At 41.9% G+C, this 69,042-nt stretch overlaps 4 protein-coding genes across 5 annotated transcripts in view; 3 read left to right on the top strand and 1 right to left on the bottom strand.

Moving 5' to 3' along the window:
* The first annotated feature begins 8,357 nt into the window (after positions 1-8,357).
* aimp2 (aminoacyl tRNA synthetase complex interacting multifunctional protein 2) lies at positions 8,358-13,120 on the top strand. Of its 2 annotated transcripts, none has more exons than XM_050068747.1 (4): positions 8,358-8,517; positions 9,860-10,078; positions 10,473-10,707; positions 12,251-13,120. In XM_050068747.1, exons 1-4 carry the CDS (start codon positions 8,503-8,505, stop codon positions 12,637-12,639), a joined length of 858 nt encoding a protein of 285 aa, XP_049924704.1. In that variant the 5' UTR covers positions 8,358-8,502; the 3' UTR covers positions 12,640-13,120. The 2 variants fall into 2 exon arrangements, with proteins under 2 accessions (XP_049924704.1, XP_049924703.1); XM_050068746.1 differs by having other exon boundaries at positions 8,358-8,631.
* Positions 13,121-13,174: 54 nt separating this feature from the next.
* cacng4b (calcium channel, voltage-dependent, gamma subunit 4b) lies at positions 13,175-46,590 on the top strand. Its single transcript, XM_050068745.1, has 7 exons — positions 13,175-13,314; positions 21,627-21,775; positions 22,627-22,787; positions 24,225-24,555; positions 38,674-38,757; positions 41,766-41,906; positions 43,305-46,590. Exons 4-7 carry the CDS (start codon positions 24,333-24,335, stop codon positions 43,829-43,831), a joined length of 975 nt encoding a protein of 324 aa, XP_049924702.1. The 5' UTR covers positions 13,175-13,314; positions 21,627-21,775; positions 22,627-22,787; positions 24,225-24,332; the 3' UTR covers positions 43,832-46,590.
* On the bottom strand, positions 16,003-18,798 carry zgc:161969 (uncharacterized protein LOC569044 homolog). Its single transcript, XM_050068740.1, has 2 exons — positions 18,441-18,798; positions 16,003-18,135 (listed from the first exon to the last, which is right to left on the bottom strand). Exons 1-2 carry the CDS (start codon positions 18,639-18,641, stop codon positions 16,423-16,425), a joined length of 1,914 nt encoding a protein of 637 aa, XP_049924697.1. The 5' UTR covers positions 18,642-18,798; the 3' UTR covers positions 16,003-16,422.
* Positions 46,591-54,180: 7,590 nt separating the features above from the next.
* Positions 54,181-69,042, top strand: part of cacng1b (calcium channel, voltage-dependent, gamma subunit 1b) — an 18,873-nt gene continuing 4,011 nt past the window's right edge. The window contains exons 1-2 of the mRNA XM_050068751.1: positions 54,181-54,421; positions 68,311-68,385. Coding sequence (XP_049924708.1) covers positions 54,181-54,421; positions 68,311-68,385 — 316 coding nt within the window. The remainder of the gene's footprint in view (positions 54,422-68,310; positions 68,386-69,042) is intronic.

Raw genomic sequence — 69,042 nt, 5'->3', positions numbered from 1 at the left:
ACTTCAGTGTGAAACTATCTGAGGCTTCTCACTTTGCACATAGCTCAACTAGTTAAACATTAGTTTTTCACTTATGAAGCAAATCAATCATTGTTAAAATACATTACCAACATCTCCATGCTGTCTAGATGCAATATGTGTATTTTCAGATTTTTGTTTCGATAACTGAATTTTTTTTACAGTGGTTTGAAATCTGCCTTTCCATGCATGGACAGCTGCTAAACCTGCACGTCTGGCTTAGTCAATTTGTGAAGCTACACAGGAATTGTCACTGACTAATTAGCTCAGTGAGATAGAAATTGATTCTTAGTCTCAGAGGTTGTGAGTTCAAGCCTCAGCTGATGCAAAAGGCAGATTGTGTTGCTAAATGTCTCCCAATTCTTCTGCTTGTTGCTCAGAATTGCCTAAAAATGCCCTGACCCCACCCATCACTGCGCAGCAGCTATAATTATATTATAATTTTCTGCAATGATCAAAAATCCAATGGCAAAATCCCATTGGCCTTTTGATGAAGGAACCAGGGCGGCGCTAACTTCCCTGTCTGCCTACAAAAAAAGTGTCATCCCTGGAGCACTCTGTTTTATACAGTCTGTGAGTACAGGTCATAGTAGTAGCAGTAATAGTAGTAGCTGTAGTAGTAGTCCCCTTGAAATGTTAATATGTAGCATTGGGTAACAAACAAAGGATTAACTATTGGAAGAAATAAAGTAAGCAAGGAAACTTAACTCTGACTTAACTCTACATTTACACTGAAACATTTGTGCGACCGCTAATACTGTGCTATCACTTCATTTAGATGGCCGCTTTAGGATGGACACATAGGTCTGGCCTGCCTGTCTGCTTGGCACTTCAATAATTGATGCCCTCGCTTCATTGTCACCAAAAACTCATATCAAGAAAGGAGTGTCAGGCTCACCTTACTGATTAAGTCTGTGTGAAACTTTAATGTGCACCCCATCTTCAGCTGATAACAAACTGAAGTGTTCAAGCAAACGGGGTGACGGGAAGTTGAACCGTTCAGATGTCCACTGTGCACCCAGAGTCTGCGGTGACAAACGCTGATCATATTTTGACTCGTTCCCAGTCTTTTGGAGGCTGGAGGTATCCGAGATGTTGCTACCTGATAGTCTGAACTGGGAGGAACGTCGTAAAAGATTTAACTGGCGTGTTAGGATGACTGAATGGGCTTTGTGAGCTCTGTGCAGGAACTCTATCCATAATGCAGGGGATGACAACACTGCCTCTGTTCCCCAACAAGCATTAGTCCTGAGCCCCTACTTATGATGTCTGCGTGCAGCTTCCCTTCATTAATGAATGATAGGCCATGCACATATCAATGGCCACTACTGATGCACACAGGGCGTTCATGGAAGGAGATTTCTAGAAATCTATTTGCACCCCGCCTTGAGCCTTTTGTTTACATATCCGCTAATTGAAGTTTTATTAATAGATACATCGGGCTGTGGTTATTCACTAGACTAATGCAAGTTTGCAGCTAAAAGCCACACCCTGCTTAAACCCCTGAACAGCTGTTACATGTGCTGACTCACCCTCAGACTGAGTAATGGCTGTCATGGAGAGGTAGACAGGTACTTTGCAGACTTTTCCAAATGAGAAGGCACAATCAGATAAGATGGCGAGAGTCATCCAGGACGAACTTACTTTGACAATAATGGAGGCAAACTGTCTGGTTGGAGATGGTTACTGAAGAATGTTTGTGTCTAGGTGGAGTTTGGTCGGTAAACACTTTACAGCATCCGTAAATGTCAAAGCAGATTCACACAGAGAGTAAAAGAACTTTCATAAGCTTGAATTACGCCAATGATGCGTTCAGGAACTCAGACATTACTTGTCTGAGTCATCAACAAACAACTGCTGTGACTGTCATAATTTTCTTTTTCCCTTAACCTTTTAATAGTATATTTTACAGGTTGTACGACAAATAAGTATATAGCTTACAAATAGACGTCAAACCACCAAGCCTCCAGTCGCAACATCATCGTATCCCAGCACACCTGTAGATTAACAGTGATATGATTAAATCCTTCCCATCAAAACCAGTGGACAGAGAATCTGAACTTGCAAAACTAGCACATAGTAAAAATGAAAATAAATACTCTTAACAGACTATTTAGTCTCAACAAAACACATGAGCTTATTTGTTTTTTGTGAATTGTTTGCTCATATTAATGAATAAAATGATTCTTTGCAGCACATTGCATACATATTTTGTGTTGTATTTGTCATCACTGCTCAGAATATCCTCAATTTCTGTAGTATTTCCAGGAAACAGCATGTTGCAAACCTCCTGAGATTAATAGTATATGTACCTAATCAATAGGATGCTGATTGTATCATTAGAAAATCACATTAGATCAATATTTTCCTATTTAAACAGTATTTCCCTATTAATTGTTTGGTGACGTTTGATCCCCCATCTATTCCAATCAATGGATTTTGAGTAAAAGCCATAAATCCTTCAGTTTGTATTTTGACTTGTATAAGAAATACTGATGCGTGGGTCAGGTTTTATTTAAACCTGCAACAGTGTGGCCCGTTATGAGAGCAGATTGGCCCACAGTGTGCTAATCAGTGACCCGAAACTGACCCGTAAATTGCTATTGCTACTAACAACCTGCTTGCTGTTGACTCTAGTGTATGTCATTTCCAGTAAATATCACAACATAAAACATGTTTTCTGTTTAGAAAGTAGCCTACAAACAGCAAGACAGCAAGTACTCACCCATCTTTAAGTGGTTACGTCTTAAGAAATTTACAGTGGTTTGTTTACATGACGTTACAAAAATGCATATTTAACAAATTCAGTGTGGACAGAGAGACACCTGCTTGCTAGCTATTCGGACACATTGTTAGGCCAATGCATTCTCAGAGGGAAATATTTTTACTGGACATTATGACCGGAGAGATTTAATTATGTTGGACTTAAACATACGGATAACAGAAATCCTGAGTGGAGCAGCACTGATGATAAAGCTGTTTGCTGTGTGAGAGAGGAAGAGGAGGTGGAAGGTGAACAATTCCACCATGTGCCTGTAAGTTATTATTTATTCACTCAGAACATTGCTTTGTCATGATTTAATGATCCACTTGATCCCACAATATTTTCTCACAAGCTTACCCAAACCACCCAACCTGCGAGATAAGTAATATCCTCCTGAGACACAAACTTTTGTTCGGTATGCATTCTTAATTTCTCCTAGCTATTTGGGGTCAGTAGTAGTATAGTATAGTATAAAAAAACGAAACATTGTCAACGATAATTAAGTCCTAATGTCCTCAAACGAGAAGATACTGAAGTCCCAATGTCTTCAAATGAGTACTTCCTGGTACATTGTGAACAGTGTCTTAGCTTGTTACTGTTGCTAAAATCAGTCAAATTTGTTGCCATATCAAACATTATCAATCATAAAAAAACAAAAAACAATCATAAAAAAAAACAAGTTTCAACCATAACATGTGATCAGGTTTGGTACCTTGTCTACTTTTATGTCAGGATCAGCTGTAGACTGACTTGGCAGAGATGGCTGCCATCTTGTTTTACATGGATTAATGTATTGCGCTCTTACCACCACCAGATGAAACAAAAAAGTGTCCAAAAACGAGGACAGCAGGTCTAAGTTATGTTGAGTAAAATATATGTACTTTAACAATATGATTAATAGATTTAAATGTGCCTTACTCTTCCTCCTTGCCTCGTGGTCGGCCATGTTTGTTGAAAAGGGTGTGTGGCTCTACTGCAGTCCGCTTTAGATGATGTGAAACACTTTGATTGGCTTATAGCCAACCAATCAAATAAGTTTGTGGATTTGGGTGGAGTCAGACGACAGTAATCATATTAAAACATTCAAGAGAAGTTATGTCCAATGGAAAGGTCAGGGTATCTGAATGGATTAACTGTGATATTAATCTTTAAAGTCAGTGATAGTTCAATGGTTTTAAGTCAGTGAGATTCAATAAAAACGGTGAATCTGTGTACCACATACAATGTATAAGCTGTGCTTAAGCAAACATTTGACCTTTTGGGAGTATTTCTTGACTCTACGCTGTTGCCAGGAAACCAGCGGGCACTCAAGGAAGTCAGGACTCCCTGCTGAGAACTAGTTCAGCACATACCCTGTGTAAAACTACAAATTGCTGTTTTTACATGACAGTTTTTGTTCTAAACAAGCCAGATATAATGTGTTAATTAGTGAGCTTTAGAGGTACTGGTAAAGGCAGCTTTCTTTTTAACTTTTGGACAAAATTAATGGACAAATGTGGCTCATTTGCCAAAGATATCCAACTATTCCTTTAAAACATTGTAAGTAACTCTGAGCAAAGTATTCATTGCATCAGTTCACACGGTATTTATCTCTGTCAGTGACCCAGTAAGCCTGTATCTGACAGCACTTACAAGACCCGTGTCACTATGTTACCTACAGCTTGACAGACTGCATCTCCCATGTTCCTACATGATTTAAAGAACTGCTGTGAACTGTCAGGTTTCAGCTCCCCTGTAGTCTCAGTTTCTATCTCAGGTCTTACTCTGGCCATCAGATCCGACTATTACCTCAGCAGAGATGCCAGGCCGGCCCCAGCACCCCCCCTACTTCTTCCTTCTCTCTTGCCAGACTTCAGCAAACAGTGAATTATTCAGGGTTAACAAGCTGTTGAAACGGTAAACTCAATTGTGCATTTTCATTAAACCTCCCTCGCTGAAGAGGACAGGATGTGGTTCAAGTGTGAAACAGTACTAACCCGATTCCTCTGACAGAGAGGTGACAGAGAAGAAGTAGACTGCGAGGGGACATGTCAAAGGAGAGCCCGGTATCAGGCGAAGTCACAGCCTCTTCAATTGCTTCCTGGTATAGGATTGTGTTGCCAGGTTTGATTTAATCAAAAGATCACTTGTGATTGAATAACACTGGCTAGACTGAGCTAATGGCTTTTGATCGGTGTAACAGGTCGACTGCTGTAGAGCTGAAGCGGTCCGATCTGAAATGCTTCGTTTTTCTATTTAGCCACAAGAGATCACAGAGATGTGGATGTCAGGCGAGACCAAACGGCAACTTCCAGGGCTGAAAGAATGAAGCCAACGCGGAAGAGCCAAAAACGGCAGTTCCTCGAATGACCACTTGAGGCTGGGTCCAAAAGCGAGTCAAACCCCATAGATCCCCATGTTAAAATGTCTCTCTTTACAGCAGAAAAACTATACATCCTCCCTCTTGTTCTCCTTTTTTCATCTAAGTAAATGGGGCGCTGCCTGTGTGGCGACCCACAGTTCTCCCGCTCCTGTCCTCCCCTGTTCTGTTATGTGGGGGTGGGAGGGGCGGGTTTTCAATATTTGTAGTATTATTTTTTTTATTTTTTTTGTTGTATGTTTTTAGTTTGTAAAGCGCTTTGGGGTTGCATTTTTGATGTATGAAAGGCACTATATAAATAAAGTTTGATTGATTGATTGATACAGTGGGTGAATTTTCGTAGGGCCTATAAATCCAATTTATTAAGGCTTAAAGTTATTCATAATTAAGGGCGTGGCTGTGAAATACTATTTTCAGAGGGATTTTAATCATGATGAAGCTCAGTAAATATAAAGTGTTGTTTAAAGTCTCACCTTTTCTAACGTTATTGTACCTTAGATTATAAACTTCACAAGTTTAGAAGTAACGTTACTGTGCCAGATGTGACAGATCACTGAATACGGTGAGCGTTCACTGTAGTCCAGACACCATGTCTCCTCGTAGTTTTTTCATAATTTCTCTTAAGTAATTGGTCCAAAAGGTGCCAATCAAAGTTGTCTCGACTCATAAGACCCACCCCCAGAGACGAGGTGACCAAGCAAGCTTTTATGAGCATGTAGTAATGCAGCAAAGCGAACATACCACAGAAAATGTCTGAAATACCCTGAGTCTACCTAACAGTCACTGGGTGAGACACAAGAAAACAAAAAGCAGACAGACCGCATGAGTCACAAGGTGCACGACTCCACTGCAGTCTAACTGCAATGATGATGGATATGGAAATGTCTGTGTGAAACAAATTCCATGTTATCTTTCACTTATATTCCTCCTTATCTTTCCCTCAAGCCAAAATACTAAAGGTGACTACACACTGTTGACTTCACTTAATAGCAAGAAGCTCTTGTATACTCGTATGTACACACAGGTGTGCCCATGTAAACTCACACACAATTGCACATTAATATACACATACATATACATATCTGACAATTTTATTACCGACTTAAAGGTTCTATATGCGACATTCAGAGCATTAATATAACAGCAAACCACGATTTGCTATGTAAACGTAATGGCATCCTGACCAGAGATTGAAGTCAAGCTACCTCTTTGAGTGTTGTAATCCAAATTTCTCAGTGGTATGTTATGGTAGCCAGTGTGGCTCCATGTGCATGTGAGTATCTCACTTGCTGTCACTTTGCACTGCACTCTTATGGCACCTATCCTTGATGTCAGGATGGCATGGTTGCAGGAGCGTAGCAATCACCCTCTGTCAGCACTATTGCCGCCGTTTTTTAGCACTGTTAATGGAGTTTGCACTGTTTGCAGCTAGCCGCCAGTTCAGCCACATCCATGTTGAGAACTGTGTGCACACAATTTACACACTCTGAATCTCACATAGAGCCCCTTCTGAATTTTAATTATTCTAACAAATGTGGTGATTATACCATTATTTATGGATTAACCATATCACAAGAGCCATTCTTTTTGAAAAAGCCACCAAATGTATTGTTTTAAATATTAGTAAAAACTTGCAATCATGTACTTATGGTAGGCTATAGATATGAAATGGTACCATGGGTGGCACTGACATAAAACAGCTTAGTAAGAGCTTGCTAAAACTGCACCTGGAAAGTTGATTATAATTCAACACACTGAAAAAAATGGGATAAAATTTGCAAGAATGTCATACTTCTTTCTAAACTACATATGTATCTTTTTTTAACTGAATGATGAATTGTGGTGGATTTTTTCTTGTATATCTTGTATGTCCTATTTTCTATTTTTGCTATGGACCATCTTGTAAGTCTTAAAATATTTAAAGTTTAAAACAAATTAAACCCCTTTTAGTGGTGGTGTTTAGTCAAAAGCGTATCAGGTATGTAGTCCTGATGTAAAACCTGTTTAACAAGATGCTTTCTCTTGTGTTAAAGAAAAGTTATCTTGGATTAAACTATGGTCTGAAGGCAAAACAGAAGCAAAAATAATGGTAAGATGGGGGAAAACATCCCCTTAAAAAACAATGGCAATTTTCTGTAAGATTAAAACGTATAGCCTGTTTCTTGTAACTGGATTGGAATTGCCTTGAAGCACATGTCAGGGTGTGGACTCATTACAGTCTGTTTGTGCAGGCTGCAGTGGCCTACTTAGAGCAGACAAATACTATAATACTTTATTTTGGATGCTGCACCTATTTACCTGCTGTATGAATAAAATTGCCATTGGCAGGAGAGGAGATAGGGAATTGATCACCACCAAAGACAACATAGACTAAAGCAAAAGCAGCGACTGCTTTTTAGTACTGTATACAAATCAGATTATTTCACCACATCACGCATTAACCCTTACTTTACATTACTTCATCAGCGTGTGTAAGTTTAGTTATGATAAAGTTCATACCAGTGCGACCAACTCCTCTTGACTGTTGACCTCCTGCTGCGCTCGGTTTACAGGCATTATACTGTGGCGTCCTCTAGTGCACAGGGGATGATACGTGCAGGGAGAACTGTGATGGCCCGCAAGCCATTATCTTTTCAGATTAAGGATGGACATATGTGTTAACTGTTCATTTTGTGATATGCAGAAAGAAAGAAATGCTGCATCTGTTTTTGGCAGTGTTCATACACTAACCATTTCTAGAAAGATGTATCGGTATGTTGATAACACTGACTCTGAATTTTCTCTTTATAGGGAAAATGTACTGTTTGGTACTAACAATAATAATAACACAATTTAAAAAAAAAAAATGAAGTATATAATCGATTTGATGATTATTCCAGCAAAGTGTCATATTCATAAATCCAAATTCAGCCATTCTAAACCTTTATTTTTAGTATTTAAAAACGAAACTAAACAGTTCGTTAAGACCATTTTGACTCAAAGAATAAGAACGCTTATTGTTTAATATTTTTAATTTAAAGATTTCTCCTGGCTCTGGTGTGGTTTCATATTAATAACGTATGTGTGTCTATTTTGTTTATAAATAAACACCACATGTGTGATATTAAAATAATAATCAAATATAAAAACAAAGTTGATTAAACTATTAGACAGTAAAAAATGAAAAACTACACACCGCTACTTTTTACTTTCACCGGATGTGACGTAGCTGCGGCCTCTTTCCTGTGTGACCGGGAGCGTCGGGTCGGCCGCTGCTGCTGCTGCTGCCTGTCAACACCGCACATCCCCCTGAAGACGTCTGTGTCCGGGAATTTTTGTTTTTAATCGTTTGTGTGTGACAGAGCACTAAGTGTCCTCCACCATGCCCATGTACCAGGTAAAGCCCATCTGTGGGGGTCACATAGCGACCGATTTACCAACCTGCATGTACAAGTTACCAAATGTCCACGCGCAGCAGGGGAACAGCTGCACCTCTGAGCACGCGCTTCAGGTAACTGTTAACTGATTTCACTTCGCTAAGGTTGATTTTTAAGCTTCTGGTTAGCTTGTACAGCTTGTGTTTTGCTCTCGTTGTTGTCCGCACTGCGTTTTGTCTCTTAAGTAATGATAACGTGCGTGACTCGCGCGGTGTGTTAGCATTAGCTGCCTTCAGCCAAGCTAGCTAGCTAAGTTAGCATGTCAGGGGAATCTTCATTCTGGCTGATGCAACAATTAACAAAACGTCTCCTCTGTTCCATAGTCCTTTAAACACGACCAAACAATAGAAACGGATGAAAACAGTAGAGTTGTTTGTCTCCAACCTTTGTTGTTTTTGTTTACATTGACATTAATAACTCTAAAACTGCATATCATGATGGTATGACTGTACACATTGCTCCAGCTGTGCACTGCTGCAGTGTAAGTTCAGTACAGTTTTAATTGTACTTTCCCACTTTATACTCACGCTCCACTTTATTTTAGAGTGATAAACCATACGTAATGCGTTATTATAGACTACTACAACATATATAATATTGTGAGTGATATTATCAGTGGAACTTTACTTGTAATAGAGTATTATTACAGTGTGATGTTGCTCCTTTTCCTTGAGTATCTAAATGCTTCCTCCAAAGCTGCAGTGTATTTTATAGTGTAGACATTGTGGTATAAATCACCAGTATACCTTATAACTTCAATCCAAAGCCTCTTCCCAATTAAATGTCCAGTCCCTTTTACTAGCCCGGTGTGGCTACACATTTTGACAAATAAATGCCTGTCTCAATTAGACGCCTGGTCTGGTTGCCATGGTTTAAACAAATAATTTAATTGTATTTCCCAGTCTTTGCTAAGCAACAGTTTTGTGCAAAAGGAATTAAAGGTCTGTCCCAAATATAGGCCTGCTGATTTCAGTGATTTAAGCAAATAATACCCTAGGCTATTAATTGAAGTTTTACTGTATAACCTAATTTGATGGTACAAAACTGAAAGCTTACATAATTAAGATCTAGTCTTCAAAATCTCTTCATTAGTTGTCTTCTTTATGTGTGTGTGTGTGTGTGTGTGTGCTGTTTATCTCCAGACTGGGGACATGTTAAATGTGTTCTCAGTAGTGTCTCTGTTTTCTGTGCATTTGCAGTATGTTAGCTATGTAGCTTACGCCCAGGTTGTAAAACTGCTCACACCGTCAAATTCCCATTTGTGGTTTCAACCAAATTGAACAATCCTTTCTGTCTCTCCAGAATGGCGAGGTGGACCCAGCAGTCAAAGCTCTGGAGGCCCGGCAGGATGAGATAATGAGAAAACTGTACGAGCTGAAAGCGGCTGTGGAGGGCCTGGCCAAGACAGTGACCACCCCAGATGCCGATCTGGACCTGACAGTCAGCAGCAGCCTCTCCTCCCAAAGCCCCAGCTCCACGACCTTTAAAGGCATCACAGACCTGGACACACTACTGGGCAAGGTGAGAAACTGGGAATAATGCTGGTGAGCTTTGCATCCAGGTGTTAGCATAACTGGACACAGTGTTTATCAATGATATTTATCTGTCATGGACTCTGCACTGACAGTATGCAGTATGTTTCATGCACCTGATATATTTTGACTGTATTTTTTTCTACTAGTCTATAGATGTTTTCCCGATCACGCCCATCTTAACTGTCATTAGAAGTTATAAATACCACACTAACCTGCACAACCTGCTCATATTGGAATTTATCTCAAAGCACAGTCTAGGGTGTGGATTGATTACTACCTGCAGTCTGTTTTGGCCTTGTTAGAGTAAACAAATATTGTTATACTTTATTCTTTTTGCATGCTGCACCTACTTACCTCCATTATCTTGTTTATGTCACAAGGACCTTGGTGCTCTCCGTGACATCGTCATCAACGCCAACCCGGCACAGCCACCCCTGACCCTGCTGGTGCTCCACAGCGTGTTGTGTCAGCGCTATCGGGTGCTCTCCACCGTCCATGTCCACTCCTCGGTCACCAGTGTGCCGCCACAGCTCCTGTCCTGCCTTGGTCCACGTCACGCAGACAGCTATGCTCGCCAGATGTTCCAGCTGGGCTTCACCCTCATATGGAAAGATGGTGAGAGAAGCAGAATGTGTTAGAGCGGGGATGATCAATGTACTTTGCCCTGGGGCCACTTTTGCAAAATGATAGGAGAGCAGGGGCCTGTTAACAAACTTTAATAATAAGTATCAAATAAAATGAATAAACAAGGCAAATCCAGTTATAGTCAGACCCGCACAGGTTAGGTGTACCAAGGGTTAAACCAGAATTTGAGGACATTCAGGGCTTAGCTTGCGCCTTTGTCGAGGGGTCCCGGCGAGCCACCCCTAGTACTTTGATGAATAAGCTCTACTGTGATGCTTTTTATTACACTCTGGCACATTTTAATTTCCAAACTTTTCTTAGTGTAAATCAGTTTATTTTCATTATGAACTTAAAAATGGTTGGCAGGCCCCACGGCACCCATTTGTCACTGTTTTAAGGGATGGACATAAGACAAGGATCGGAGGAAGACTGCTAGAAAGTGCAACAAAGACATTCTTGCAATACTGTGCAACAAGCACATACACAACGCTGGTAGTAAATCAAAACAGGAAGGACATTATATCCTTAAAATACCTCCACCAGTGTTATATTGTGGTGCCATGAGGTCCTGATACACAACAACTCTGCTGTTATTGTTTTTTTGGCTTCAGATGACAGTGTAGAGGCAGACTTGAAATGGGCAGAGAGAAGCAGGTATGACATTCAAGAAAGGTCCCAAGACTAGAATTGAACTAAGGAGGTTGCAGTTACATGGCATGCGCTGAAACAATTTGGCTATCAAGATCCTCCACAACTGTGCTGTTTAATTTGGATGTCATTTCTCTTGAAAGTGTGTAGGTGGTTAGATTATGAAACTAATTACAATACCTTTCACCCAGCCAAATTAATTACAGCAAACTAACCACTGTCATCAAACATGAAGCCATTTGAGTGGGGACTCAGCTATTTTACTGAGCATTAAGAGGTGAAGCTTTTTTTTTTTTATAATGTCTGCAGTTTTATTATCAAGAGCAAAGCTTTGCTACTTTTTGATGTGACAAATTATTTTTAAAAGTTATCTTTTGGGCTTTTTAATGGTTGAATATATCATGTACATTTCATGACCAGTGTAGATAGCTTTTTAAATTTCATGAACTCATGCACAAATGTTAAGGTTTACTATGCAGGATTGGTGGTTACTGCGAAAGGGGAAGTAAAAGCCAACCCCAGATTCACTCTCATTTGGCGTTTTGCCTCACTTTATTTGTGTGGGGTTTTTTTTTGTTGGCACTGTTCCTGCTGCCTACGGTCTGGCACCTAGTCGGTATCTTTTTATAAAGCCCCAACCTCACCTGAGCCCTGTGGGGGTACACGCCCATAAACATCCCAGACACAGAAAAAATACAGGCTTGTTTTTAAGGAAAATCCTGCATCTTTTAAGCATCATTGTGTTTTAGGAATACTACTTCTAACCATTACACACTTTGCATCCATGTTACCATGTGATACTTGACATATTGACATGATCTAGGTGTGGTAAAAGCTTGTGCCCTTGTGTACCCTGAAACATGTTTATCCTTTGACCAATCCACAGTCCCCAAACTGCAGATGAAGTTCAGCGTCCAGAACATGTGTCCCATTGAAGGTGAGGCCAACGTGGCGCGCTTCCTCTTTAAGCTGCTGTCTCCCTACCCCAGTGACCCTGCCATCGCCACACTGGTGGACAGCTGGGTGGACACAGCTTTCTTCCAGCTGGCAGAGGGCAGCGCCAAGGAGCGAGCTGCCGTCCTACGTGCCCTGAACTCCGCTCTGGGCCGGAACCCCTGGCTGGCAGGGCCCGAGTTCTCCCTGGCCGACATCGCCTGCTATTGCTGCGTGCTGCAAAGTGGCTCCGCTTCCTCTACACCCTCTAACGTCCAGCGCTGGATCAAGTCCTGTGAGAACCTGGGCCACTTCAACCCTGTCAAGCTATTTCTGCAGTGACTGGCGCTGTCCCGGGACCAGCCACCTGTAGGGTGTCTAACCCAAGCAAAGTGAGAGAAGGGCATTAGAATATTAAAATACCCCAGCCATGTCTGGATCCCCCTCTGATGCTTCCCTCCTTACTGTAATATATCACAGAACTGACAGAGACTCAGTAGAAGCAATATGGTTGACAGTTGAAGTAACTTAAGGGTATCTGTTTCTGCCATGCTGCTTTTGTATATTCTAAAGCTATTTTATGAAAGGGAGGAAGCATGAGAGGACTGTAAAGACAAGGGGTTGGTGATGGATTCAATCAAAGGTACTGACAGAAGAAACACACTGTACACCTTCCACCCACTTTGTGCCTAACATGATCCTGTTCTAAATGTGTGGTTTAATGTGGTGGTGTCCAGTATTACAAGTTGTTTTCACAAGTAATACTTTGCACCATTTGTTTTACTGAAACCATTAAAATTTCCACTTTGGATCAAACTTTGAATCGGGGCCTGGGCTTTGTTTTATTCCACTGTTTGTTCACTTTAAAAACCAGTTTCCTCAAGTAACCTAACAAGTAGCATCCACTGAAGTGCACCTCTGTGTCCAACAGGTGGCAGGACTGTCATTTAGGAATTGGAGATGTTTTTGTTCAGTAACTTCCTCCACCTGCTGCAACTCATCCCACTGTACAAGAAGGTAGGGAAACACTTAACAGGTGGTTCTTTGGAAAGTCTCTACTCCACCTGGCTTGTTTGTCTCTGGAGCTTTGGAAGACTACAGCCAATAAGCATGTTAACGCAGTACAGACATAAGAGCAAGCACACACTGAGGGTTGGGCCGATCACTAAATCTTGAATTGAGTTTTAATGACTGAAAATGTTGGATATTAAGCTTGCAGTTTGAAACCAAGCTTTAATATTAGGAGCCCGACCAATAAAGCAGCCAGGAGGATACATCAGCAAGTATTAGCTCATTGCAGACATACTGGTATCGGCATATTTGCCTGCCAAGTACATTTCTTGGTTGCAACAAATGCAAAGAGAACTTATCATGAAAAGAAAACTATAGTCCTGCACACCGTCTCTTGAGCTCAATTTATCAGCACTATGTTTTGTTTCTCAGAACTTCATCAAGCAAAGTCCCTACAGACAAATAAAACCATACAAATGGCACCGTGCATTTAAAGGCTACAGGCTTTCACCTGGGAAAACACCTGACAATCAGGCTGCCAGAAACACCTCCTGATTTGCATACAAGTCAATGAGCTCCTCCAACACTTCAACAACAAAAACCACATTGAATTCTCACAATGGTAATGGTAATCATCTGCTATAACTTTGCCAATATTACAAAAAACTGGTTCACCTTATACCGTGGAGCCCTCTAAGGACATTAGATAAGAGTATTCTTTTACATATTAGTCCCATATTTCTCAATTTGTGTTTTCACAGAGACGGCACTGAAGGCAATTTAAAGATGGATCTATAAGAAATGTTCTTTTCTAATGTCGCTGTTGTGTAACGTGAACTGTTTTTCTGTATTATTAGCAAATTTATTATGTATGGTAACAATTGTAGGAGCTCAGTTTTGCATTTGAGAAGCTCATTTACCTTAATATGTCGCTGGCATCCTTAGACTGGCACTGTATTCTTTGGTAAAGCCTTAAAGCCTTTATATGTATTGTGCTTTTTGCATGGACATGTTTGTATGGATTTTGCCAGATGAAGGTCTGAGGACTGAAACATCGTGTTAGTAAGAGTAAGTTCAAGTATTGTACAATGTTCAGGATTCTTTAATCATCACTTTTGATCCTACACACCTGAGATTTAACCCTTTGAAACCTGAGCAAATTGGCTTGGGTTATTTCAAAAACATGACAAGGAGGAAATGAACAATGAAAAAAAGAAATGACCCACAACTATTGGCAAGAAGTTAGTAAAAAGATTAAATTAAAAACAAGAAAATTAGTTAAAAACAAACAATTATGTAAAATAAATTTAAATATGTAATAATCATCATTATAGTTTTTCCTTGTCTTTCCCTCACTATCTTTTTAAAAATAATTTTCTAAATGTATTTATTTTATTGCAATTTGTGTAACATTTTTGCTAAGTTGCTCATTGCCTTTTTCCCCTTGTTTTTGAAAGAAATTGCACCAGTTTGCTCCGAGTTCAATGGTTTGAAAGCAGCACAAGAAAAATCCCTTTCAGAAATGTTTCCTGATGTTATGGGTTGTGTAAAGAAACTAGTATCAGCCAGCATGTCATTATTGGATTAGTTACTCTCAAAAATCAATATCACCGTGGCCAAAAAAAATCCTGTATTTGTCTGACTATATTTCATATATAACCATGGAACAGGGAAACTGGACGACAGATACTGACGGATCCTCCTGACTCCTTTCTTCACTCAGTACTTAAAATCTAGTAACAAGATGCATTTTCCTTACATGTTTGAAAGCTTTAAGATATTGAAGAAAAAACATGAATTAACCAGATTATTTCAAAAGCTGTAAAATGTTTGTATCCACAATCTGAATGTAATTCTAACTTTAAAAGTGATTTTCTTCATCTGGAACTTAGTCCCTTATTTTTGAGAATGTCTAAAATAATAATCGCAGCTTTTTTTGTCCCACACCAAACTGCAGTTCCCTTTTTTTTCAGTTATCTCTATTCACCACTCCGTTTTGACTACACAGCTACACACATTTACTGTGTCCTTTCTCTGCAACCAGTTGTTCAAGCTGCTTTTTCTCCTTATCAGCTGATGTGTTGTTGTGTAGAATCCCAATGCCCTGTCTCTCTGGAGTGGAGTCGACTGTGGAGCAGCGAGGGCAGTTTCACAGCGGTCCACTGCTGGAGAGTTTCATATCTCTGCTTGAATCTTTGTGGCTTCTGCAGGCAAAGTCAAAGAAAGACAGATAACTAGAAAATATAGCTTCATACATGCAATGATGTTGAAAAGAAGAAAAAGCAAATCCCATGGCGTCTCACACTCTCTTGAGGTTGGTTCTGCATCCTCAGAAGTGTCATGTTTTCGACAGCACTGGTCCACACACAGCCCGTGTGCGAGTGTGTGTTTGTATGCTCTGACAGCCTCCTGTTGGTCTCCAGGCAGCTGTCTGACAAGACGAAAGCTCTTAAATGACATCTGGGCGCATGGCAAGGAATACACTCGGGACTGTGCAGCGCTGGAATTTTTGCTGTTTGTGTGCTCTGTGTCTCCCTCACACACACAAACACTCCTGGGCTTCTTTGAAACGTTAATCAGTATCTGTTGATGCACTTCAGGGCTGCATGAAAATGAGGCAGCCGATCCCAACCCCGTCCCTAATCCTATCGCTTTTGTTGTCATGCAAATAAGACACAGACAAAAAAAAAGAGGCTCTTTCCTTGTCTTTTTATATATGATATAAAACATACAGACAGGATATGTGTTCTCATTGAGCACCTGTAGAAAAAACAAACTTAACTGAAAGACAAAATCACTTAAGTTTAACCCTGTGGCTACTTCAAATCACAACAATAGCACATATAGAAGGATGCTTTTGTATACTCAGTCCTTGAATGTCAATGTCCAAGATTGTCAATTTGATATTTTCATCAGGCCATTCAGGGGTGACAATATACGCTACGCCTATCAAAACAGATAAGGGAAGGATATTAGAAAACACATCCGGGGCTAAATTGTCTGAAATGAGATCTCACTCAGGGTTTTTTTTTTCCTGTGATGATTTTAGCACAATGTGGTTTGATTCTGCATCAATTAAAAGGCTGTGAGAAAAGGGGGTCGCCGGCGATGCGTTCACTCGGTGACCAAAGTGCACACATTACTGTTGTATCTCAAAAGCTGAATGCGCTCGAAGTAGTCATCGGTCAGAAAGTTTCTCTGTGAGGTGACCAGGTTGCCTTTCTGGCTGAAGAGACGCTGGACGGGGGCGGTGGATGGCAGGGTGGTGTTGTATTTGAGGAAAAGCTGCTTCATTCTGGGGAAGTCCTGAAGGCACTCGAGGCTCTTCCCCGTCCCTTCGAGGTACTTGCGGACCTCTTCCATCACCCCCCGTTGCTGGATCTGAATGGTGGGCTTCACAGACCCGTAGCTGAAGAAGTCATCTTCGGATTCAATGGTTGACAGATTCCGGCTTGTGTTTGCCTCCGTTACGCTACAGGGATCCATCTGGGACGCCTCTGTCGCCAGCAGGGAGCACATCTCCTCCCTGTCAGAGGCAGCCATCCACCACAAACGGAACTGAGGAGTCGTCGCTGTCGCAATCTTCGCTTCTGTGCTGGCAAACAGCTCCTGGAACCGCACGTCAATAGCCCCTACAACGGCGGTGATGACATCGCCGAAGTAATTTGCCACGTCTTTCTGCTCATTTAACTTATTCTTCAGGCTGAGTACGGTTGGAATGACCAGACCCAGGTAGCACTTCTGCTCCGCTTGGAAAAGTTCAAGTGCAAAAGCGAGCGGGTGGAACACGGTCACGTATTCTTTCAGGAAGGCCATCTCCTCCGGTTGCAAGCGTGGGACCTCCAGGCGGGCGCACAGCTCCGTCAGCTCCCGCTCTGTGAGTGAGACGATCTTCTGTATCGCACAGTACTCCACATTCCAGCGTATGACAGCAGGCACGACCAGCGCCATCTTTCCTATCTCCTCTGCTGCGCTCATACCGACCTGGAGGTGGTGGCATTTGCTCCAGATGGCGTACACCTTGGCCAGCGTGCTGTAATGCAGCTGGCACATGGGCCCCTGTGACACGGCCTGCCAGAAGTCCTCAGTGACAATCAGCTCCAGGGTGTGTGATGCACAGCGCTGCACGGTGGGCAGAAACAGGAGCATGTCCTGCTCCGGCTCGCCCTCCAGGACGGCGCTCACATTCTCGTAGAACCCGATGTCGTCGTCGCTTTCCTGGCTGTCCACCGCGAACTCTTTGAACACGCTGATGAAGGGGCTGCCGTTATCAGTGACTGTGGTCTGAACTTTACTCTCAATATTGTACGCCACGTGGATGTCGTGTATCCGTCCGGCGATGGTGTCGTGTGTGATTCTGCCCTGTAGCCGTGCGAATCCCAGGGCCGCAGACTTCCTCTCCAGAGAATGCTTATCGATCCAGTGACAGGTCATCCCGAAGAAGCTCCTGTTGTTGGCCGTCCAGATGTCAGCCGTGGTGCACACGTACTGGATGCTGTTGAGCTTCGCCATCAGCTCCTCCCGCATCCTGGAGAAACCCTGGTCCACCTTTGTAAACAAGGTCACCCTGTCCATGGACTTTAGCCCTTCAGTCAAGCCTGCGATCAACTTCCTGAAGCCGGGCTGCTCCAGCACATAAAACGACTGGCAGTCTTCCACGATGAAGTTGAATATCAGCTCTTCGATCTTTGCTTGGGTCATGCATTTGGAGATGATTTCCGCTTTAAGCTTCTTCAGCTGGCAGTGCCTGCTCTCCTCACCGTTGTGCTCTTCTTTCTTCCTCCCCCTCTTGACATCAGGCCTGGCTTCACAGCCCAAGTGTGTTCTCTGCAACACAAAACGCCATCAAGGCTTCACGTTAGTTGCTGGAAGTGTGCCATTTGTGTGATCTGAGTTTCCACTAGTTTATAAACTTCACGTGCAATGACAAAACTCTACATGACACTTGTGAAATTGTTTTTTCCTGCAAAGTTGAACAAAAAGAGCCTCCAGCGCCACGAGTTGGTAATCAACATGCAGCTAGAATGTAACGTTATTAATCACGAGGGTAGCTATTCATTCATTGACTCTTTCAAACATTAATCTGATGTGTACTGGAAGTCACCGCAGGGATATTACTTTGTGCAACTTACGTCTAAATGCTTCTTTAGGTTTGATGTGGAGGTTTTCGACGTGGAGAGCAGATTGACCCTCGGCAGACATAGATTACACTGGACGATGATATTTTTTCCTTGATCTGCCTTGTACGTGAAATGGTGGCGATAACGCCAAGTATGCATGGCCGATTTGGTCTCGCCGCTGCTTTCATGGTGATCAACATCCATTTCGGACATTATCTCCGCTGTTATCGACGTCTCGAAATATAATAAAAGTATCGTAATCCGATTTAGTAATCGTGATTACACGTAAAGTAACGATGGCGGCAGAGAAATCCTCATGAAAAGGGGCAGGCCTTTGTTCAGATGTTGCCCAGAACAGCAACAAGGAGTAGGCACCATCATCAGTATTTATTTATGCGCATGCGCATTGAGAGTGAGCAAAACCCCATACGCGAATAGGCACAGTGGAGCATTGCGCATGCGTCTGTCACACACGGGTGCCCACACTGTGACGCCCCAGTCCTCTCCTTGTGATCTTTACTCACAGCCATGGTAGTACTTTTACCACCAGCATTTCCTTTTTCTCCAGTGATGCTGCGACTTGGCGCCACCTTCAGGGCTGCGGAAGTAACAATATCACAGCGTTTTAATTGATACAGGTTTTAATTTATTAGGAATATATAGGTTTTCAGCTAGATATCATCATTGACTGTCACTATCAATATAAATCCTCTATAACCCTGTAAATATAGACATGTATACATACACATACTGACCATAATCGTTATTTTTATTTGCAATATTTGTATTATTTACTCTTTGTAGTGATTTTTAGTCTCTTTTAGCTGTTAGCTAGTCATTTTGTGTCAGTTCAAGGTTGGTATTCCCCTTTTTATAGTCTTTGTGAGTGTCTTTGTGTCTCCTTCCAGCTGTTTTGCACGTCTTTGTAGTCGTTTGTGCCTCTTTGTAGTAATTTTGAGTCTCTTTGTAGTCATTCTGTTCATATTTTTAGTCTCTTTGCAGCTGTTTTGCATCTCTTTGCAGTCATCTTGAGTCTCTTCACGGTTATGTTCTAATTTTGGCAGTCTTTGTGAGTCTCTGTGTCTCTCTGCTGCTGTTTTGCAGCTCTGTGTTGTCATTTTGTGTCTCTTCGTAGTCATTTTGTGTCTGTTCACGGTTGGTTTTCCCCCTTCATAGTCTCTGTGTGTCTTTGCAGCTGTTTTGCACCTCTTTGTAATTGTTTGTGCCTTTTTGTGGTCATTTTGTGTCTCTTTGCGGTAATTTCAAGTCTCTTCATAGTCATTTTGTGTCTCTAGTCATGTTGAGTCTATTTATAGATGTTTTGCATTTTTTTGCAGTCATTTTGTGTCTCTTCACGGTTGTTTTTCTAATTCTAACAGTCTTTGTGAGTCTCTTTGTATCTCTTTGTGTCTTTTTTGCACCTCTTTGTAGTTGTCTGTGCCTCTTTATGGTCACTTTGCAATCATTTTGTGTCTCGTCACAGTTGTCTTTCTAATTTTCATTGTCTTTGTGGGTCTCTTTTAGTCTTTTTGCAGCTGTTTTTGCACCTCTTTGTAGTTGTTTGTGCCTTTTTGTGTTAGTTTTGAGTCTCTCCCATGTTGTCTCTTCAAGTGACATTTTGTAGTTGAAGGCGAGGGGGCCACCTGACACTTTTGGCCCCTGGGCCTGTGCCAGTAGGCCCGTTCAGTAATCCACTCATGAGTACATACACTTATTTTTACATATTTGTGTTCATAAAAGTCCTGTCTATTCATTACCTTTATATTTTTAGCTTTGTCATCCATGTTCTTAGTTGTTATGTCTATTTCTTTCTAAGTACATTGAAAGCAATGACAAAAAACAAGGTGGACTAATAAAGCTGATTCTGATGAAACGACCAGCTGAGCAGCAATGACAGAAAATAGCTGCGCTTATACAAAGAGAACAAGATAATAAGAAAGAAACACAGACAGAGGTCTCAAGTTACCGTTACTTATCATTATATATCACAGATGGATAATTCAAATGCATTTAAAAGGCTAAATACTTTATTATAATAATATTGTTTTTGGCTGTTTTTATACACGTATTTTTTCTGCGAATGAAAACATAGCACCTGACAGAACACCTTCTCAAACTGTTGAAATATTTTCATAGCATTTAGTCCTCTTCCAAAAATCTGTTCCTCTAATTGCTACTTCACTCGGTCGCTTGAGATTCACAGCTGGCATTAGAACTGGTGTGGAAGTGAGTTGTGGTCCAAAAGGCTACGTCACTTACTGTTGAAGTGGAAAACTGAAGCCTCCACTGCACATTAACTGACAATGGACTTCACAGTGAAGCAGCAGACATCTTGGGCCTCGTAGTTAAACCTTTGAAATGGGTAATGATTGCAAATGGATTCTATATTTTCAAGGAGGGAGAAGGAGTTAATGTACTTGGAGAATCATTAACAAGATAACTATGTTGTGGAAAAACTGTAGTGGTTGAATGTAACTAAGTACATTTAATCAAGTGCTGTATCTAAGTACAAATTTGAGGCACTTGTACTTTTCTTAAGTCTTTTCTTTTTGTACCACTTCCACTCTCAAAAGGCATTATTACTTTTTACTCCATTACATTTATCTGACAGCTTTAGTTTCTTTACAAATTAAGATTTTTACACACAAAACATTTGAAGAGTTTAGAAAATGTTGTTTTGTTATAAAGTAAACGACCCAACAGTCTCTCCAAGTACTGCTGAAATGATTCATCCATTAATCAGTTAGCTGAATGACAGAAAATTAATTGGAAACGATTTGATGGTTGAAGTAATTTTTCATGTTCCAGCTTCATAAGTGTGAAGATTTGCTGCTAGTAGCAATGTTGAGGTTTGGATTGGACAAAACAAACATTGTGAAGGTGTCATGTTAGACTCTGGGTCACTGTGACAGCATTTTTCACTGATTTCAGTATTTTTACAAACCAAACAGCAGACAAATGTACAAAATAATCAGCAGATTAATCCATAACGTCAATAATCATGAATTAATTGTTTAAAATGACAGTTCAGCCCTGTTTTTGCATGAATGCATGAGTATCAATAATCTACTTTATAATATTATAGCAGTCACAGGGCCTTTCTTTTTTAGCTTTTAATACTTCAAGTACATTTTCTTGATTATACTTACATACTTTTACTAAATTATCATTTTAATGCAGGACTTTTACTGCCCATAGGAGAACTACGGTGGCTGATGCAAAAACACGCATGGCCCTATCTAGAGCCAGTGTTTGATTTGTCCATTCTGGGCTACTGTAGAAACAACATGGCGGACTCCGTGGAAGAGGACCAGCTCCATATGTTGGTGTACACGACTCATTCTAAGGTAATGAAAACACAATGATTCGTATTTTCAGGTGATTATACACTAATGAAAACATAGTTATGGATATTGAATACCACCAGATGCTCCTACATCCTACACACTGGACCTTTAAGTAGGGGCTCTGAATACCTCCTCCACCACTGACCATATCAAACACAAAATATTATTACATGTAGAGCATTGTCATATTTATTGTATGTCTGTAGGGGATCTTTAAAGATTACAACTGACACCCTGATGGTGTTCTTTCATTCATCTGGCAGCATGTGAGGACTTGGCTCTAAAAAGGCACCAACTTGCCCGCAGGAATTAAAGCAAGAGAGACAGATCCACTGAGAAATAGAAGCCTAGAAGTAGAAACAGCTCCACACACAACCAGACATTGTCCTAACCTCATATCTCTCTCAGACTACTTTGCTCAGCCCAGTTGGCAGAGGAAAATGTTGGCACTGTATAATTTAACAAACCACAGCTACATTAGATGTGTTTGTTTCATATGCATCATATCAGCGACTCTTAATTGACATAGTATATGAGCTGACTATCTTCAGGAGGCGGGAGGGACGGTGGATGGCATGGCAGACTACTGTTCAAAATCAAACTGGTTGTGTTTTAGTGAGTCATTGGTGCATCTTCCAGTGGCTTCTTAGCCAACAAACACGGTTGTATTACAGCCAGGATAGTGCTACAAAAAGCGTTTGTTTTTTAATTAAGGCATCACTGTATTTACAGCCAGGATAGTGCCACCAAGACTGCTGCATTTCCAGCGGGAACAGTGACAGAAAGAGTGTCTGTTTTATACCGAGACATCACTGCGTTGTTTTTTATGAGACATTGCTGTGTTTCTGCAGGGATATTGTCACAAAATGCAGTTGTTTCTTTGCCAAGACCGCTGCATTTCCAGCGAGTATAGCGCCACAAAGTTTGTTTTATACCAAGACATCACTGCATTTCCAGCCGGGACAGTGCCACAGAAAATGGTTTCCAGCGGCTTTTTAGCCACTCATACCAGGTATTTTAAGCCAAAAGATGAAGTTTTTCTAACCACAACTAAGTGTTTTTTGTGCCTAAACCTAACATGTTAACTGCAGTGTGTTGAAATGTTAAGTTTCAACATCTCTACCACATGATAATGAACAAATGTATCGTATCCAAGGTACAATACCAACATGTGTTCTGGCAGTTGCAACATGTATTAGTTATTGTATTAGTATATCATTAGGGTAACTCATATCCTCAGGTGGTTTGGTTTGTTGAAAGCTGCTCTTTATATAAATGTGACACTTTCACACTAATTTGACAAACAATAAACAGCCAGTCTTTATTATATGATGAACTGCAGGGTGGAATTTGCCAGATTTCTACAGAAACCAGGCTGGCAGTGCCATCAAGAGATTGTTTTCTATCAAGCCAGAGGCAGCTTGCCAGTGGAAGCCATCGTGTTTCCCGGCTAGTTTGAAAAGCTTCCATCTGGCTCAGAGAGGCATTAAGCATGTCTTTAATCTGGTGTTCACATGAGCATGAATGGCGTTTTTATTTTGCATGTTTAATAAACCAATTTGTCAGCTGCGTGATCAAAGTCAGGGAAGCGTTTGTGTGAATGTGTCTGAGGAATTTATTTACATGTTTTATGGATTCCTCACTAAGCATGTGATGTGATCTATCTATCTATCTATCTATCTATCTATCCACTCTCAGTGCACTCTTCTGTGACAGTCTTAGGGAATCCGATGGACCTGAGTGATTTACAGTGTGCTTGGTTAACACGCACTCACCAAGCACCTAATTGCTTTTTTTAATGCTCTGTTCCGTGGGGGATTGGTTGTTTGGCGTTAGTGCACCACAGAGCAGGACCGCTGTGTCAAAACCTCTCATATTATTCCTCTCCCCCACCCCCACCCTCATCCTTGTGACAGCTGACTGAGAGTTTGGTAATATTCATAGCTTGTGAATTCAGCGGAGTGTCCAAATGTCTCAGCTGAGAGACAGATTGTTTGGCTAATTAATATTTCCCCAAAGATCCCACACGTTTTAAATGCATCTGATTGTAAATTGTAATGCCACTGAGAGTTTTTTCCCTTCCTTATTCAACAGCACCTCCATTGGTTAGATTTGGTGAGGGTGGGGTCTCACTTAAGAGCCACTGACGTAGTCCGCTTTGGCAATTGGTTTTAACAGAGGCGCAGTCTGTGTAGGAACAGAGAAAAGTGTTTTTAGGCAAAGATAAAGGGGGGAAACAGAAGAGTGAAGTGGTGAGGAGGTTTGAAGTGGTCTGAATTGGTACACGATGTTTCGTTCGTGCTGTCCTGCACCTGTGTGGAGCTCCTGGAGTGGGCACAACTGGTGTCCGCTTATATCCACAGCTGCGACCAGTTAGGTTTGAGCATCAGGTGACCGTTTCAGACAATAATCCCACTTCTTCCTCTTTTTCTCTGGGCTACACTTGGAGCGGAGAGAGTGGACGCACCTAAACAAGTATGAGCGAAGCATCCGCGCCCTGACGCGCTCCGGTGAGCGCATGTTGGACCGGTGAGAGTGTGGACTAGTATGAAGCGCCATGGGTTGGTGTGACCGCGGGGTTCAAACGCTGCTGGCCACCGTGGGGGCTTTCGCTGCCTTCAGCCTGATGACCATCGCCATCGGCACGGACTACTGGCTCTATTCGCGCGCGTACATCTGCAACAGCACCAATACCACCACAGACGAGACCCAGCCGCAGCCCAAAACCAAGAAGGGAGATCTCACTCACTCCGGGCTGTGGAGAATCTGCTGTATTGAAGGTAAGCCTGCTCCAAGTCTGCTCTCACTTTGGGTGTCTGTGTGTGCCGTGAACATGAGCAGGGCTCTGTGTGGTATTGTAACATAGACCATATTGTTGTTTTCATACAACAAATAGTTTGAATTCTCTCCTTTTTTCCGAGGAGGACTCTTATTTCTCAGTGCGCGCAAAGGGACGCGCTCCTTTTACGCACGCCAAATGTGACAATCAGAAGATGGGTACAAACCAGGAAAACTGTTTTTAAGGTGGGAAAACTTTTAGAGGTTATAAGTCGGATGGACAAAGCGTCGACACGCACACCTACGAATTTTATCACCGCTGAAGTAGCAGATTACCAAGAACCAAGCGGCCGGTGTCCCGCTAAACGCTCAACCCAAGCTGTCTGCCAACTGTTACATCGCGGTGTTGAAGCATAGGCCCACACAATAAACACGGCTGTCTTATAGTCTGCAGCAGAACGCGTTGCCAAGCCGGCGCGTCTGAGCCCATTCACTTTTTAAGGAAATGTGCCAGGAAATGTGCGCGCGGTTAGTCTACTTTCATTCATGTCTTCATTGTATCTGATGCTGTTGCTTGGCAACATCCCCTGAAATTGCTATGGAAACATGCCCGGTGATTTAAAAATAGATGACACGGAGTTCACGTCATGTCCAAGCAAAATAGGAAAAAAATAGTTTGGTTATAGAACTTGAGGCAAACATTTCTTATTTTGTATTTTTAGCGATGAGAAAAGTGTTTTTGGAACATTTTACGCATTTGGTGTTTGAAAAGGAAGTGCGCTGACAGTGACGTCTTACTTCAGAGGCAGACAGACGCTCATTCATTGACCAATCTTGCTTCCGGCCACCCCTTTGACTTCTCGCCTCAGCTATCAATGAGTGAGTCGATGTGACTGGATTTGTTCATGCCATGACGCAGAGACTGATAGGAACAGATTTAGACAAAAAGGACAGAGGAAAAATAAATATCTTAACATTTGTTTTAAAAAGTAACCGACAAAACGAGCTATCAAATGCATTACTGGCAATTATATATATATATATTATTATATTATTTATTTATTTACCTTGTCAAAATATGGAGTGTTCATGCCAATCAGGGTCTCTTATTTCAAACTAAAACATTTTATCATAAGGGAACAGCAGAATTAAGACGGACTTCAGCCACATATACAGGCAGGCACTTCAGAGATACAGAGGGATATATACACAGGAGGGGGCGTCCACCCCAAACACAGCACATTGTGTTCCAGCTGCAGGTATAGCGGGGCTGCTGTGAAACGTGACACACAGTTTATGAATTTGTGATTTCTGGAAACGTATTGCAGCTACAACACCTTCTCACAACCAAAGGGAGCAGACACTTTTTATTTTATGCATGTTCTTTTGACTATGTGATCTTTTGTGTGGATACAGTGTGAGTTTTTAATAACCCCAAGACCTTAAGTGAGTCATTAGGAGGTATTTTAAATAGCCTATGTTGGAGCTGAATATTAAACACCTTGTCCTAGGGAAAGAAAATAATATTTTGCTTGGACACTAGATTATATAGATATTAAATTGATATTGGCAAATGAGGGTAGATATCATCTTCTGGATATCATAACGGCGTAAGTGTCATCTTCTAGTTTTAAATGCTTCATCACAGTAAAGTGATGTAATTGACATATCTCACTAGGCTGCTCTATTATTTGTCTTTACCCACTTAGTCATTATATCCATCTTACTGATGATAATTTATCAAAAATCTCATTGTTTAAATAGTTTGTGAGAGCAATAATAGTCCAACAATACTGTGACAATATCGATATCGAGGTATTTGTGAAAAATATCGCGATATTTGATTTTTCCCGTATCGTCCAGCTCTTTTTTTTTGCCTTTGTAAAATAAAATGTTTGAGTGTCAGATCAGGTGCTTCTCAATATTCCTGTGGAACGGCTTGTCCTCGTTCCAATTTTCCAGACTTAATGTCATCAGAGCCCACATATAGCGAGAGCTTCAGCTGTCATCAATGATTAAACCATCTCTGGGCCTCGTCCTGTGGTGAAGACGGACGCTTCAGACACATGTGAAGCACATCCCGGTGTGTTATGACACTTTAAATTTACTGAGCGTCATGCTTGGCTGGGCGCCTGTCTGTGATGTGGACAGACTCAGTGTGCAGTATATATCCTCCACGACCCCGGAGAAGTGAAAAAATAAATTTCAAATGCCAGGCAACGATTATGTCAAGCATAATTTCCCATCAGTGCTTTGAAGTAAATAATGAAAGTGGATTAATGGCGGGTAGAGACTGAATTGATGTTGATGAGGTTGGGGCTCTGTGCAATGAGACTTCTTTCTCAATAGCCTACATCATTTGCACAAACAAAGGCCAGCCTATCGTATCCCTCTCCTTGGTGCTAATAGTTTCACCTCTGTGCCTCTGCTTAAAACTACAAGCTGCTGGACGGTGGCTCTGTTGTCATGGAGACTCATAAGTATAGAGGAGAAGACAAGGAAGGAAGACAACCCCCCCTACACACACACACACACACACACACATACACATATGCACACCTCCGGTCATAATGAGAAACACACTGGGTTATTGACGAGGACGACTCTGTGTGTATCACAGCTACTGGGTAAAAACAGTCTAAACAGATTGCAGTGACAACATGTCTTTCTCTCAGCGACAACACATTGCTGTAACACACATAGCAGCTGTTCAGCACTTCTTTTCTTCTCAGAGCACTGTAATAAATGTGTTGTAGTGTCGCCCTGCTCAACAGGCGTCACCACTTCTTGCAGCAGGCCTGCATGACATAAGGAGCAGGGAGGAGTGTATCCAGTGAGGCGGCTTTACAGTGAGGTCAGCACTACCCTCATTTATGCAATTCTCAACAGCTGTTTCACTTTTTTTTTCTGCAGTGTTTTCCCACATGGATTTTTGCGAGGCCGGGGTGGCACTGAGTGCGCCTAATTTGCATCAGAATCGGCGATGCATCAGAGGCTGTTGCTTATGTGTGACCGGAGTAAATAAAACCAACTCTGAGGATGAGAAATAATCCAATTAGCAGGTACATATTTACAGTAAACATCCCAGCTCGTAGTGGGTTGGCGTGAATGGTGAGGCATTGGGGGGGACAGTGGAAGTGTGCGTTTGAGAGGAGGGTTTTGTTTAGTTGGGGGTGAGGGGTGGGGGGTCACTTTGCCATTCCCACCATGCTCCACAAGTCTGTAATTAAAGCGCGACAACTGAGAAACCATGCGGGGGCACTAATTAGCCAGCAGGCCCCAACTTCCACCTCAGTCACTCCGTCCTTCTCTCCTCTGCTTCATGTGCGCTCTCTCCTCTCATCTCTTTATAGGCTGAACTCCTCCATTCTCATCATTCTTTTATCTGATTCATTCTACTTTTTCAATGACCCCTGTCACCTCTTTTATTACCACAAACCCACTGCCCTCTTCATTCTGGATGCATTTAATTTTTCTTCTTTTGAAATAAAGTTCCTTTGTGTGAGAAGCAGCTTTGTTGATAGATTTTTGCAAATAGGTAACTTTTAAAGAGCAGTTCAACATTTTGGGTTTATTGGGTTTCTTAATGAGTGTGATGCCTACCATACAGAACTTTAAAATACTTTGGAAAGGCTGACGTATGACACATCTAAAGACAATGTAAGTTTTAGTCACAGACTATAAGATCTGACAAAAATTTGGGATCTTGCAGCGTCACTACCCAGCCAACATTTGTATGTAGGGCCCATGTGGGTACAAAATGGGCTGAAAAATCGTCCCCATATGGGATTGTCCATAGGTTTCATATTGACCCCATGCCAATTGCCGACATGGGTGGGTTTACCCAAGTGGGTATATATCGGTTATGCTAGGGCTACCTGGGTAGCAACTGTAATGGGCCCATTTACTATCCACATGGGCCCCACATACAAATGTTGGCTGGGTATTTTAGTACAACTAGATTCCATTAAGATTATTTGACATTCTGCTTCTGGTCAGAAACATTACGCCAGTCTTCCTTTAGGAAATATGACATTTCCTTATATATCCGCAAAAACACATAACTCTAGAAACACAAAATAAAAGGTATCATATGTCAACAGTATTCTCATCAATTCAGCACTGATATAGTTTTAAAAGATAAACCGCATTTGTGTACAAAGTTCACATTTCGGATTTTGTCGCCTCAACTCGCCACTAGCCTCCTTTGGTTACCTATGCTGTTTCAGTGGAAAGAGATTGAGGGAATTCAAGGTGAGCAGTTTAAAAGTCCGCTCCATATTTACGGTCTACTCAGTTTGCTGCGTTCTGCACAGTGAAATCGCTTGAAACGTTGTTCACATCTGGTATTAGATTGTCTGTTTGAAGTTATCACCAGAAGCTAGTTAGCTTAGCTTAGCATAAAGACTGGAAAAAAAGGGAAACAGTTATTCCCTCTCTGCTCGAAGGTGACAAAAACCAGTCACAAAACTGTGAACTAGATGGATTTTGTTACTTGTGGACAAAGCCTGGTTAGCTGTCTCCTCTTATTCCCAATCTTTGTGTGAAGCTAAGCTAACAGGCTGCCGATGTTAGCTTTGTATTTACTGTACAAATATTAGTGTAGAGTATTAGAGTATCTATCTTACCTAATTCTCTGCAAGAAATTGAACAACTGTACTAGTACTTGCTTTGAATGTTATCAGGCCTTTAACTGGCCATTATTAGTTGTCTTTGGGAGCACAGATTTGAGGTAGTATGTCCTTACTCTACCTCCTACATTTACTTTTAGCTTTAGGCAGCAGTCTCTATTGGCCAGAGTAAATATCACAGGGGGCAAAGGAGGAATTCAGGTGAACAAAGTCCACATAGGATGGAGGTTGGGGTGGGTTGATGGGTCAAACAAACACAGGACTTTCACCCAGGAGACCAAGTTTGTGTCCGCTATAAACCAAAAGTCAACACTGGCTTATTTTAACTGGCATATGTAGGTTTGCCACGTTACATTACATCACATTAAACTATTACCTTTTCCTAAATCTAACCACATAGTGTCAATAATCAGTTCTGGAAGGACCCAAATGCAGAGCAGCAGGCAGGTTTGAGGTTCAACAAAAAGTGAGCTTTAATAAAGCTGATAAAAAAAACCCATCCAGAACAGGTAGGTTACAGAAAGTCAGAATGACAAAAGTGCCAAAACTAACTGAAAACCAACTGGGATAGTACCATGAACTCAGGTAAACAGTCCAAACAGAACACAAGACACCAGACAGGGAATGACACCTAGAACACAGGGATGATCACAGGAATGAATGCAGACGAACTGACAAGGAATAGGGAAACACACAGGTATATATACACAGAAAACTAATCACAAGAACGAGACAGAGGACACGGGCAAAAGTAGGGAATGGGGATTGGCTAACAACAAGGGTGTGGAGGGGAACACTAGGGTGGAGCAAACGAGACAGGGTGTGGAGGGGAACACTAGGGTGGAGCAAACGAGACTAATACAGAACAGGTGTGAAGGGAAGGCTCTGGGAACAGGGAAGGACTAACGAGACAGGTGTGACAGAAAAGAGGCGGGAAAATACACAATCAAGGACAAATGTTTGCCAGGCAACTAGACAGGGGCAGTGCAGGAGGCCTCGGATGGATGGCCTTGGGGCAGGGCAAGGATCATGACACATAGTTTTGGCACCTAAATCTAAAGTGAAAGTGAAACCTAACAAAACTGTGACGGTGTCACAACATCAGATATGCACTTTTTGGCCAACTATTAGGTGCATTTTGGCCTGGTTGAAGCATCATACTGATAACAGCCATTTAATAGGCTGATAACATTTTAAAGGGGTGCCTGAATGCCAGCTTTTTATTTAGCTGATCTTTCATGATCCAGAAGTATCATTGCTTTGAGGTCACGGCCTATATAACCTTATGTAAACAAGGACAGTTACTATTCTCTGCAAGCCTACAGTAACATAACGATTAATTGAATATCTTGGGACTGTAATTGGTCTGCAATTGGCAACACTTGGTTTACCATTTGTTAAACTGGAAAAGGACAGGGATAAAGGAAAGTATTCTTTCTCAGTCAGAGAAACAATCTGAATCCATTTAAATAAGACTGGAAATAAGAAAGAACAAGAATCTATTCTTATACATCCTATGCTGTATTCCTAAGTGGCACCATCCTCCTTGTTTTGAGACAGTATTAGGTTTCAGTCACATGGGAAATATACAATATTAAATATATATGTGAGAACATACGGGCTGCAGTGCTACAGATCCTTTGTCTTAATCCACACTCAGGCAATAATATCTTAAGCTAAGTGTCGAGAATCCATTACGTATGTACATATTTATAAGTAAATGACAAAGCGCAACAGCCTTCACAACAGACTACATGGGTAGGGTTTGACAGATCCTCCAACAACGTGGATACACATGCACAGTCTACCCCAAGCAGAGCTGCGTTTGAAGAAATTGCTGCCTGGTGACAATTTAATTAACCAACTGTCAGTCATATCAACACTGAATCACTGATGTCTTCATCAAATTGCTTTTCTTTCATCCTCACTTGGGCTTGGGAAAAAAAAATATCGAGGGGCTTGTTTGATTACACAGTTTCTTTTATACTCCGTCCCGGCATTCCCTGCTTCCAAAGTAATAAATGTATGTGAAGTCTGTGTGCGTGTCTGCATTTGATATTGAGCCCCAGTAACAGTGCTCTACCTGTTTACAGCTTCATAAAAACCTAATCATCCCACCTGCTGTAAACCTCTGAGCGCTTTCCCTCGTCAGCGTTCACACTCAGCTGGAGATCTAAAAGCAACAAGGATAAGAACAAAGCGGAACAACTGCTCCTCTGTTTTGCTGTAGCGTTACTGAAAGTACATCGCAGTCCTGGTGAAATGCAATATCCAAGTCACTTCTGATTGGTTTGTTCGTCAATCTATTTGCAGAGACACTGAGGTGTGAACATGAGGAAGTGGGGGCATGAGCTCGTTGTCATGATACGCTGCGCTCATGGAGACACCGGAGTCAAGTGCTGGACACAATGACACAATGCTATTGGTGTATTCCACAGAGGCCGCTCTCTTATTGGCCAAGCGGCGTTAATTCAAAGTAATGACAATGTGCATCATCCTGTTGCTAGTGGCACCGCAGCTGCTCCCAATACGTGTGGGTGTATGTTTGTTTGGACACGTGTCTGTGTGCTTAAATGTGTGTTTTCTGTTCGCGGTCATGGATTGTTAAACGGGTTTGCCGGGGAAGCGCCGTCCTATTTGGTGGGTATCGAAGTACAATGAAGACGTCAAATGCATCCTTGGAGATTGTTGATGTAAATGAGCTTATTAAAGGCTAACAGGGGTTGCCATGGAGAGGAGGAGGAGATGCTCAGCATGGGGCTTTGCAACTCCAGTCAGGCCCAGGGAACCCATTATTTCCCATGTAATGTGTCGACTGCGTAAAATTAATTCTCAATTTGTCACAACACAATCATCTTGCAACATCCCCCAGATTTGTGAATAAGCACTTTTTTGTTACACGTAGATATAACTCAGGTGACATACCCTTCTTGTCTCTGCTGGTCCGTTCAGTTTTACAGCTTTTATCGGACACAATTTCAAAACACATTTTGCCCTAAATCGCTCTCTCCACTGTTCCTGATTTCTCTCTCGTTGATCCCCTGCTCTCCTCCTCCAACTGAGTCCCTCTTTAATGTGTCCTCCTATCTTTTTTTTTATCCTCATCATTCCTCTGCTCCCTGCGCTTTTGTTGTTTCATTTCCTTGTACCTTCTTCCCTCATTTAATCTCCGCTTCCTTCCTCCTCCTTCCCTCCCAGCTAGTCAGTTTTCAGACTTTATTTCATTTCATGAGGCGTCCATCTGACAGCCTGTGCACGCACACGTGCATGCACACACACATGCGTACAAAAACACACACACATGCACACACAAACTAAACATAGACATTGAGCTGATAACTGTCAGTTATAAATCACGAGCCTCGAGGCTGCCGCTTATAATCAGATTTCCAATCAGCTGCAGTATTGTCTTCTATTTCTTCCATTCTCCGTCACACACACACACACGCACACACACACACACTCACAGGGGACAAGAAAGAGGCGTCACACTGGCTGGAGTAGCTAGGGTCTGAACTGGAGCAGAGAATAGAATATTGTGCACAAGACAAAATTCATAGTAGCGTTGTGGGTTCACAGTGAAAGGTGCGTTTTTCAAAACGTGTAAATGCAGTTTGACATAGTTTAATAGAAAAGACACACACACACACACACACACACTTAGAAAAATGCACACATAAAACCTGCTACGAGCCGAGCCGCCAGTATAATTTAGTGTTTACACAGCAATTAACAGGACAGCAAAGGTGTCTGTGTTTTCGTTATCTTCACGGCTCCTGATCTAACCACAAGAGCCAGATGTGTTTTTTTTCACACGGCACAAAGTCTCACATCGCTGCTTAAAATAGTCCACAGCCCCCTTTTTTTCCATCAGTGACTAGACACAGAAACTTGTGCTCCATTTCCACCAACTGATTTGACGCTAATTAATTTGATGTCCCTTATTAAGCAGCAGACCCAGTTAATGGAAGCAAGCATGCCCTTAAAAGCTGAGGCACAGACGATGATGGCTGCCGACCCCTCGGCACCTGGGAAATGGAGTTGACAGGTGTCTGTCTGTCACCGGCGTAGTCAGTTAATGGGAAGGTTGACATTTTTATGGTGGTAGGTCAGCTCTAATCTCTGCTGCCTGTTAAGCTGTTACAGATGAAAAGGGGACTTTGTGTTTTTTGACGAGAGATAAGTAAAAGTCTTTATTGCGAACAGAAAAAGGAAAAGCTTAACTTAGGTTCAGCCAATTGACTGTTTGCTCCCTACTCACCTTTTATCCCACAGTCTTTGTCCAATCATAGCTTAGCAGCCATAACTAGACTCAGCAGGCTTGTCAAACTCTGGATTTCTTCACGAGGCAGCTTGAATGGGTCTTGGATAAGAGAGTTACTTTGCATTTATTGAGTTGGGAGGGTGGTGCTCATCTTTATCCCTCCCAAAACTTAAGACACAAGGGCAAAAGTGCAAGAAATAGATTAAAACTTTTCTTTATCTGCTCTAACTTAAGCTGCACATGATTTTGTCTGGCGGTCTTGCTCATTAACCAATAGTGGCCCGTTCACGATCAGCACATCTACTTTGAAAATATGAATAAGTAAGCTTAGCAGCCAAAACAAATTATGTTAGAATTGTTGTCAGACTTGTAATACTTTAGCCCCTTTCCCCTGGACAAGAAAGTCACTTACTCCGACTAACATCTGGCTTTTGTCTTTAATGGGAGAGGTTACAGTCGACATTCATTCCCAGAACAAATAACAGCGCCAGATGGCTGTGATGGAAATGTGACAACATGGTGGACATGCTAATTTTTGCCCCTTTTCCAGCACAAAGCAAAGACAAGCCACCACAAAATGCTGCCCCTTTCCATCCAAGTAGCACTTGAACATCACAGCTCTCTGGCAAGGGGAGTCTATCACCTATTTTTAGCAGGTTTTCTCGCATTTAAAAAACCTGCATATATAACCTGCATATACGCACTGATGTTGTTAGAAAAATGGTATTTGACCAAGTAGCTCTACACTGCAGTTCAGGGGCAATGCTGATTCTTTATTTGCATGCCTGGCACATGCAGCTCTAATCTCAGTCTTGTGTGACAGCCTCAAGTGCATATTACCACGGCAGCGTATTGATGCCAGTATCAGGTAATAACATAAAAAAAGTTTCTTGTTATAAGAAGGTATTTTTCACATTTTTACAAGATATTTTCAGGTTATAACAAGAAAATGTCCATGTTAAAATACACAACTTTACAGCAGAACTAAACATGTTTACAGCCTGGTACTTAAAATGGTTTTGGTCTCTGTAGATAATTTCCCCCTTCGTGACGACTGTATAGGGGGTGAATTTTAATACAACTCATCCATTTACATTTTATTAAGGCTTAAAGTTACACATAATTAAGGGTGTGGTCCAGAGATGTGGACTTGAGTCACAGGACTTGGACTGGAGTCAGACTTGAGTCACAAATTTGATGACTTCAGACTCAGCTTGACAAAATCAAAAAAGACCTGCAAATCGACTTGGACTTTAACACCAGACCAGTGACTCATGACTTCATTTGGACTTGAGCCTTCAGAGTTAAAAATGCTTGATCTCTTTCGCCAAGCCAGTTTGGGAAGAAGAAGTTATAGACATTTTTCCAATACAAGATGAGAGACATGACAAAACATTAAAAAGTCATTGCAATTATGCTATTAAAGTACTGTACGTGTCAACATTACTTTTGTTTCTGAATAAGTTCAGCCACATTTGTTTTAACAAACTTGTTTTAAGATAAATAAATAAATACATAAATAAAAAGCATTTGTGATTTTTGTAAATTTAATATGTTACTGTTCTGTTGTTAAAATGGCATGAAATTTGCCGAATAGTGCATTATGACTGTTTTGGACTCAAAACTCAAAGTTAAGGACTTGGGACTTGGCTTAAGACTTGTCGGTCTTGACTTGGGACTTGAGTGCAAAGTCTTTAGACTTACTTGTGATTTGCAAAACAATGACTTCAATCAATCAATCAATTTTATTTATAAAGCCCAATATCACAAATCACAATTTGCCTCACAGGGCTTTACAGCATACGACATCCCTTGGTCCCACCTCTGGTGTGGCTGCTTTTAGTGACAAGCTGTCTGTTTATGAGTCAGATCCACCCCTCGCTCCTCCAGAGCTCCAACCTCTTGTCCAAATATGGTCACTTTTGGCTCCAAAAATCCAAGATGGTGACTGACCAAGTGCCAAACTTGAGACTTCAAAATGGGAGTCCATAAAGCTATGGCTATAGGTGACGTCACATTGGCTATGTCCATTATTTTTATACAGTCTTTGCAATTACATCAACTCGGTAGCAAACATTAGCATCAGGGCACGGCTAGTACGCTGTGTTTCAGTGTGAGTCACATGAGGCACTGCTAATGTTCAGCATGAATATGACCTCGGCAGGCAGCAACAGTTGTCATTTCAGTAAAATCGATGCTCACTGCCTAGAAATGAGAAGACAGCTTTCGTCCACCTTTATATGAAATCAAAGTCTCATTGCTTCAAAAATTCCCGTTGCCACAGTTATCACTGTAAAGTGCATCATGTGCTGTGGGCAAATGTTGACAGGCATAGCAACAGTAACTAAGGCAGGCGGTCACTTGCTTTCCCTACTCTGGGATGCTGACAAATGCAAAGATACGCAACATATTCTCCTGTGAAAATATTCAAATTAAGCAGCAGCCCAGCCCACCTTTGATTCTGTGGGTATAGTTTGCAGAATGACTAAAGTGTTGAGGGTATTCACAGCCCAAATGGTGAAAGAGCTCCCAGCATTACCACGGCTGCACTGAGCGCATCCATTAACCCCACCCCCAACCCCTCTCTCCCTAGACAAGGTGTTTTTTATAATCCTGCACAATTACAGCTACAGGCGTCTCTCAGCTTTAACCTCTCTGTCTCTCTCTCACCCTCCACTCCATTCTCCCGCTCTAACTCACCTCGGCATTAAAAGCTTCCAGCAGACGGTCTTTTGTTGTTCAAATAGGCTTCTTGTTCCTCCAGGCACTCAACCATTCACCTGAGCTGGATTTGGACATGCGCCACAAGCCATGAAATCCCTAAGGGCAACGCAATCTTAATCCCACCGCCGAATCACGTGTGCACTGATCCCCGAAACACGCAAACTCATACCCCCTCCTCATATTAGTTTTCCCTTTCCAATGTGTGTGCATTGAGCTGTGATCTTTAGTTTGCAGGCTCAGATTGGGCACAGGGAACAGGGAACATGTCTGACCCCCAGTGTAATGTCAAAAGTTAGGGTCAGAGGTCAAAGTCTAATTTATGGTTGTAGATGAAAACAGAGAGTGTTATGAGTTCTCAGATCAGAGAATATTTTGCGTTGTGTGCGATACGTATGGATCCAGTTTATTCCATCCAACAAAATCTATAAGGAAAAGTCTTTTTGTCTCATAAGTCTCACAAAAATTATATAAACAATACTTTCCTGACTGTGCTGGTCTTTTTATTGTGGATTTTTGTATGATATGTTGTATTTGTTGCATTTTAATGTGTTTTGATTGGCTGCTACCTTGGCCAGATTTCTCTTGTAGAAGACATGGCCAAAGAAAGGTTAAATTAAAAAAAAAAAAAAAAAGTTGACTTTGGCTACACGTGGGACACAAACAGCTGCCTCCTGAGAGAAAGTCCTGTGTTTGTTTGACCAGTCAACCTCTCTGACCACCTCTCTAGGTGGCCTTTCACGCTTTTTATGGGCACGGTTGGGGAGACGCAGAATGCAAGTAATGGTGTTATGTTTTTATAATACAAAATATAGGTAAATGTTTTATTGTAACAGTTTAATTTGGTGATATTCTGAATACAGTTACTGCCTTAAAAAATAGATTATTAGAAGGGATTACTTCATTTGTATTTGTTTTATTTGCTCTAACACGGAAAGCTACGGGAGCGACTGTCAGTCTGATTGCATTGGACGCATAGACGAAGAATGGCTGATTTGCTAACAACAACAACAAAAACCCCAAAACACAGGGATTGGTTTTTGCTTAACCGCATCATTGGAGAACTTAAAAAAGTTGAGGCCAGCTCAACTCTGATTTGTAGAGTGTCACACCCATCTGCAACAACGTGACGTTCGTCAGTTTGTAGCGACATGTCACTGGCTTCCACCCAAAATTACTTTTAGCCTGTTGCTGTGTCGCTCATAATGTGAACACAGTGTTCACTGTGGAAAGAAAGCAATGCTCAGTTGCTGCAAGGACACAGTGTTAAATTCATATGAGGCACGCATTTACCATGACAAGATTTCTTTGAAAAGTGTGTGCAGTGTACCTGCCAAATGACAATGGCAGAGGAGATGCAGTCAGGACACTGTCAGGAACATGTTTTTTATTCAGCTCAGAAAGGTGATTTTGAAGTTTCCAAAAGTAATCCAAAGTATCCAGAAGACATTACTTACTTTGAGTTTTAAAAGTAGCCCTCTGAACACTGCCTATGGGGTTCTAACTATCAACCACAAACTGGAGATGAACTCACTAAGCAGACTCACAGACTCAGATGAAAGTTCAGGGTCGGTACACGGGAAGTCAGTCACACAGGCGAAAGTATTCAAAAACGACAGGCAAAAAGGGTCAAAAACACAAAAACAGAGGGAACACTAGGGTAACGCTAGAACTCTTACTCAAGGGTAAAGATGATCTGGCAATAAACAACTGGAAGACAGGGACTTAAATAAACTATGACGAGGGAGACAATGAGGCACAGGTGAAACACATTAGGGTGGGGCAAGGAATCACAAAGGAGGGAAACTTGACAAGACATGGGATCTGATACGTGATGAGACAATGGTTACAAAAATGAAACAGGAACATGAATCTAGGTAACTTGATGGGTCATGACAGCAACATTAACCACCACCCATTGAGTGACAGCCTAAATGACTTTCCATTGGCATTGCTACTGTGGTGGCGGCATGTAATTTTAGCACATTACGTGTCACCATTATGTAATGCGGTGCTAAGACGTCCAAGTCATTCCATGTTTCTGTAAGATCAGTTTGTATGAGGATGACAGTGTTTCCTTTTCCATGTCCAGCTGCCTCGTCGTCTCTCATGAAGCAGCGTTGTTAAGACATGAAAAACAACCAGAAGTCCTTCCTCTTTTATCAGAGACAACAGTGTCTTACTCCAGTGGACACAGTTTAACAAAAACAGGTCGCCGGGTACTGAGAAACTCTGGCTGTGACTCTGGCAGCCACACATCCGTTAGACAGCTGAAACCAGCTGAAGTTTGATGGATTCACATCAAAAGTCAAACCCCGAAGCGTCAAATAAATCCGCTTTAACTTCAGCTTGCCTCGAAAGGAGATTAATGCACATATCCTTGATCCTATTTGTTGGTTGAACAGGCCTCATCTCCTACACATCCCATATATTTCAGACTCTTATAGCACCTTGTGGACTGTATTTCATCATTAAAATTGAGACTGTTTCTGTTTGTCCTGCAGGAATCAATCAAGGCAGCTGTTACAGGATAAACCATTTCCCTGATGACAACGACTACGACACAGACAGCTCTGAATACCTGCTGCGTAAGTGCTCCCCTCTTGTCTTCTTCGTCTAGCTGTTATCTTTCCTTTATTTGTAAGGGCATGCAGGAAGTCCGCTGACCTTCAGCGTCTTATTATTTGCTTCTGAGAGCAGTCTCCAAACAGACGATACTCTTTTATGCAGAGACTGATAAAATGCAGAACAAACGCAGAGACAGTCAGCGGAGAAATGTGACAGCATTCAGTGAGACAGACTTGAAATGTTTTCAGGGCTGGATTACAAGCATTACTCTATCAGACTATGACCACAAGGCATGATGGGTTTTTTTGTCTGTTTGGATGTCTGCCTTTTCTTGCAAATTATTTCAAAGCAATGAATATGTTTTTGTATTACGGGACAATTAAAAGCAGCTTGGCCAAACACAGCTGCATGTTTAGTCGTGTTCACCGGCCCAGTTGCCAGAGGAAAATGTTGGCACTGAACGTTTCTGCAAACCATGCTCATAGCAAGAGGGTTCCTGGTCCGAACCCAGGTGGGGGTTCGAACTCCGGGGTGGGGGTTCCCTTCTGTGTGGAGTTTGCATGTTCTCCCCGTGTCAGCGTTGGTTTTCTCCAGGTACTCCAGCTTCCTCCCACAGTCCAAAGACATGCAGGTTAATTGGTGACTCTAAATTGTCCGTAGGTGTGAATGTGAGTGTGAATGGTTGTCTGTCTCTATGTGTCAGCCCTGTGATAGTTTGGCGACCTGTCCAGGGTGTACCCTGCTCCAGCCCTCCTGCAGCCCCCTACAGGATAAGCAGTTACCGAAAAAACGAATGAACGAATACCTACATTTAGAAAGTGACATAATGTATGAGCTGGCTTTGTCATCGGGAGGTGAGCAGGAGGGTGGGTGGTGTGTAACCAAGCTGCAGATCACTGTTTGAAACCAACAACAACAAAACGTTGTGATTAAGTGAGTCATTGTTATGTTCCCAGCTGCTTTTTGGCACCAAACGTGGGTATTTTGTGGCGAGCCGTCAGTGTTTTTCCAGCAGCTTTATTGGCATGAGAAGCGAGACATTGCTGCTTTTTCTGCCAGGGTTGTGCCCCCTGAATTAGGTATTTTAGACCAAATCATGATCTCTTTTAATCATAACCAAGTGTTTTTTGTGCCGGAACTTAATGCCACACTAACCATAATGTTGTTGAAACATAACGTTTCAAGGTATCTGCTACATGATAACCTGCAAATGTAATGTATTCTTGGTTTGCAGAAATGTTCAATGGCAACATTTTTTTCAGGGTTGCATTCACGCAGTGCTGAAGAGTTTTGATGGACTCTCATACTTGAATGAAATGTTCCCAAATCAATTAGCTCCAGCCCCACAAAAGATGACACTGGGGCTTCAGACATGGAGCTCAAAAGAAACTAATTATTTTTTCCTTATTAAGAATTTAAAATATAATCTAAAAGGCATGAAAAACATTTTACTATTTGCACTGCAAGCAGCCTATAGTGTGTAATTTTTTATTTCTTTAATTACTTTGAGTGATGGTGGTGCAGGATCAGCTCCTTATTTGCATCTTTCCCTCATTTTTCTTTCACATGAAGCATACTTTGAGCTGTGCTCAATGCTAGAGGAAGTTGTTTACCATGAACTGTGTTGACAGGGATGTGAAATCGTTGTTGAAACCAGATTAAATCATTCTGCTCCTTTAAAAAAAATCAAGGTGTTTTACTGTGAAAGCCTTGAAAATGGCAATGACAAAGCTTATACAAAGAATGTGATAAGTTTGATATAACATTTGGATATTCAGTCAGCAAAAGACTTTCATGTAAGGCACAGCCAATTCAGTATCTTCCCAACATGCAGAGAAGAACAAAGAAGACTTATCAGACTTTGGACAAAGTCCAAACTCAGCCCATTAACCAGACTAAATAAAAGGAGGGCTTGATAAAAGACTTTACAGTTGAATAAGCTCATCCATCGTTGGAAACTTGTAAAATGGCACAGTGATTCATTTCTGGGGAGGTGATAGTCAGCGAGAGCTCTTGTTACATCCTGCAGCTGATTAGTAAAGCTTTGTCACAACAAGGCCACAAAGAATAAGTGATAAAGGAGTTCTCAAAAATGGATGAAAGAAGAAGTGGGGCTGGACAGATGAGGCCTCATCAAAGTGAAGATTCAAATAATTTAGAGGAGATTTTTCTTTTTAAGAACTGTTTTGTTAAATGGCTTTGAAATTTCCACAATTGACTTGCCTGTAATGTGTTCATTCTTGTAGCTGACTCAAAATTACTACATAATTTGATCTACTGGAAGATGGATTGATTAATTAATTTTTATTCATCTTTTATTGACCATTTTTTTTGCTGTCCAATCAAATGTCGTGATTAATGACTTGTGTTGAAACCATTTACAGTGACTTGTCCAATTATCAAAGGGATTTTTATGATTTTTTTTTTTTTAAGTGGGTTGTATGAGGTACTTATCCATAATCAGTGTATTACATACAGCACATGGCGACCTGAACTCTCTAGGGAAGTGGCAGAGGTACCGACACTGAAGCTATGCAATGTACTGCTGTGGACGGGGGCCAGCGACGAAACATATTTTAGCTACCTAAAAAAAGGTCCACCTAAAAAAAAGATCAAGAGCAGTTTAAGTGTACGCTATATTAAGAGTATTTTCACCGCTTCACCTTTCCGAGTCAGCAGGAAGGCCATTAACGGTTTCCATTCCCCATCTTTGCTCTCGTCAAAGCCACCAGACTCCATCCAAAAAAACAGTAATTTTACCTTGCTGAAGGAAGAAAATATTCTAAATATAGCGTATACTTTATTTTTAGGTGGCTAAAATAGGTTTTGTTGTTGACACCTCCATAGCAGTACATTGCTTAGCTTCCTTGTCAGTACTCCAGCCTGCTTCTCCAAACTGGGGATGTGCCGACTGATATCTACTGTATGTAATACACTGACTATAGATAAGTACCTCATACAACCCCACTTCAAAATATCCAAACTATCCCTTTAAATATGTCATGTCCCCCCTCCTCCGTCTCTGCAGGTATAGTTCGTGCCTCCAGTGTGTTCCCCATCCTCAGCACCATCCTGTTGATGCTCGGTGGGCTGTGCGTCGGGGTTGGTCGAGTCTACAACAAGACAAACAATGTCCTCCTCAGCGCGGGCATTCTCTTTGTAGCTGCAGGTGAGCTGCAGGATTACATTGTTAACCATGTTCCCAGCGAGGAGCAATCGTGTAACAGGGCAGGGGTTTTATAATGAAAAAAGGCAGCTTGATTGTGACACCTGTGATCACATATTGTACTTCATCAAAGGTGCAGTCATCACGATGAACTTTAATTCCCAATGAAGGAGGTTAGGATCTCCAATCTTCACACACGTCACACACAAGTGGTGAGGACACGTGTTATTAAGGGTCTCGGCAGGGATGAGAGTCCTGTAATCACTGGCTGATGAACAACTTAACACAGTGGGAGTTCACGGGTGCAATCATTGTTTCTGTTAAAGTCATGGATGATTAGGGCTGTGCAATGGCAAGAGTCTGGCGATGCAATTTGAATCACAATACAAGGGTAATGAGTCATTTCATTCATATTGTGACACAGTTAGAAAGGTGATATATATTGGGATTTTTAAAAATTGAAATTTAGGAAAACTGTCAATGCTAGCTTCCTGTTTCATTGGCCTTTGTGTTAATGCTAGCATTATGTTGTTACGTTGAAGTGGAAGTCAAATGAACGACTTGCAGGCCAAACAAGCCACTTCCAGCTTAAAGTTCTGCTGACTTGAATAGGGATAAAATGATCATGCAGCTCTTCTAGACTTCCAAAATGTCATTGGACTGAATGGATACTGATTTACAGACATCTTTACCCAATGTGAGTCTGTAGGGAGAAGTCTTTCTGGGCTCTGTGGGATCACTTGATGGACTCAAAAGTTGTAATTTCACTGTTTGGCCACTACAAAATATTGGCTTCAAAGCCCAGTGCACTTCCATGGGGACTGCTGTCAGTAGAAATGAACACGTCTCATTCCGTAAGGCCTGTCAGTAGAAATGAACACGTCTCATTCCGTAAGGCACATCTACGGACGATCATGCAACACGTAGCCCAACTCGTCTGTAAAATGGACAAGTTATAGAGCGTCAGAGCGCTATCACCAAAACAACCACTACGTCCTGTACTGATGACGTAGTCCTTGTCCAGGAGGCATCAGGACGCATTAGCGTTTACACTACAAAAGATATGTGGTCAAGTTGTGATCACATCATCCAAGACGCATATTAATACCAGTATTAACAGGGTCTCAGAGTCATAAGAGTGACTGTATCATAGGTTTTATTTTCTTCACAGTTATCTCGTCAGTTGTAGTTGACAACATTAGAATTCTGGTCTTAATCATATCTAACAACCAAAGTATTTTCAGATCGAGGTCCCTGAAGCGAAATCTTTAAAATGGGTGTCTGTGTACTAATGTGTATCAATTTAGGGGTCTTTAACATGAAAAAAGTTGAGAACCTCTGCACTACATCACATGCCTCCCTTTTCTTGTCTCCATTTATTGTTTGTTTCTTGTTTATCAGGTTTGAGCAACATAATTGGCATCATCGTCTACATCTCCAGCAACGCAGGAGACCCCAGCGATAAACGTGACGATGACAAGAAGTACACGTACTCCTATGGATGGTCGTTCTATTTTGGTGCCCTCTCCTTCATTGTGGCTGAAACTGTGGCTGTCCTCGCCATCAACATCTACATTGAAAAGAACAAGGAAGTCCGCTGGAAGGCTCGGCGCGAGTTCATCCGTTCACTCTCTTCCTCTTCCCCGTACTCAAGGATACCGAGCTTCCGCTACCGCCGGCGGACGTCGCACGCCAGCTCTCATTCGACAGAGGCATCGCGGGAGAACTCACCTGTGGTTGGTCTGAAGGGGGCACAATCCTCCAGTGGGCCCCTGGATGAGTTGTCCATGTACGCCCTGGCGAGGGACAGTGTGACGGAGAATACATACAGCCCCGAACACGAGGAGGCTGCAGAGTTCCTCCAGGTCCATAACTGTTTCCCCAATGATTTAAAGGACGGGGTGAATCGCAGAACCACACCAGTGTGAGAGGCATGTTGCTTGGCTTGAGTTTCACCTGGAAGGACGAACAGGAAATGATGAAAATCAGTCAGCCAATTAGTTGGAGTGCTTGTGTTAGCCTTCAAACGTAGAAGCGCAGTTTTTGGGGAGACTGTCCATTTTTGAAAGGACCTGAGGAGAAGACAGGACATTCAGCTAGACAGAAGCCAATTAACAGAACCTGAAAATCATTTATCTGCTTTTAGAGATCATCAGAGCAGAGTTATATTGTCTGTGCAGTAGCTGAATCAAAATTGATGTTATCTTTCAACTGTCGAAATGCTTAAATGAGCCTTGTGTGTTGCAACCCGTTCTCACTCCCAGGGCATCAAATATGGCAGCTTGGTCAGTGGCATCTTAGCGTCTGGTATTGACACACAAGGCACCCTCTTGCATCTGTATGAGACACACTGGGCTTTCATATGTCTCCAGTGTAAATCCATTGGCAATGGCGTATAAAGCGCGAGAAAGTCTGTGTTGGTTGGGAGTGAGGGGTGGCCGAAGGGTTAAAAAAGTAAAGGACTTTCACCCAGGAGACCACCGTTCATGTCCAGTGTGGAACAATGACTTTATATCAAGATGGACAACACTACTCTACTTCCTCCCATTGTACATAAATGAAGCCAACATACAGGCAGATATGGGCGCTGCCATCTTGCACTGATGATGTCATTTGGAGCCAAAGTCTGTGAAGTAGCTATCGGGAAATGGAGCTACCGCTATCAAGGTCTCGCCCATCCACCCATCTGACCCAATCAATCATGTCAATCTTGACGTCAAACCCCGTTTTTATAGAATCAAATAACTAACTGAAACCAAACTTATCAGAAAAATGAATACTTGAAAATCAGCTTGATAAGAATGACCTAAAGTTACAGAAAACATCTTTGAGAATTTTTTATTTTTTATTTTGACCTATACTTTGATTTTAGCCCATGTCCCATCTGCTAACATGGAGGGGGCGAGGTTTATGACCTATACTGCAGCCAGCCACCAGGAGGCGATGGAGATGTTTTGGCTTCACTTCTGGGGAGCTGTCATCCTGTCCATCTTTTTAAACGGTCTGTGGTGTGAAACCAAAAGTCAACATTGAGTTTTTTTAATCACGTCACATACTAACATCACATGACATACATGGTGTGACGTATGACAAACTCTTTAACTTATTCACGTTAGTGACGTTACATAACAAACTTCATCAGTCCAAAACTGATGCTAGAGGGGTACCTAGAGCAACATAGTTTGAAGCGTAGGGCCACTGACCAACCTGCCGTACCTGAGAAGTTGAGAGTGACAATGCGCTGGTGGATCACAACCCTTGTTTGTGTAACGGTCACTAAACATTGTGGGTGTGACGTGTTGAGTTGTGTCAATCAGCAGTATTCTACCTGTAAATTATTCAACAAGGTGCTAAATGAAATGTGCTCTTCAACTTGAAAGTGTTTCCTTTGTGTGTGCAGTTGCTATAAATTGTGGACCCTTCTCCAAAGTGTGTATTGTGTCCTCATAACCAGTCTGGTCTTGCCTTATACTCGAATATGTTTGAAAGAGACAACAGGGGCTCTCTCTGCCTCTCTTAGCACTGTCCTTTAGCATAATGTATGGCCTTTTGAACAAAATCAAATTATAAATATTCTAAACTTTTTTTTCAGTATGGTTTGGGAGTCAGTGTCGACAAATGTCTGAGAATGTACTGAATGTTTAGTATTTTACCAGATTGTACATGTCAGTCCTCCAAACAATATGAAAGGTTTTGTCTCCCTCGCCGTCTCTTCCCCAATCCTATTCTTCTCTGACATTTGTCAGTCGAACAAATGTCCGTTTTGTCAGTGGAGCACCTCCGTTCAGTGGCCCCTTTTTATTCACTTCCATAACAGTCCGCCATCCTTCCGTCACCCCCCACCCCCCGATGGATGTGACATTGTGTATGTGCCTGTTACAAGAGAAGAGCAGCTGACAGAACGGGGGTGCCCAGAACTGTGACAATGGCACAGGTCAGGACTTCCTTTTGCTCTGAATGAAAACATCCAGAGTGTTTAATGGATAAGGATCAGAGCCAGGCGGAGAATGTCTGTCACACCGCCTGTGAGTCCATCTGGCTGCCTTCAGCCCCCCTTCTCCCATCCCATGTCGAACAGAGGACCCAGACAGGAGCAGAGGGAGCTGTCTGCAACTGCGTCCCTGAAGGATTTGGCTCTAATATCCAGACGTGTGTGTGTACTGTCGTCCTGCACGTCCTTCACTGCTCTTTCTTTTAGTTCTCTCAGGAAATACTGTGTTGTTGTGGCAGGTTGGACACTTTTGAGGTCCTCTCCCTACTTTGTGGCAGTGCTGGGAGATGGACCAGTGATAAAGATAAACCTGGTGAAAATGATCTGAGAAAAAAAGCCACTACTGTATTTAGTAAATGCTGTGAGTGTTTGCTTGAGCTTGCTCCAAGAACCAGCTGGGGTGGGCTTTATTTTTCAGTCTTAGGGCTATTGAGTTGGTTCTGGTTTGGTAAGTGAGCTCACTCAACCACAAAGTTGTATTTGATTGTATTTAGTGTTTGATATGCCATTAAAGAAACCATGTCGTACGCCAGGCTGAGCACGTGTAAATGAAAGCCATCAGTTTGATCCATGAGTGTAGATCTTACACTTTTATATTACAGTTTGGGAAAGAAAATCCAGATGTGTTTGTTTGTAATGTAAATCTGTAAAGTTGTAAATAAAAACACAATAAAAAAAGAAAAGAAAGATTGAATGTGCAGCAGAGGATTGCAAGTATTACTTTACAGAGCAGTGTCTCAATAGTCATGGTCATACAGTTCAATTTACCATTTTATATTCAGGTAAACACACTGGTTTTGCTGGTATCAGTCAAAAAAGTTCAACTATCAAATATTCTGTTTTGTAAGTACGTTTATGAGACTTTATTTTCTCTGCTGTGTGCGCAGCTGTACTTTACTGTATGTGCTTGTATTGATTTATGGCTTACTATTGTTGTGAAATAGGCACATTTTCACTTTTTTTTAACATTTGTAAATTGGTTGAGCTGCGTAGTAAAAAAAAAATTATAGTGAAAGAAACGTAGGCACCTCTCCTAGTGTATCAAAAAGTAATTTAATTTTCCATTTTACAGTTTGTTTCAAAACCAAACATACCAGAATAATTTGTGATAACTGTTGTTAGCATATTTTAATGGTTTGATATTGGACTGTAGAGTGCCTTTGTTTCATTTATTTCCTGCTTTTTTTTCTCCACCAATCAAAAAAAATATTTCATCTGAATTTACTTTGGTTGTTTTGTTTTCTTTTTTTCCATTAGGCTCTCACTTTTTACTTACAACCCAAAACATACTGTACATAGACAAATAAACTAAATCAGGGTTATATTGTTGTGCTTTAATGGTGATTTCTTTCTAACAAGACAAATGGTGCTTTCAGACCTAGAGTTGTTTTGCTTTGGTCTGAATAAGAGACTCATTTTCTCACAAAGTTGCATAATTGCCGAGAGTTGGTTTGTGTTCTCACGGCAGCATTTACAAGTGGACCAGATAAAATGCCTTGTGTGAGAAAGCTGCTCTTGATTGGTCAGAATTTCCATGCGGGAAAAATCCAGGAAGTAAACCAAACATTGAAGAAGAGTACACTTGCAAGATAAATGCGACACTTTCTAATGTCACAATGGAGGGACAACAACGCAGGTTGATTTTAGCGCTGCTCATCGTGGACTATATTGCTGTCATTGTTCATTTTAGTCAAACCATACAGTTTGAAAACGAGGCGCAGCTCCAACTAGAAAACAATGTTTTGATGCATTGGATGTGCTGAATGTGCATATTAAGGCAGTACAGGAGGAGGTGCACATTAATAATCCTCCAGGACTGTAACATGCTCATGTTTAACCCAAACAATGTGTCATGTGACTGCAGTTGGTTCAGATCCAGGTTGGAACACATTCTCACCACTAACAAACCGCACAAGAGTTCAGTTGTAACCAGACCGAGACCACCTCTTCAAGAGGGTCTCTGGGCTAGATGCCTGCCAAGCTGCAGACCACTGTTCAAGACTAACAAACAACAAAACTAGTTGTGTTTTTGCAAGTCATGCTGTGTTTCATTCAGCTATTTAGGCCCCAAATGTGGGTGTTTTGTAGCAAGCTGTCAGTGTTTTTCCAGCAGGGATAGGGCCCTGTAATGAGGTTGTATTTTATCATGACATTGCAGCTTTTGGTGCCAGGACTGTGCCCCCAGAACCTGGTATTTTAAGCCAAAGCATTACATTTTCCTTATCATAACCAAGTGTTTTTTGTGCTTAAGCCTACCTACACATTAACCACAGCGTTATCCAAACATAAAGTCTGAACCTATCTGCTACATAATAAACGTGCAAATGTAACCAACGCATTCTCACTCCGACCTCCTCACATATTGACTTTTGATCATGGACCTTTCACATCCAGATGCAACATGCAAGGCACCCTGGGTGCATTGGATGTTAACGTTCTGGGACACTGTGTCAAGTTCTGCCCGTTACATGCATTGTGTTCTTTCAAAATGCACTTCCGTTTACACAGGAAATTTACCGTTTACATACAGTCTCCCGCACAAAAAAAGCACTATGCCAGTAAAACAACGCAAACTAATGCACGTGGTTGGGTTTAGGAAAAAAGAACAGGGTTTGGCTGTACAATCTTATGGGATGTGAACAACGCTCTCCCGGGTGAAAGTCGGTGTCTGTTGGACCCATGCACCACCACTCCCACCCATCCTACTTGGACTTTCGTTGCCCTAACTTTCATTCCTGTCCCGCTGTGTCTCGCCCTGACATTGCCAAGCACCATTAAACTATAAAGGCAACCCACCGCATATCATGCCGATGTTAAAGGACGGCTTTTTCGTCAGCGTCTGACGCCGCAAGTCACTGCCCAAGCGCCAGATTTTGACAACCTCAGAGTGAGACCGAGTTAACATATCCATGGCTTGCAGAAATGTATGCAAACATTTTTTTCTGGTGATTGTGTTGGGGAAAAGTCATTATGACTGATCCTCTGGGGATCATGAATGTAGAAATTTTCCTTGAATCCATACAATAGTTGTTTAGATATTTCAGTCAGGAAATGGTGGATTGACTGAACAACAGACTGACAATGACATGCTGTTAGCATGGCTCTAGAAATGACAAAACCAGGGTGTTTAGACAGCAACTTTCCAGCTATGTATAACAGCATACAGATACAGACGTGCAGGAAATGTGCAGGATTTATGCCAGATATTACAGCCATAAGCATTCACCTCAGTGAAGCTTGATTTCCACTGCAGACCTTTGATTGCAGCGCTTCATTCAGATTTCTGTGGCTGACCTTCTGGATGCCTCTTCAGTTCTGTTGCATAAGACTGAATCACTGTCATCTCAGAATGAGCTATGAGCCTCTTCAGCCTCAGAGTCTCCACATTGTTTGGTGAAGAAATAAATCAGCCGGCATCATGCTGACGGCAGCGCTCTTAGATCAAAATGTTAAAAGCTGTCAGTGTCGCTCAGAGAGGTGCCACCTGACCAAAATGAAGCCATTTTTAAAAAAAAAATCTCAGCAGTTTCCAGCTGATTCAATCAGTGAGCAGAATGAACTTTTCTTTTCTCTACTGAAGTAAAGAGAAAACAGCAGGTAGAGGAATAAGGCTATTCAGCTGAGGTTAAATCCTTTTTACCAGGTCCAGTGTTTCTACTTCTCAAGGCAGAATGAAAATGTCTTCCTAATGCAGCAATGGCTTTTCAAAGGGCCCTTTATTTGCCATCTGCAGCAGAACATCACCTATCACCTACAGTATATTGCAACACGCGCACTGTATCATATACCTAGATACAGAGCACTCTCCATTTCAAGTACCACTACAGAGAGACATGGTGTGCCTGATATGAAAAAATAAAAACGACATTACCCTGGCTGATACGCCTAATTATGCTGGTGAGAATTCATTTAGGTAAAAGGGGAGCTGTTTATCTAGCTGGGGAAATTATCTCTCGATAGTGATATCTGATGTTGCAGTACAACAGCTACATTAGCCCCTTGTAATTTCCACCTAATTTCATTTTTCTTCAATCTGCGCTCATTAACTCACAAATCACTGTCTCGCCTCACCTAACCTCTGCTTCATGTTGATCGATGGCCAAAGATTTTGCCAGAAGAGGGTCAAATGAGCGAAGACGGCATCAACATGTTTGGTAACTGATCCAGTTGTTTTAGAGAGGATTATTAACATGACCCTCATAGGAATGGCCTTGGGGCATGGGTAATCTAATTTAGCTTGAGTAATGTTGCCTGTCATTAGCAAATGAATACAGTCGGGTCCCTCTGAAGGCTGCGCAATCTATTCTGTTATGAGTAAAATTAGCCACCAGTTAAGGTTGTTTTTCATCCTGGAATAAAAATTCTGACAGGGACGCTGGCAGCTGTAATTGAAGTTAATCACTGCTGAGTTTAGATGTGTCAATCCTGATTTCAGCAGAAGTGATTTTGTATGTTTCTGTCCTTGCTCTAACAGTTCCGGTACTGGGAGCTTGCCGCTGATATTCCTGGTAATGCTGTCAGAGCTTCGTGCCAGATGCTGTCATCTGTTTTCAGTGTTTGTCATCCCTCCTCGGTTGACACGAGGTGATCCCTCCAGTGTGAGACGCTTGTACCGTCGATGACGTGTCACCACAGCCGTCCACGCTGCTGGCTGTTGCCTGGAGACTCTGCAGCTGTGAGGTGCTTCGGTCTCTTGGCAGTCACCAGGGGATGGTGAGCAAATGAAGCAGGTCAGAGGGTCACCCGGAAAGACGGGGCTGCGCCAAAAGACACTATTATTACACACTTAGAGACAAGCGGTCGCTCTCACAGACTCCTCCTCTGGGGAAAAAAGGCAGTTTTGCTGCAAATGCATCCAGGTGGAACGTGATAATGAACACAACTGTCTCTCATCTCCTCTCAGCCCCCACTGTGGGGTTTCTTTGATGATCAATTTCTTGGTTCAGTTAGCTACTGATGGTGTTTACAGAAAGCACTTTGGCTCTCTCACATCACAATCATTTTATAAAATGTATGAGACATCGGACACTGTGGTGTTTCTGTGCAACTCTCTTTTTTACACACACAGATATGAACCCATATTTTGTGTAATTGGCGAACACAATGTACAAACAATCCAGACTCTCTCTGCCTCAGTTTTATACTTTCACACAAACAAGTTTCAGTATTATATTTTTCATTCTCTCTTGAAAGACTCTCCCTCTACCTCTCACCTCAAACGTCTTGCCGTTTAATGTGTTAAAAGCCCAGAGCTGTATGTGCGTTGTAATGAAAATGGGCCAGAGTCCTGTCTAAAGTGGGGCACAGTGGTTTATAAAAAGCATGCCCATTTACTCAAGTATTTCATAGGGAAAAGGTTGATTGTGCCTCTGAGATGTATCAGGATTTTGATGTAGTTTTCCATCCCCAACCTGTTGTTGTTTTTTTGTTGTTTTTTAGTAAAGCCAGCGAAAGCATTTGTGTGCCAAATCTGATTATTATCTCAGTGTATCGTCAAACATATAATAAAAAGCATACAGTAACAGCACACAGACACAACCACTTGTAGGATTTTTTGCTTGCTCCAAATGCAAGTTAATATTCAGGAGGCAAACTCATTAAATAACAACAAGACAAGCTCTAAAAATTCAGAGCTCTCTCTACTGTGCTGCCAAGAATATTTTAACTTTATGAACTGCATGTCAAATTTTAGAGCTCCTCTGCCAAAGCCCTTTTTCTATCTTTCTGAATCTGGATCAGCTGCCGACATCAGGTGGGACCCTTGTCTCAAGTCTGAACCGCTGATTGGCTGAGTAAGTAGATCAGCTCATTCAGACGACAACTAATAAAGGAAATCTCCCCCCCAGGAGTCCCCTGGCACACAGCGCCTGAGACAACTGAGCTGGAAACAGATCAGACTGAATAAGAATACGAAAGACGGAGAATTTTTTAGATAAATGATAAACTGAAAACAATCCAATCCCCAGAATTAATGTTGGCTTTGTATGTTTCCTCAAACCACAAATATGTTACATTTGTACATTTCATATGTAGCTGACATGTTAAAACTACATTTCAATTTTCAATTTTCAATTTTATATTGTGACAATGCTGTTATTTACACGTGGTTAGGATTAGGCACAAAAACCACCTGGTGAGCAAGAGGGAAACATAATGTTTTGGCTTAAAATCCCCAGTTTGGTTGCTACAAACTAGCTGAAAATGCCCCAACCTTTTGTTGCATGAACACAGCTAGAAATGTCCAAAAATCTCATAAAAATACCCGCCTTTGTATTTACTTAAACAGCTGGAAATGTTCTGAACTCTTGTTACAAAATACATGCATTTGTCACTACAAACACAGCTGGAAATGTCCTGACCTCTCGTTACAAAATACCCGCTTTTGCCGCTACAAACATGACTGGAAATGTTCCAAACTCTTGAAAAATAATCGCCTTTGTTGATAAAAAAATCAAAAACAAAAAAAACCTGCTTGAAATGCCCCAAACTTCCGTTAAAAAACAACCGCTTTTGTTGCTACAAAGAGGACCGAAAATGTCCCAACCTCTTGTTAAAAAATACCTGCTTTTGTCGCTACAAACGTGACTGGAAATGTTTCAAACAAACAAACAAAATACTGACTTTTGTTGCTCAAACATACTTGGAAATGTTCTAAATCTTGTTACAAAACACCTGCATTTGTCACTACAAACATAGCTGGAAATGTCCGGACCCCTCGTTACAAAATACCTGCTTTTGTTGCTACAAAAACAGCTGGAAATGCCCCAAAGTTACATTGAAAAATAATTGTTTTATTTGTTACAAACACATCTAGAAATGTCAGCGCTCATGAAAACAACCAAATCTGTCACTACAAAAACAGCTGGAAATGTCCCAAACTCTCGTTACAAAATACCTGCTTTTGTTGTTACAAACATGACTGGAATTGTCCCAAAGTTACGTTGAAAAATAATTGCTTTATTTGTTACAAACACATCTAGAAATGTCAGCGCTCATGAAAACAACCACATCTGTCACTAAAAAAACAGCTGGAAATGTCCCAAACTCTTGTTAGATAAAATACCCGCCTTTATCGCTGCAAAAACTGCTAGAAATGCCCCAAATTTTAGTTAAAAAAATTACCATTTTTGTCTCTACAAACGCAACTAGAAATGCCCCACACTTTTGTTACAAAATACCTGCATTTGTCACTAAAAACAAGGCTAGAAATGTCCCGAATTCTTGTTCAAATACCTGCCTTTGAAGCTCCAAAATGTGTAAATATGTGTAAATGCCCCAAACTTCAATCGCTTTTGTTACTACAAACACAGCTGGAAATATCCCAAACTGTCATCACAAAATATCCACTTTTGTCGCACAAACACAACTGTAAATGTCCCAAAATACCTGCGTTCAAAGCTACAAAAACAGCTGGAAATGTCCTGACCTCTTGTGACAAAATACCTGCTTTTGTCACTAAAAACAAGGCTAGAAATGTCCCGACTTATTGTTAAAAAATACCCACTTTTGTCACTACAAATACAGCTGAATATCTCAAAACTACTTCATAGGTATGAAATGTACAAATGTATCATATTCATAGTTTGCAGAAACATACCATGGCAGCATTTTATTCTGGAGACTGGGCTGACTTATAACATTAGTATTTGGCATGGCAATTACATTTTGAATAGCACTGTTAAAACTTTCAGAAGTTTTCATTCTATGTTGTAGCTAAAAGCGCATGACCAGAACGCTCACAATCAATACACTGAGTCTAAACTCCAAATGAAGGTGATCTTGACCTCACTGATCTTGACCCGACTTTTGTCGACATCAAAATGGTCCATTAATGGGTGTAATAGGTGTAAGCACTCCTCATTTGATCTTCGTCTCGTAGCTGAATGGCCTCAGCTCACCAAAGGCAACTTGGGAGGGAGAGGAAGCGAGGAGAGAGGTAGAAACTAGGGCACTGTTATCTGGCCCCTTTTTACCAACCACCAGGCACAAGGCAGAGAAAGAGAAAGAAAGAGCTGTGGACAGGAGAGCAGGAGAGACGAGAGGACACCAGAAGTGTAGTGAAGCTGTAGACAAGACCGGGGAACCTCTGGAGTCAACATCCGACGTCAAGGATCTGAAGACAAACAAGGCAACCTCGACTCTCTTACGCAGTCTTTACGATCACACGCACTCCATCTGCACACACCAGCATTTCACTTACTCGTGTCACACGCACCAACACACGTGCAAACACAGGCACGCGCACGCACACACGTCCAGAACTTTGCACACACGTCGAGCAGCAGCATGTTTGAGGAGCAGGCCACCAAGGTCAAGATCACGTCCGTGGTGATTGTGGTGGGCATGTCGGCGATGCTGGCGGCAGTGGTGACTGACCACTGGGCCGTGCTCAGCCCCCGGGTGGAGAAGCTCAACGCTACGTGCGAGGCGGCCCACTTTGGCCTCTGGAGGCTCTGCAAGAAGACCATCTTCATCGTGGAGGAGGACCCTCAGGGCAAAGGCTGTGGCCCCATCAGCTTACCTGGAGGTATGCAGCCTTTTGTTCTAACTGTTGGCAAATGAAAACCTGCTGTTTGATGATTTTTGTGTTGCCGTACTTAGTGTAAAGGCTCATGTCAAGGTGAGAAATATTTTAAAATATTATGACTTCAGTCTGTGTTGTGTGGTTGCTGATTGACAGCTCTCCTGGCTTGAAATAATCCTGGATACATAGTCAAGAGGAGCATAGTGAGGAGTTTTTCTTTTGCCAGATTTAGAAATACAGAGACAGAAAAAAAACTGTTGTTGGAAAGTGGATGAGAACCTGTGAAGAAATATTTATACTGCAGCTCTGCTTATGTATCTGTGTAAACATGCAGGTCAAAGCAGACAAAAGCAACAGAAAGAAATGGATTTAACAACCTAATGGCGCTCTGTCTGCTGGCTTTCATATACTCCCTTTTTATCACAGTGAGAATGTAGCCTGAACTTTGATGTGTGTGGGTTTCATCCCTTCACAATTTTCAGTAATCTATGTATATATCCAGAAACAGGCGAAGCATACAGCATCTAATATTTCCATAAATCTGCGGACATCATCTTGGAGGCATTTTAAGGACAATCTTGGTGAAAGTAAAGAAGGAAAAGAGAGTCAATATTAGTCGGCCTTGTCTTCCACCCTCTTTGCCTCCATCTGTGTGCCTGCCCCTTCCCCTCTTCTCTCAGTCCTCTCACACACATATGTTGGCACGTGTATATATGTGTGTGTACACGGACACACACACACACACATCTTTGGACTGAATGTGTAACAGCTCTATGGCCAGCTTCTCACTGAAACCATCATTATCTTCCACAAAGGAAGCCTCTGAACAGACTGCCAATTAAGCACAGTCGAGCAGCTGAAGTCAAGTGCGTAATGGAAGAGCATCGCCACTGTAGTTCACAGTTAACATGACAAAAACACAAATCTGCTCTGTCTGAGCTGATGGACTCCCGATGGAGGATGAGAAATGAAGTTTATTTTACCTCACAGGAAGTGTAAGATAATTTGTCAGCATATTCTCCGACTTCTACATCTCTTATTCAGTCTGCCTCACAGTGTCACAGTGTCACAGCCGTCATTGCAGTCAGGTTGTCCAAGCAAGGTTTCCTTCAGTCTTTAATGTTCAGGAGGTTTTGACCAGAAACCGAATTATCCACAAAGGTCTCCTCCTTTTCATAAACAAACAGACCTCGTGATTAAAAGCAGTAAAAACACTCAATAAAGCAGTTTTACGCCGACACTGACGCTGTTTGGCTCGTCGGAGAGGGGCTGCTAGCCTAGCATCTGCTAATGTGTGCTCACCTTTTTTCTCTGATAACTTAAAATCCAGATGTTCAGGATGTTTTTTCCAGGAGCTGAATTATCCACAGAAGTCTCTTCCTCTTCAAAACAAACGGACCAGATTATTTAAAACAGTAAAAAGACTAAATAGAGCCTTTTCATGTTTCAAATTCTCTGACATTGTTTTGCATGTTGGAGACAGGCCGTTAGCGCAGCACCTGCTAATGTGTGCTCACCTTTTTACTCTGGTAACTTAAGATTCAGACATTCAGGAGGTTTTTAGCGGGAGCCGAATTATCGTCAGAGTTTTCCTCCTCTCCAAAACAAACGGACCCAGTGATTTAAACTGGTAAAACACTGAAAAAAGCAGTTTCACGTTAAAAATCAGTGTTTCTCTGACACTGTTTGGCGTAGCAGGGGCTGGAGCCGAGTTGCCGCTAACCTTTGCTCGGCTCGTTTCTCTGATAACTTCAGATTTAGATGCCTGATAACTGGATGAAAATCATTCATCCAGTTAAGTACATAGTTAAAAATGAACAAGATCTACAGACCAAAGTCCATTTATGACAGCTTCTGGCAGACAACCACAACCCTGACGCATGTGCAGAGGGCGTATGACCGCACTGATAGGTGCCAAATGACACAGACTGTCAAAATTGCAGATTTTTCTGGGTTTGGACATAGTTGGAAAACATTTGGGATAATTTAAATACACAGTTCATTCATTTTAATGTAGAAAAGTTACATATCATGTCTTTAAATGTAGTAATTTGTAGTAAAACTGTCACTTAATTACAAACTATAACAAAAAGAAACAGTAAAAAGGTGGAGAGGCTGCTTGGTGCAGAATCTGTGTCAGAAAGTGAAAAGGTGATCTTCAAACAAGTCCACTTTGGAAGTTGTTTCCCTTCCTTGCATAACATTGCAATGCAGTAAGTGATGCCTCAAAAACAATCAAAAACATTCTGTGTCGTATTCAAATGTCTGTGTCTCTGAAATAGCCTTGTAGCTTTAATTACAAGCCCGGTGTGAACAGAGCCAGCCCTGGGATAAACACTGTCTCTCTGGCCTCTGGCTGTGTGCGCTTGTGCCTCGCAGCCTAACAGAGAGATTTCACTCCGACTCTCTCATTGACTTCGCCTCTGGCTCTAGCACCTCAGGATCAGTACAGGCCTTAATGAAGTGTGGCTTCCCGCTCGAGCTCATGAGTTAGAGTACACCTGGGAGACTCGGGACGGATGAAGGAGATCGGGGGGGAGAAAACTGAAGTCTGAGTGGGTGGATAGAGGGCGGGCATGCCTCTGTTGACCGGGAAAGGAGGAGTGCTTTTATAGTATCCACAGAAGGAGGGGGGCTTTCAGTGAGGGGAGGTGAAGCTGGCAGAGAAAGAGATGTGACAGCTGCCTGTCATCCAAATGTAACACATCAAGGGCCTCCAGAGCACCTTCTTGGTGTAAAATGATGATGAGATTCCTATCTGTTAAAAACAGTAGTTGGAGATTATTTTCCCACATGGACAAGTCTCCTGTGTAGCTGACAGACTCGCAACTCAAATAAGACGAACAATTGAGTTCTAACCTCCTCAACCTGACAGCAGCAGTGAAACAGTGTCAGAATATCGGCGTCGAATCCAAACCGCCACTGCAATACTCGACACGATCTGGAACCGATGGGAATGACAAGGAGAGCGAAGACAGACTGAACTTGTCGGCGGCTCACCTGTCGTGCTTCCAGCAGTAAAGTTCAGTCCTCAGTCTGCTGCCACCTGTGTGCCCCAAGAAATATCAGCTGTTCTAACAGAGGCCCTCTTGATTACATTCTCCCAACAGTGGTGTGTCTAAACCTGGCTTATGAAGGAAAATGACTCATTCTCTCATATTACCTGAAAGAGGTCTGGGGATTTGGCACGAAGCTGTGTGGCTCTGCCATTTGCTCCCACGCCAGACACAAGGGTTTTAGTTATACAAGCCCATCTGTCCCCATTTGTGGCCCGGGTGCCATCAGGAAATGGATCCATAAGTGTGGTGGTGTGTCACTAGTCCTCTGTGCTGTCTTTATGCATAATGTCAAGATGACATTGGGTGAGATTAGAGCTGCAACGATTATCGAGTAGTTTTCAATGATTGAATTAATCACCACCTACTTTGATCATGAATTTATTAGTGATTTCTTAAGAAAAATGTTTAAATTCTCTGAATCCAGCTTCTTAAATGTGACTTTTTTCTTGTTTCTTTACTCCGTAAAACTGAATATCTTTGGGTTGTGGACAGAACGAGACATTTGAGGATGTCATCTTGGACCTTTGGGAAACACTGATTAACATTTTTCACCATTTTCTAACATTTTATAAACCAAACAATGAATCATTTAATCGACAAAATAATCAGCAGATTAATCAACAATGAAAACAACCATTAGTCACAGCCCTAGGAGAGATGCTGATTGACCAATTTCCAGCTGAGTTTCAGTGACTGTCCTCACCAGGCGAGCCTGATTGTCCTCCTTCAGCGGCCAAGAAAAAGCGTACAGTTTTCGTCTCAACAGGTGCTTTCTCTACTGGCACCCAGTTGCTCAATCTGGCTGATGTAGTTTGACAGCAGAAAGGACCACAGAGAAAAAGAGCCACTCTCTGGCTTCAGCCGCTCTGCAGCTCTCTCCTTGATAGAGTGCTATCAGCTCTGGCAACACGGCTGAGTACTGAGGGCTTGGCTGGATTGCACATTTGGAGTGTAATTTCACATGTATGATAGCGTTTCAGATGTGATAAATTCACAAGCGCGCGCGTGTGTGTGTGTGTGTGTGTGTGTGTTTTTGCAAGATACTTTTTGCACTTAAGCAAGCCAGCCTCAGGCGGCAACATTAAAGGAATACTTCACCTGCAAAATGATCATTTGGATATCAATTACTCACCTTGGTGTTACATTTAATGCTGCACGGTTTGCACGGTTAACAAAGAATCCAATATGAAGAAAATTCTTGATGAATTGAAGTATAAGGGGTCATCTGTTTACAAACTCGCACACACCTTGTGCAGTATAATCCAAGTCTCATTTATGTGGTTGTGTGCTCAGTGCTTCCCAATCACATGCATTTTAGCTAAAACCCTAAGTACAAGTAGAGTGCCTAGGAAAGTGTGTGAGCAGAGTTAAAATGCATGTGCTTGCCCAGGCGCAGGCTGTATACCCCTAAAAAGTACTGCATGTATATAACCCACATAACCTGGAAGGCTGCAATCATGTGACCACTCGCACTAACGGGAGTAAGGAAGGAAATAATATAAAAGCGATGTAACCACTGCTGACCCAGGTGAGAGTGGACTCAAATGCACAACTCTGGAGACAACTTGGGTGAAATAACAGTCTTTACTGATCAACAGGTAGGTTCAGTACACAGAAGGACTAGTGGAGGCAAACAAATCCAATAGGGATGAGGCAGAGGCAGAGTCAATCAACAGGCTGGATAAAAAAAAAAGGTGATCTGGCACCAAGAGAAAACAAGACACATTAAACACTGTGGTGAGGGGAAGGATAACGAGACACAGGTGAGGCTAATCAGGGCGGGGCAGACAATCAGACACAGGTGAAGTCATCAAAAGGGAGGGAAAACACACAGGGGCAGGATGTGAAGTGATCTGAAATGAGAGGAGGTGTGTCGTTGCAGATTCTCAGTCATCCAGGTCATGGTAATCACAAGTGCTATAGCTATATCTTAGGCAACTGGACTTGCTTGAGTTTCTTGAAGACGTTTCGCCTCTCATCCAAGAGGCTTCTTCAGTCCAAAACTGTAGAAGCTTTGAGTTATCTGAAGGTATGCTGTCATGGTGTTTCTTTTCCTAAACCTAACCCATGTTACTTTACTTGCCTAAACCTCAGCCACATAACTTCACATTACAGTACATAACATCATTTGTAGGGTGCTAATTTGTCAGCTATCCTACGAACCATTGTATGAGGATATGTTGCCAGGCCTGCTGATCGTAAGTGTGGGTAAGGTTATAGCAAAATGCATGTGTTTGGGAAGTGCTGAGCATACGACTGGATAGAAGAGCTTATGCTTGTTGGGTATAAGCCAGCAGTATGTTCACTGGGTTAGTTTAGCAGCTATGCTAATGCTAGTTTGCTAACTAGCTAATTTGCAGTCGTCATTTCCAGTGAGTGCACAACAGCAGTGTTTGGTTTGAGACAACACTACCTTATCGAAATTTGCGCACTACACCAATGAGTACATAGTGCACATAGTATACTACATAGAAATGTACTAACAGAAGTATATGATTTGAGACACAGCGTTAGATTACACTGAATGTGTTTTGCTGTTGTTAAAGATGGCCTCCTATTACTCCAATTCATCAAGAATTGTCTCAGTTTTTGGGTTCTACCTTCACCTTGGAGGCATGCTTGGTTTGAACCCAGGGTGGGGGAGCCCTTCTGTGCCGAGTTTGCATGTTCTCCAGCTTCCTCCCACAGTCCAAAGACATGCAGGTTAATTTGTGACTCTAAATTGTCCGTAGGTGTGAATGTGAGTGTGAATGGTTGTCTGTTTTTATGTGTCAGCCCTGTGATAGTCTGGTGACCTGTCCAGGGTGTACCCTGCCTCTCGCCCAGTGTCAGCTGGGATAGGCTCCAGCCTCTCCACGACCCCTAATAGGATAAGCGCTTACGGGAAATGAATGAATTAATGAATGAACGGGGTTAGTAACTTGTATATTAATGGTCATTTTGTGAGTGAAGTATGCCTTTAACACCTCATGATGATGGAGTGATAGATTTTATATCCCAGTATTTGACGTACAATAGCAGTGAATAGTTCTGAACAAATATTTAGATCGTTCTGGCACAATTAGCAACAAGTCAGTGGTGCAAAAATACACTCAGCATTTACTCTTACTGCTGCAGGTTCAGAGGTCAAAGAGATCTCTCATACTGTTTTTGATGGGTCTGCATAACTAGCCACTGAGTTCAGAGCCTAATGGAGTGGCTGACTAACAACAACACACCAGCATTACTTTATCTGCTTCTCCATTTAGTGTGCGTCGTCGGTCGAGTGTTTAGCACATAAGCAAAGCACGGTTGTGTAAAAAAAAAAAAAAAAAAAAGCCCGAGTTGATCGAGAGTGCACCATAACAGATTACATCCTTGATGAACAATATACCCAAGCAGCGGTGATTGGACTTAATAACATGCATTTGCATTTTCCCAAACAGAGGGGGAGTTAGTCGTCAAGAGGCGTGTACACAAACACTTTTTTCATATAGGCACAATTACACTGCTTTTGCTGAAGGGCTTGCATAACAACGGCAGCAAAGCGGTGAACCCAAATGACTTTTGAAATTAGCTTCCCACAAATGACGCATGACAGCTTGAGTGCTGTAAAAATCAAACGAACCCTTTATGGATCACATCGCGCTGCTCGGATGGGAAATAAAAAGCGTAAATGGTGCTTTTGTGTGTATGTGTGTGTTCCTACACATAAGTGTGCGAAGAACAAGGAGAGGAGTTTAATATCAGAGATGTTTTTAGAGCTTCTGAGTGGTCAACTTTGGTAATATTTCCAACAGCGGAAAGAAATTAGCACTTTTACTTTGAAATAAAACGTCCTCCTCCTCTGCTTCTTTCAGTGACACAATGCCTGTCTGGCGCCCCCAATTCATACCCTCGAAAACACCGGTGTCACCTTGAGCCACCATTTTCACTTTCTAGGCACCCAGTCATTTTCCTTTCTAGCTCCGGGTGCAGAGCCAAAACTGTGGAGGTGTGGCGCTGATTTGGCATTCAGAAAAACAGGTGCAAGGTTCAGAATTTGAATGAGTCACTCCCCATTATGTAAATTTGAGAAATATAAAAGGAATTACACATTCAGAGATTACATTAGTTACAGAGTGAGATGCTCGGATGTAGTTTGTAGGGACTATGGTGATGACAAACTTTAATGTTTTGAATTTCATAATAAAGGACACACACATACGCACATGCACGTACTCACAAGGGCCGTGAGGACTCTCCTGTGCTGCTGCGTCCCAGTTATCAGACCTCCTAGTGGAATAGCCATTCAAATACCATCACTACCACCACCACCCATCCTATTCACATTGACCCAGAATTAGTCGGTCATTCTGGGTGGCTAGAAAAAGAACAGCCCCCCCCTCCCCCATCGCCTGATAAACTCATCTTCTTTAAGAGTCCTGCAAAAGATACAGAAGCTATTTTCGAGACCAAATACAAATTGTGATTATAGGTAAAAACCTATAGAAAGCTGTCAAAAAAATCCACAAAAATACTAAACTGAGAGAAGAATGGAAGACAAAGCTGAGGTGGAAGACAAAGACAGGTTTAATGAGTGGTGGGAGGACGGAGAAGAAAGTACGGGTGCAGGAGAAGCCGCACATCCCAGAGATTAAGGTGGTAGCAAAGTTTAATGGAAAGATGCAAAACCAAAATGACAAGCGATGCTTCGTTTTAATCACTCTCCCACTGGAACTAAATCTCCCCATTAGCCTGGCTGCAAGGTCAATGACACGGACCCAGATGTTCTCCTCCTCACTGGATGTTCACCATCTAAAGTTACAAGGCAGATTTGTTTTTAAAGTGGAAGTAGATGAGTTTTTTTCTTTATCTTAACATTATTGAATAAATGTTCATCTCACAGTGTAATGGCTATAGAATGATGTCATCATTGTTGTTTCACCTGGCTCTCTATGAGGCTAACTTTCACCATGCAACTCTGTCTACCAGCAGGTGTGATCTCCAAAGGAAAATGAAAGCTCGATATTTAGAGCACAAAGAAAGTGTGTCAGCTATTGCACAACCAAACCAGCAAGAAGACAGCCCTTATGTTTCCCTGGTAGCTATCAGTAGCTATCCCCAGTTGCCAAAGAGTATCAGTGTAAGTTATTTGCAGTTACTATCCCCAGTAGCAGAAATGGTGGACAGTGGAACAACTGACGTAACTGTGGAAAAGAAATGCAGTGTATCCTGTATTGCTGGTACTTGTAAACCTCTGAGGAAAATGGAAAATGATCTGGTTGTCACTGTGACAGCTGTGCCAACAATGATACCTCTTGGAAGTTGAAAAGTTGTCTGTTTCCAACTTTTTGTGGGCAGAGTGTTTTACTTTAACAAAATCTGAATGTAGGTACACTTGATGTATCTTAGCAAACACTACCAGTAAAGCCAGTATAATGTGTCATAAACACAAAACTTGGCAAAAAAAAGTTGAAGTTTTCTAAATTTTTGGCTCAGCATAATGAGTCAGGCACAAAGAAGAAGCAAAGCGATTAAATGATTGGGATGAATCACATCTGTGCGATCACTCTTCCAGCCTTCTGTCTGTTTAAGCCAAAGTAAAGTACTGAAAAACTTCTCCTGACTGCCCATTTGGAAGAAGCTATTCCTGTCATTTGGCTTGATTTAGGTTATGAATTTGCACCTGTATTTGTTGTGTGCACTATTTGCCAGTTTGGAATGAATCAAAATGTTGAACACAAATCATACCCATCACAATAAAATGAGCCTAATTGCTAAATGACACGCCTGATGAGTGGTGGTCTAATTGTGCCTGAGCAACCATAGCCAGAAATGACAGCCCCATCAAGCTGTGGATTTCTCAAAAAAAGATTTTTAGGGTAAATTGGACCACCGTTATTATTACAAAGTGCATACCTGCCATGCTAGAATGGAAAAGTTGTTCAATAAATGCCACTGGCATTGGCACTGTACATTTCAGCAAACCATGCTACATTTGTACATTTAATATGTAGCTAATATGTTGGAAGTTGACATTTCTTTACATTTCAATGCTGATTTTTTTTGGTGTGATTACACTGTGGTTAGCATGTGGTTAGGTTTAGGCATGAAGACCACCTGGTTAGGGTTAGGAAAGGGTTATGGTTGGGTTTGGGTTTTAATAAGGCTGCACCGGGCTGCTGATTTGGTGTGTGTGATATGGAAGGAGAGAAATGGTGATGTGGAATAGTTTTGCTCCTCTGCTTGGAGGACCAGGGTTTGATTCCCAAGCAAACGGTAGACCACAGAACCTAAGGACAGAAGAAGCGGCATGCCCAGTTTTATTTCTGAGTGGGTGGTGGCTGTTTGATGGGGTGACTGAGGGGGCGGGGTCCAGGTCGAATCTGTGGTTACGGTGGGGGTAATATTAGATGGTGATGTTTTGTTATGGTAGAGCTGTGGTGAGCACTCAAACAGAGCATTCAAAATGAGAGGCTTCGCCATGGGAGATTGGGGTTCAAGTCCCGGTCCCGGCTGCATCAGTCCCCGGACCTGTGGGCCCCCCAGGCAACATCCAAGCACATAAGAAAATACCTGGCTGAAAATACCTGATTTGGTCGTTACAAACATGCCTGCTTTTTTCACTATAATATCAATGTGGGTCTTGAACAGTTGTCCGCTGCTTGCCAGCAGTCTCGCCGAGGACTAACGCATTGCACCATGTGGATTAGAATATCAGCTCATATATCTGTAATCTTAACCACGCCACTTTAGAAACATTGATATGATATGTATGAAATATATAAATGTTACGGATCTGTGGTTTGCAGAAATGTACATTTTATTCTGGCAACTGGGCTGAAACTTGAGAGCTTTAACAATAGTAACTAAGGGGAGGGTGGGGCTAAGCAAAGGGTCACTTACTCAACTTAAGAAAATCTGACACTCTCTTGCTCTCATTTTCTCTCTCAGCTCTCTACATCATCCTTTTTAATTCATCAGGATCAGCAGATAACTAGAGGCTCAGGCTTTTGAAGCCTCTTTTGTATAAACCAAAGGTCTTTTCTATCTTGTCTTTATGTGGCGGGCAGATAATAGTCCTAATAGAAACTAGAGTAAATCTTACAGCTACACCCAAACACATATTAGCTTAGACTAGCTTAGCCCCAGAGGTAAATACAGCTAATGACAGACGACTAATGAAAATAATATATTTGCAGATCCAGGCTGCTCTGTGTCGACCCCGCCTCCGATTCCCCTCGCCGCCAGCCTGTCCATCCCCTTAATCACACACATGCAGCCATATGCATGCACACACTCCTCTTGATATGCCTTTACATGGGTAAATAGACAGGACTAGCCAAGACCTGCAGCAGCCTGTTGCTAGGTTACCTCTTTAGTGATTCCTTCTCATCCTGGGTAACAAACAGCTCCTCTGTTGCCTGGTGCACACACACACACACACACACACACACAGCATGTGCACACACAAACATTGTCCATCTCTGTGTGGACCGAGAGAGCACCTGTCTGCTTTATGGGTTTAATTTCAGCAAGAGAAGACGGCGAGTGGAGGAAAAAGGGGACACTCACTTGGCCTTTACGTCCTCCCTGCCGCTCCCTCTCAGCCCAGCTGTCCTTAGAGACTGCAAACAGATAGATGGATGTGTGTTTGTGCAATGACTGCACTCAGACATCTTTTTTTTCTATATGAGGCTATATTGCAGATGGAGGTCAAAGGACCAGAGTTTGTGTGAGCGAAGTGCAGAAATGTATCATTTCTGTGTAGAAATGCTGATTTCTTAGACGTTAACTCAGCCAACATGAAGGAGAGTGAAGGATCTGAGTTGAAGACTTTTTATTTTAGGAAGACAGCGAGTCACACAACACTGCTGTGATTTGGGGGTGGTGTTCAATGTGCATCGGATCAAACAGCCAGAGAGGAACTGCTACAGCTGATTATCTGCCCATTTAGAAATGACACAGATATGCTATTTCATGCTCAGATAACACATAGCACACAGTCTATACTTTGTTTTCTGGCACAATAAGTACCAAAGAATGTTATTCAAACAAAGAGGCACAGTTTCTAGTCACTCGGCTTGTCTCACAGTTGTTTAAGTTCAAGTTTACTGTGTAAACAAGTTATACTTAAATGCTTGTGCTCAGTGGCACTTTCCGGACAACAACAAATAAATAACAATACCTACAATATACAGCACAAAAAGTCTACAAGCAACAAAGTGCAACAATGTGCATTGTGTACGAATGCGTCAACTGCTAAGCGACCTGACAGCCCGAGGAATGAAGCTGTTGCTGAGATAGTTGGTGTGGGATTTGATGCTATGATAGTGTGTTTTTTTTTCATGGTCGGACTGAGAATAGAGCATGAGCGGAATGTCAGGTATGCTTAAGGATGTTTTGGGCTGTCCTTTGAGCCCAGTCTCACTCTGAAGTCTTCGAAATCCAGCGCTTGGGCAGTGACTTGCAGCATCAGAAACCAAGGAAAAAGGTGTCCTTCAAGTCAGCATGATACGCGGCTGGTTGCCGTTTTTGTTAAATGGTGCCTGGCTGCGTCAGGGGGAAACACGGCAGGACATGGATGAAAGTTAGGGTAGCGAAAGTCCGACTGGGGCGGGCTGGAGGTGGTGGTGGATGGGTCCAACAAACACCAACTTTCACCCGAGAGAGCGGTGTTCACATCACATAAGATTATAAAGCCAAACCCTGTTCTTTATTCCTAAACCTAACCACGTGTGTTTGTTGTTGAAGGGAAAAAAACGTCAAATTGCGGTGTTGTACTGACGTAGTGCGTCTATCTTTAAAGAGCCTGTATGTAAATAGTAAATTTCCAGTGAAAATGGAAGTGTGTTTTGAAAGAAGATGATGCATGTAACAGGCAGAACTTGACACGGTGTCCTAGAACGTCAACAACCAACATGTCGTGTGTGGACGTGGAAAGTCCATGACCAAACGCCGATATGTGACAAGATCAGAGTGAGAATGTGTTGTTCCTTTGCAACGAGTGGTGTAAATCTTATGAAGCTGAGGTAGTTCTGTGCCAATGAAATTGAATTGTAAGGTTATAAATGTTTTTTTAAAACACCATTTTTTAATTCTTGAAATTTAGTTTGGTCAAAAATATACTGTTTCTAGACGTGTAAGATTTGTAAAGATCAAAACTTTTAGCCTATAATGATCAAAAAACTTTGCCAGCTGAAAGTAAGTAACTTACTGGATACATGTAAAACAACTATTTACAAGGCTAGTAGCAACACACAAAGCCAGAATTCCAGACTGAAATATATAATTAAGTCATGGCATGTAATAATGCTTTTTTGCTAGATGCATGTGTCATGACCCGTCTTGCTACTGGAGTACATGTTTATCTGTCATCCCTGTGTGTCCTATTTTATTTTGGTAACCATTATCTCATCTCGATTTAGATCCCACAACTTGTCAATCGTCCCTCCTTTGTGACTGCTCGCCCCGCTCTAATGTGTTTCACCTGTGTCTCATTGTCTCCCTTGTCTAGTCCTTGTCCTCCCCTCCTTTGTTGCAAGAATGTTTCAATCTTTGTGTGAAAGTTCCAGCATTTCCTAGTGTTTCCTGTGAGTGTATGTTTGAGCAGTTTTGCCTTTTGACCTATTGATTCGGATACCTTTGCCTGTGTGATTGATCACACGTGTTAACCTGAGCCTGATTTAAAAACACTGAACTTTTGTCCGACCGTGTGTCCTAATACCCATACCACTATACTATGTAGCAGGGATGCTAAACTTGCTTTGCCCGGGGGCCATTTTTGCAAAACAAAAGGAGGCCAGGGGCCAGTGGCAGCAGCCCCACACAGGTCAGGTGTCCACAGTGGTATTTGAAGAAATTGAGGATAGTCGGGGCTTAGCCTGCACCTCTGTCTGTCCTCCCCTGAAACTGTTTTTTAAAACAAACTCTAATTTGAATCTTTTTTATGCACTCTGGTGCATTATTTGCATAACAAGTATAAGACAGTGCAAGTAAAAACAGTCTGAATCCTTGAATTTTTATTGTAAATTCAAATATAGTTTAGGGGCCACCTATCAGTATCACTGCAATATAGTATGCCAGAAAAAGATTTAGTATATTAATATACTATATTAATTGTTTAGTAATATATAATAAATCATCAAATGGCATACGTATTAAATGGGGTGTATCTTTCTTTGTGTCCTAACAACGTCAATATATGACGATAACACAATGATAACACTATTCAGTTATTCTTTTAAAGTGTATGTACACAGTGTGCATTCAGCAGCTTTATACATCCTAAAGACTGAAAATAATAAGTCAACTAAGTCTAAAAATAATAAACCAGTGTTGACTTACATGGGACTTAACCCCCAGTCTCCTGTGTGAAAGTCCTGTGCTTCCACCATGTCTTACTCCCTCTGTGGACTATGTTGCTCTTTACACTACGTCACCTGACTTTCTGCGAGTTTTTCTTACAGATGTACCACTTTAATATCAGAAAATATCTGAGACTGGCGAGTACGAGCCCTAACCATGACCTCTTTGCCCTAATCCAACTGCTTCCGACCTCTACGCGTCAACATGACGTGTACTAGCCAATCACATCACACCGTGGGATCCATAATAAGGTGTTGTGGAGCTGGATCGCTGACTATTCTCACCTGGGTGCAAATAGACACTCTGTACTTTTTATATATATCTCTGTGTGTCTCATTAACGCATGTGTCAATGGGACCGGTTACATTGATTGGTATTGCAGACACACAGGGCGACGGATACAACCTGAGCCACCTGTTCTCTCCCCCTCATGTTTCATCTCCTTGTTTCTCTCTCGCCCCCTCTTTCTCATCCTCCTCACTCTCTCCCTGTCTTACTCCGCAGCGAAAAACTGCTCCTACTTCAAACACTTTACCTCGGGGGAAGAAGCTGAAGTTTTTGAAGTGAAGACCCAAAAAGGTGGGTGCCTCCTCACCGCCACCTTGACTACATATTACAACAGATCCTGTTTTTTTTCATACCCAACAGCCTGTTAAAGAATGTGTACAGTAAACCAGGGAAACACATGGATATATGCTTAGATATCGTAGTTTATCCCATGTAAGACCCCTACAGACACTGCAACCTGGTGTTCTACACACAAGTAATGTTCAATAGCAAAAAGGCTTTGTAGGAAATGCTTATGCAGCCTGGGTTTTTCTTTTCAATATACCAAGGAAACGTTTGAACACAAACTCATTTACACGCATACAGTGCTTCATGTAAGATAAGAACGAAATCTGATCCAACATCCTCTGATTTTAATCTTCTCCTCCTCTGCCATTTTCAAAGTAAACATATTTCCAGGAAACCGCTCCTCTGTTGGCTCCATGTTGGCGAGCTGATTCTTTCAGCCTCTGATTAGATCCAGAAAAACACGCAGGGAAGCGTGTGGGACACAGCTAGATACTCATGAAGGCAGGAAATTACACAACATTGTCAAAGTATTAGATAAATTGAGGTAGATGTACAGTACACTGTCGAGAAATCAGTGAAGACACGTTAAGAATTTAAAATTCACAGTGTTTCATACATGGTAGAAAATTAACAGGGTCATACATTTATTTTAGTGCAGGA

This window comes from Epinephelus moara, chromosome 18, assembly GCF_006386435.1.
Source record: "Epinephelus moara isolate mb chromosome 18, YSFRI_EMoa_1.0, whole genome shotgun sequence".
Taxonomy (NCBI): domain Eukaryota; kingdom Metazoa; phylum Chordata; class Actinopteri; order Perciformes; family Serranidae; genus Epinephelus; species Epinephelus moara.
The sequence above is the reverse complement of the archived record's forward strand: the minus strand, read 5'-3'. Positions and strand labels throughout refer to the sequence as shown.

Excerpts from the sequence above, each read along its gene's own strand:
- aimp2 (XM_050068746.1), top strand. The coding sequence starts at position 8,503 with ATGCCCATGTACCAGGTAAAGCCCATCTGTGGGGGTCACATAGCGACC. Across the intron at positions 10,079-10,472 it reads TGGACACACTACTGGGCAAG|GACCTTGGTGCTCTCCGTGA; the intron begins GTGAGAAACTGG and ends TTATGTCACAAG. Across the intron at positions 10,708-12,250 it reads CACCCTCATATGGAAAGATG|TCCCCAAACTGCAGATGAAG; the intron begins GTGAGAGAAGCA and ends ACCAATCCACAG.
- zgc:161969 (XM_050068740.1), bottom strand. The coding sequence starts at position 18,641 with ATGTCCGAAATGGATGTTGATCACCATGAAAGCAGCGGCGAGACCAAA. Across the intron at positions 18,136-18,440 it reads ACCTAAAGAAGCATTTAGAC|AGAACACACTTGGGCTGTGA; the intron begins GTAAGTTGCACA and ends TTTGTGTTGCAG.
- cacng4b (XM_050068745.1), top strand. The coding sequence starts at position 24,333 with ATGGGTTGGTGTGACCGCGGGGTTCAAACGCTGCTGGCCACCGTGGGG. Across the intron at positions 24,556-38,673 it reads GAGAATCTGCTGTATTGAAG|GAATCAATCAAGGCAGCTGT; the intron begins GTAAGCCTGCTC and ends TTTGTCCTGCAG. Across the intron at positions 41,907-43,304 it reads CATTCTCTTTGTAGCTGCAG|GTTTGAGCAACATAATTGGC; the intron begins GTGAGCTGCAGG and ends CTTGTTTATCAG.